The 71,696-nt window shown below is 39.6% G+C and overlaps 2 protein-coding genes across 6 annotated transcripts; one reads left to right on the top strand and one right to left on the bottom strand.

Annotated features, from left to right (window-relative positions):
- Positions 1 to 8,874: 8,874 nt before the first annotated feature.
- SNX20 (sorting nexin 20) lies at positions 8,875 to 20,394 on the bottom strand. Of its 2 annotated transcripts, XM_082319536.1 has the most exons (5): positions 20,273 to 20,394; positions 19,282 to 19,386; positions 18,011 to 18,188; positions 16,190 to 16,341; positions 8,875 to 13,627 (listed from the first exon to the last, which is right to left on the bottom strand). In XM_082319536.1, exons 3-5 carry the CDS (start codon positions 18,174 to 18,176, stop codon positions 12,959 to 12,961), a joined length of 987 nt encoding a protein of 328 aa, XP_082175662.1. In that variant the 5' UTR covers positions 18,177 to 18,188; positions 19,282 to 19,386; positions 20,273 to 20,394; the 3' UTR covers positions 8,875 to 12,958. The 2 variants fall into 2 exon arrangements, with proteins under 2 accessions (XP_082175662.1, XP_082175663.1); XM_082319537.1 differs by lacking the exon at positions 19,282 to 19,386.
- A 5,986-nt stretch (positions 20,395 to 26,380) lies between these two features.
- CYLD (CYLD lysine 63 deubiquitinase) lies at positions 26,381 to 56,308 on the top strand. 4 transcript variants are annotated; one of them, XM_082319719.1, is made up of 17 exons: positions 26,381 to 26,470; positions 30,932 to 31,591; positions 32,656 to 32,823; positions 33,857 to 33,962; positions 35,036 to 35,134; positions 36,263 to 36,379; positions 38,012 to 38,391; positions 39,893 to 40,058; positions 40,880 to 41,021; positions 41,571 to 41,693; positions 43,039 to 43,130; positions 44,246 to 44,312; positions 47,239 to 47,371; positions 47,980 to 48,088; positions 49,231 to 49,349; positions 50,012 to 50,228; positions 51,718 to 56,307. In XM_082319719.1, exons 2-17 carry the CDS (start codon positions 31,085 to 31,087, stop codon positions 51,900 to 51,902), a joined length of 2,730 nt encoding a protein of 909 aa, XP_082175845.1. In that variant the 5' UTR covers positions 26,381 to 26,470; positions 30,932 to 31,084; the 3' UTR covers positions 51,903 to 56,307. The 4 variants fall into 4 exon arrangements, with proteins under 4 accessions (XP_082175845.1, XP_082175843.1, XP_082175846.1 ...); XM_082319717.1 differs by having other exon boundaries at positions 32,656 to 32,958; XM_082319718.1 differs by having other exon boundaries at positions 26,431 to 26,529; positions 32,656 to 32,958.
- Positions 56,309 to 71,696: the final 15,388 nt, after the last annotated feature.

Here is a 71,696-nt window from a genome sequence, read left to right as displayed (position 1 = left end):
GTCCAGCTTCTCAGGGTTTAATATGCAATTGACCAAGGATGTGATAGCACAGGTTATTCACAGGAAAAATCACAGCGCTACTGCCTTTTGGCATGTCTGTGTCAGTCTTGAAAAACAAGAGCACTTCCTCTAGACATCTGCCACGAAGGAAGCGTTGAAGGAGGGGTGGGTGTGTGTGTGTGTGTGTGCGTGCGTGCTGCTGTTAGGAGGAGGCTATATAAGAAATGAGCCTGCTGTTTGATTTGCATGCATCTTTGTTTTCTGTTTAATTCAAAGAACAGAGACTGCCTGTCCTACCTTAGCAAGGTACCTATCTATTTGCATTTGACCATTATCTGGGTTAGAGAAAACATACAAGCAGCCCCTGCAGATGAGATATTGGTCAGCAAATCTGCAGAAACAAATTAGAAATAGTAATTGGAGGAGGAATTTGATCAGAAGGCTGAGCAGCTCTTCACAGCCCAAATTAAGATCTTGCTACTTGTTTGGGACTGGTCTGAATGCACACACACTTCATTTGATCCATGGGGTTTATTCCAGTTATTTTCAGTGTGAGTAAATGGAAACATATCCATGGTTTTAGGGCCTGAGGATGTGCTAACTGCCTTCAGCCCTCACTGGAACGAGAACCTTTGCACTAGTGGGAAAAATTAACTTTGAAACTGAAAAGAGTTTTGTTCTGGCAGATCCTGAAAAGAGTAATGTAAACTGTCATGCAGCACTGAAAGATAAAGGCCTAATCTGGATTTGGATTCTGATTTTTAACACTGCTGTATCATGGGGGAGTGGGAGAAGCTATATGTTACCCTTTCAGCACATGCAACGTGTCTGTGGGGGAAAGCAAATACTATTGCACAAAGACATGAAGCTCCACACTTGTATATGCAGTTGTTTCAGGGTTTACCCCAATACGGATTATTGATGGGAGTAATATTTCTACTTGCTCATCAATATCCTGTTTTGTTTCTTTTGTAAAAGCTTCCCCCCCCTTTCCTCCCCCACTCCCATCCCCCTGTTGTCTTTGTGCTTAGTATTTTTCCCCACTTTATTTCCTAAAAGACTAGCAGGTTTGACGATGCATTGTGATTTCATTTCTACAGGGCTTTATGAAGGAAGCTGGAGGCAGTTCTCATTAGTCTCACTGACATCTTTTATCACTTATCAGAGGAACAAGCAAACGGAGAGCAATTCCTTTGATCATGGCAAAAGTAGAAAGAGTATTAAAAACCCTATGAAGATTCACTAAGTAGAAAGTGCAAAAGACAGTCTGTGGCATGTTTCAAAGAAGTAACATGATTTAAAGTTGCCAGATTTGCTTGTATATATTAAAGAATTGTTAATGATGCTACATTTTACATGCATCCTTAGGTTTTTGGTTTTTTAAAAAAAAACAGGCAAAGGAGTTCTTAGGTAGAATAGATGGATTAGATCAATTGGCAAATATCTCTAAAAGGTGAGCTGTGTCAGAGAGGAATTCTGTGATTCAATGAAAATTCTTGAAAATAAAAATAATGTTGTAACGGTGGCACAATGGATTGAAAAAGAAACCTGCTCTCATGGGAGAATATTAAGAAATCTTAAGAATTTCTTTTCTTTTGGAGGCATTCTGTGGTGAATCAATGTGTGTTTGTGAAGACCGCATATAGGAACTGCAATGCTTGCAATTACCCATGTATACCTGGCTGCCTAACTCTGACCTCAGAGTGCCACTGCTTCTTCATTCTATGGAAAAATAAGATTTTTCTCGGTGGTTCCGAGTATTGATTCACCTAGCATGATGCCCTTGTCGTGTGCCTTGCATTATTACCAACAGGACAGGGAGAAAAGAGAAGCAAATATACCCTCTCACCCACAGCTATTGAGCATTATGTAGTCTGGATCCACTAGTGTTTTTCTGTACAGCTGCAGCTTGTTTATTCACTGCTTATAAATCCTGTCTTGATTTCTGCATGTGCTCAGCTCATATCTCAAAGCATCAGATTCAAATTGCCCTTGAAGGCCCTTGTCTTAACCTGTGAAAATAGAGAGACCACAATTATTTAGGCATTTTCTTGCAGCATAAACTCTGTGCCAGCCTTATCCCTGCAGCGTTTTTTACTACCATAGCTAATTTTTAACTATGTTGAATTTGATTTGGATATGATGCAATGTAGTACATTTCTATAGCACCTTTTATGCAAGCATCCCCAGAGCACTTTATGATCAAGCTAAAATTAGCTCTGAACTATATACAAATTCCTGAAAGATTCCTTTAAAAAAAAAACAAACAACCCAACAAAAAAAACAAACCAACTTGTAAAGAGAAGGTAGAAATGTATGCACTCAGTTCAAAGTTAAAACAGGCAGAGGGGCAGGTTCTTCTCTGTTACACCAGAGTAACAGAGGAGGAACTAATTCAATATATTGCTTTATAACAGGCTTGGAGTATGATTCTCCAAGTTAGTGCAATGCACTGCTTTAACAATACTGACTAGAATGAATTGCATGAATGCTGTAAAGGACCTGGAGGTGGCACGTGAAGCAATACATAGGTGGGTTATCAGATCTCCCTTTACGTACACGTTGTTCTAACATTTGCTGCTTATGATAAGAAAAGGAAAGCCACACAACTCTTTGTGATACATGGCCTCAGTCATCCAAGAGGAAGACAGTGGGAGGAATAAACAAATAGCTTTGAGGGACGTGAGTCACGGATCCAAAATGATACAAATCTTTTTGCCAGAGCAAGGGGCTTGGAGATAAAGCAAACTACAGCTGGTTTCTCAGGATTAAAAAAAAGAAGATTGTTGCCAGAAGCTGTCAGGAGGGACAGGCTGACAGAGGGTGACATGCTGAGGAAGGAGACTAAGAGTTAGATCTTTTCCTAGACTTAGAGATCTTAATGAAAATCAGACTAACACATGATCTATTTGATTGTTGTAAGACTTTCTTTTGATCCTTTTCTTTTAAATAAATAAAATATTTAAGTCAGTCATTTGATCACCACCATTGTTCCTTCATGGAAGAGAGCTGTAGGGCCTGAAGATGCATCAAGCCTGCTGAGAAAATTGGAAGAGATTGCTGCCTGAGACAGTTGATGATGGTATGAACTAGTAAGAAGAGAACTGATCGTAGTTCAGTGCTCTTATTAACGGTCATGCATGTTTGTTAACAGCTCTGTCTGCACCAAAGACAGTAGTCAGGCTGGTGGAAGTCCACCTCCATGGCTTGTCCCTGCTGTTTCCAGAGCAGTGAGACAAAGGGCATCAGTATATTTTGATGTGGCAACCTCAAATCATGGCAACTGTGTGACCAGCGCAGATGCTTGAGGCCCATCTGCAACAGGCAGGAAAGCCTTAAATGGCAGTGAACAAAAGGAAGAGAAATTTTATAGCCACATGGTTAGGAAAGACAGTATTTGAAGTCTGGCATTTGTTACAAAGAACAATGAAAAAAGAACTTTAGAGAAAAGTCAGATTTTTAAATACGCCTGTACAAGGAGACATAAGATCTTGTAACCATAGCTAATAAATTAAGCAAGTAACTTGCATTTTCTGTGGAGATGTGCCTTCTAACACTTCATGGCTCCAGACTGTAGCTGAAAGCTCACTATGGACGTAGCTGAGCTGTACTGCAGTATGGCAGGAAAGACGGGAAGCATGCACATCTGAAAACTTTGTCTTAGGCTGAGCTTTTTAGATCTCTAAGGCTATATGTGCTTTTGTGAAATTAGGAACTTTACCAAAATGTGCAGAATGTGTACATTCAGGCTACAGTGTTCAGTGAATAAGTCCCACCTGGGCCTGAGGAAAGACCAACAGTATAGGTCAATTAAGAAGTTAAGGGCACCCCTGGAGCTTGTCCTGCCGCAGCCAATCCTTTACACTGTGGTGAATCAATTGTCAAATGTGGCAACAGTGAGGTGAGAGATGGTGTCTCAAGTACACTGTTTCTGATTTAGAGACCTTTCCATAGCTAGCAAATCGATCTATTTTGCTCCAAATGTAATTGCAGCGTCTGAGGCAGAGAGGATGGGACAGGAGGAAGGAGCAGAGAGGTCTGTGGAGCCACATGGTGATGTTGTGAAACAGATGCAAAATAGTAGCTATAAATACATCCAGTGGAAAGACTGAACCTCTGGACTGACACACAAATAATCTGCCCAGCTCTGCCATGTGCTTCCTCTGACTGCGATTAGCTGTGTAATTGTTCTTTGTCTCTGCATTCCACTTGTTTGGTTATTGTGTTTACTGCTCCCTCATCCTCTCTATTGTGAACATCAGTGGCAAGCTACAGTGTGGCAGAAACAGGGAAAACATACTGAGATCAGATAAAGTGTCTCCCTCACACTGCCTTCATGCTCTGCCTCTTAACTCAGGTATTGAAGGGTTTTGGGGTTGGCAGCAGCAGACAAAGGCTGTTTCAGAGTGCTCTGCCTTCCCAAAGGGAAGTGAATTCCTTTCCTATACAAGAGATTTATATGGCAAATTAAGTCAGTTATCATTAAGCTACTGCACAGCAGGACAAATCATAATTTTAAATACATTTAAAATGTAAGTACCTTTAAAATACATTCTGATGCAGTACAAATCAAGCCTCTTACAGTTGCTATGTGGACCAGTTAGATGAACATGGAGCATAATAATCAAGAAACAAGTTAGTTGGATTTACTGCTGGTTGTGAAGACTATGTAATTTATACCATTGTTTGTGTTTACTTGCAACCAATTATCCTTACTGCTGTCTCCTCAGGATAAGAAAAATATAAGTGCATAAATAAAAACCAGTTCTTCCTGTCAGTCTCTCCAAGTTGCTGTTTTTACCTTAAAAAAATCTGCATGACTCTTTGTTCTCCAGAGGAGATGAAATGAATGGAAACTTATGCCCTTCCTTTCCCAAAGTTTCCCAACATCAGCCCTAAAACTGCAGCCATCTGTTATGCAACTGACCAGCCATTTGTTTGCTTCTTCCCACATTTCTTTTTTCTCTTCATGATTCCCAAATAACAAACTTTTCTTTCTGGCTGTGCTTCTTTTGAGTCTCCTTTTTTTGATTGTCACAATTTAGCTTCATGGCAGACTTCATAATCTCACGGGCACCAGATTTTTATGCAGATTTAAAGGCTGGATTAATCTGGCACGGTATTTATAAAATGTTCTGAACATGTGAAGCACTATAAAAGCACTGTATATTATTACTGAGTCCATGGAAGTGCCCCCCTGCTAACTCAGCACACATTTAAGCTGCTGTTCCTGGAGGTGAGGTGCAGTGACAGAAACAACCAAATCCATGTCTTGTCTTCTGAGATCGTCTCTCTCTCTTTCCTTTCTTTTTATATCTCTTTTTTTTCTTTTCCTTCCAGAATTTCTGGAAGAAACTGAATAGGAAGGAGGGAGACCCCCTTCAAAGATTTCACCTCCTGAGAGTATTCTTTCAAAGACTTCGGCATAGTCTTCCTGCTTTTTGCTGCTGCTGGACTGCCCAGTTCCCTCATGCTGTTTCCCAAGCACTTTTAAAAGCTGGCAGCCTCTGCAGAAACCTTTTTGGAAAAAAAAATTTCTTGATGCAGGGGGAGGCTGCTTTCAAACTCTGGTCTGCAGCTGGCACTCAGTGGGGGGAGAAGCCAGTCTCCAAATCCAGGCCATCCCAGCAATTTGGTAAAAATCACTAGCACAACTCAGGGAACTGTAGGCCTATGCTAGCCAAACCTGCTGTGTTTTTCAGGGGCTGCTTCCAAAAACATTTCTGTGTTTTGTTACTTGAAGCACAGATGAAGGAGATGACTGGCAACTGCAGTCCAGGTTTAGTCATCATGTCTTCCCCTTCTGTGTTATCAACAAGGGGACAAAGCTCAAAATGAAATGTGTATATGTATAGTGTTTGGGGTATATTTAGGCCTTTATATAATTAAATTAATTGAGCTTTAAAGTATTTTATAGTAGTTGGACTCAAAACAGGATCAGCTCTCATTTTCACTCTTGGGAGTGCGGCTATCTAAAATGGAGTCAATAAACTTTCCCCGTCACTGTTCAGAAGGCATTATGGGTCCATTTATTTTTACTTCCCTCCCCCCATTATTTGATAGTTCTTTTAAGAGTTGTGAGTTTTACTTGGTTCCTTTTGATCAGAAGGAAAAGGAACTGTAGGAACTGAGACACTGCAGTGACTCTGGCTTTGAACTCACCAGGTCTAAAAGCCTGCAAGAACATTTTCTCTTTCAGCTTTCTAGCCAGCTCATAGAGCTGGCTGATAAAGGGGTATGTTAAATTGTCCTGAAGGCCAGCTAGAAAGCTAGGCATTACAGTCTGAACTCGCCATGGAATTGATATATATATATTTAGTGTAATCATATTGAAATTTGAATGTTAGATTTTAGAGTAGATTTTTTTTAAAAAAAATTCAAGTCATTAAATCCTTTTTGTTAAAAAAGTTTATTTCTATTCACTTCAGCTTACAGGGGTCCTGAGCTCCTGCAAATGCTGCAGCTCCATCTAGTGGCACTGCAGCCAGTTGTCAGGGTGGCGGTAAATGTTTTAGAAATGCTAATAACGAAGAAAAATATTATCATTTAAATTCTATATTTTCAGTAAAATTCTTTAAGATTTCCTTTCGGTTATCACAGCTAGAGTCTACTCTAGCGCTGTCTGGAATGAAACAATATTTAAATTACACTAGTTTAGAGAGATTAGTATATGGAACTCCATCCAGTCTATTTCTCTTCAGTATTTTTCTTGCCTGAATAATTGCAGACTTACAAATGTACTCCTATTTCTAACAAAAGAAGGTAGTATGTTTAAAACTATGTATGTATATATAACCATGTGGTACTTGTAAAAGTAGCTTTGATCCGACGGTCTTAAAACCCTTGGCAAACATTTATTAAGCATCAAAACATTCAAATTTGTTTGCTCTATCCACTCATCAATCCATCTGTCCATCCACCCATCCATCGTGTATAGAGATTGTGCACGTGTCTATATAGACAGTAGACCTTATTCTGCTCTCAATTACATTATAACTTAAATTATTTCACTGTAGTTGCTCTCAACTCTCACTGGTCTGACATGAAAATTAGTGTCTTGTGTATCTGTATATGGAGCAAATATATATTGACACAGTGTGATGAACATATGTTGTAATGTGATCTTACTGTAAATAGGTTGGTTCTTTGGGGTTCTTACCTCATCCAGATGGGAACTGACATTCAGTATTTTACACCATTACAACTGCGTTTAGTTTTTCAACACATCTTGCTCCTGCCTTTGATCTAATCAGAAAATAAACATTCTTGATTTGATTTGCTCAGCTGCTGTCTGAGCCACAAAACCTAGATTTCATCTTGTGTCCTGAACTCGACTCCCATGCTGCTTGTACAAATCTGTTGAATTCAATAAATGTATTTAGCCTTATTAAGATTGAGGAAAGCAAATATTATCCTCCAGTGATGCAGCAGATAACAGGAGTTAATAACAAGTATGTGATAAAGATCACAGGATTCCCTGTAAACAAGATGCTACATTGCACAGAGAGCATCTTGTCTGCATATGTTTCATAAGTAACTAGGCATCCTCATGGGCTTCTTTAGTTATTTTAGAAAGTTGTGTAAACAGTATTATCTACTTAATGCCCCAAATGATATAATAATTGATATGGAAATGGGGCAAAGCTCAATAGATCGTAATACAACTCTCCATAGACTCTTGGAGATGATCTGCCCAGACTTTATTTAAATTTTCTTCTAGCTTGTATGTATGCAGCCTGTGGTTTGTTAGACACACTAGGCAGATGTTGGTTGGACAATATTTTCTTTTTTTGACCTTTTTTTCTGGAAAAAAAATTAAATGTTAATTTATACTTGGATTGTTGTCTGTTGTAGGTATACTTTGGGGGTGTCAATGACAATGTGAAGAGTAAGATCATACTGAAAAGCTGTGATGCATTGTGTGCTGTTGTTGAGAAAAGTGGATAATAACAGATTGCTAGCATATATGGTACTCTGCAGTGGTTGTGTGATTCTTCTTGTTTAGACTACAAGAGCAGCGGAAAGAAATACAGGAGTTCTAAGAAATGCTTAAAACTAGAAAAATGTATTTGAAAATATTTTTCTGTTCCTTCTTGTGGAAAATGATATTGAAGCCTGGAGGTTTTTTTATATATTCTAAAAATCTCTTGTGCAAGACTTTCTGCTTTGTTATTTTTATGAAGTAGTGATTAAAATATTTTCCCTATTCAACCACTTATTAGTTCTTCAAATATATTAATTAGTCAGACTTACTCAACTGTTTTCTCTTCCATAGACATCACATGCAATTGTCTCAGGTGTATGATATCAGGCAAGAATTAAGCTGTGTTGCAGTTGTCCGTGCAAGATGAACTTAAGAACATGCAACTCTGACATGTCTCTGTTTTGCAAAGCTGTGATGCCAGTTGTGCTTAACTATTTCTCCAGACAGTTAGTGTGGTCTCCAGACCACTGTATTAGACTTTGGGAATAATCACTTCTCTTATTTGTACCACAATTCCCTCAGCTGTAAAATGAGGAAAATGATACAGTGGAATGTACTGATAAAATATAAGTAAAACATAGCTTTATAGAAGAGGGGAAAGCGATATTGGTATTCAAAAGAAATCTGAGATTTGATTAGACTTGATCAAGGTCACTCAGTGGGCTTGTAACATTGCCAAGAGCAGAGCTTGGGTCTCCAGACATTCTGTCTGTTGACTCCAGCTGCCTTCCAGGTACAGAGAATGGCTGATGAATGTTAATAATACAAACAGGACAAAAGCCAGCAACTGCTCATTTCCATTTATTTTATTAAACCAAAGAAATTTTTTGTAAAAAGCGCACATTGTTTTGGGAGACAGGAAATGGATGAAATGGATTTATTTATAAAACAGGCTTTTATCACTCAAATATTGTACAGCAATGAAGAGTGGAAGTGAAATGGCTGTCTGGAAGCAGGAACCACCTGCTAACTTAATTTATGTTCCGTTCTTGCATATGTGGTAGTGCCAGAGTTTCCTTCTTCCACAATAGCTTCACTGATGCAGTACTATTCACTTTTGCTGGCCTGGCACCTGGACAGGTGGGATGTGTACTCTGGGGACAGCAAGCAAACGCCATGGAGAGTACACAAGGATTTTAGTTGTTGTTTCTTCTTAACGAGTTAAGGAAGGGCAGTAGAGAAGCAAGACAGGTAGATGTGGATGAAAATTTTAGCTATTTCCTTTTTGAGCCATCCTCAAAACATTATTCAGAGGAAAAACAAGATGTGGTGGCAGGTGGAGAGCACCCATTTAGATTCTACACATCTTATGAAAAAGTCAGGACACATTCAGTTCACGAATGGGGGCTCTGCAGCCACTACTGTATCCCTGCACCAGGCAATGTTAATGGGAGAGCCTCATCTTCTCTGACTCCCTGCAGGAAATCTGCCCTACCTGGCTACACATTTTTAACTGTGGAAGATGAAGTCACATGTACAGGCAGAGGGAACCCGGTCCTTGAAGGCTGTCATTCCAAGTGGAAGGTAATAGGGTCAGTATGGGAGCAGGAATGCCATTACCTTTTAGTTTAGTAACATGTAACTGCTGAATACTCACTTTTCTGTAAAAATCAAATGAAAAGGAATATGCAGAAGTTGACTTTTGCAATGTGAGTAAATGAAAGCAGAATTCTTTTGGTAGGTCCAACCAGTCTCTGAGACTACACAGCTAAGAAATCAGAACTGGCCGATTGCCTATGGAGCTGATGAGCCAGAATGGTCTGCTGCCCAGTGCAATAAATAGATAATTTTGTAACTAGTATGTAAGGAAAGTAAGGCCTGATTCTAAAATAAGACTGCATTAGTAAAAAACTACACAATCAACAATAAGCGCACAGGTTTGGCAACTTACTGCCTCAAGTTCTCTTCCATTTCAAGATATCCTCAAGAAATAGGCTTGTATAAATCAAAATTGCCTCCATCCCAATGCACATTTCTAAGTTAAATGTTGGAGTTAACTTATTTGGTCAAGTTTCACAGCTTTTCTGGTCAGTGAGTACTGAAAACCTGAATGAGGAAACTTTACTGGGGAAGTACTGGGTGAGGAAATAGGGGCACAGAGGTTATATTACTTCTTCAGACCAAGTCTGTGGCAGAGCTCCAGGTGAAATCCAGGCCCCCTGGGTCCCCATTCATTGCCATCACTGTACTAGCTTTCTCTTTCCAAAGATTTTCAATGTCATCTCTGAAAAGATTAATAAATCTGAAGGTCACAGGCTCTGCATTTGTAGGAAGGGAATACATACATGATTTGCTTGGGGGAGGCTGAATTGTTGGGGAGATTTTAATTTTGTTGTATTGTAATAGTAATGAAATCACAAACTGATTTTATGAACACTACGCTTGACCCTCTGATGACACATGCTGTAGGCTCTGCAGACTCATACACGAAGCAGCTTGACTGAAAGTCTCAATGTAGCAGAAATTGAAATCAGCCCTTTGAGCGAGGCACATGACATGTTCTTCCTGGGTAGCTCTGAAGATGATGTGGCTGACTGGTTGCCACAGATGCCCCACTGAAAAGGCTCTCCAGTGTTGGGGAATTATCCAACAGACACAATGTTCTTTCTTCACACCATTCCTGTATTTATTTAGTTCATTTTCCTCTGCCTTCTGGTGGGTAGGGACAAAGTGACCTATTCTAGAACCATTATGCTGACAAAACTCTGTTAGTACATTATATGGAAAAGCATTCTCAGATGAAATTCGGCTTATACCAACAAAACGGGGTGGGGGGCACTGTTTATTTTAGTGCCTTCTGATTTATGTAAATTTTTCTCTTAGCCAAATAAGCACCTCCTCATATTCCTAATGTGCACTGCCATGCCAACAAAAATTGGTTAGCTTTGGATCAGTTAATCCTTCAGAGATGGAAAGTTATAGCATTTCCACAAGGAAAGGTTAAGTAGGACCTCTTTGATGTGCCACTTTCCTGGTACTTGTCCGTGCTAGACAGCATGTACTTAGGGACCCTCTAATCTTGCAGTCAGCTGCAGGGTGAGGGTCTGTGGACACAATTAGCTACTCACACACAGTCCCATAGGAACCTGAAGAGAATCCAAGGCAGTTGTGCCTGGGACGCTGCACGCAATGAGTGGAGGGAGCAAAAGGGGGGAAATTATTTTTCCCTATTCTTTCGGTCTTTCTCCACAAACTGCTGTGGAGATAGAGCGGCGTGACGGCCATGCTTCCTTTCTGCCTTAACTCCAAGTCGCCTGGGTGTGATGCAGACCCTAGACATGCTTTCTTCTTCGCCACTTTGTTACTGATTCAGACACGGTCCTCTAAGAAGGTGTTACCTTTGATCCATTTTAACTCTCCTGCAATGTGGTATGCTGTGGCAAGATTAGTCCTTAAGTCTCTTATTTAATCACTCTTAATTCTCTTACTTCTGGTATAACTAGAAAAAATAATAATTGCCAAACAACAAATAATCCACATATTTTGAGTTTAATGCCTAGCTGTTAATAGCTACTTAAAATATTAACTTTCCACCCTAGACACTCCTATTATTCTGTATTTTTTGCAAGCCATCCTTCTTATAAGAATGCACAGCAATGTTTTTCAGGTTCAGTGCACTTTCCATTAGCTGATTCTTTTATGTGTCTGGGAGGTAAGTTAATACAGTTATTCCTGATTTATAGACAGTGTCATTGTGGTGCACGTAGTATCTGTACCTGGGGTACAGGCCTGAAAATACTAGTGGACTACGTTCAGCAGAGAATACTGACCCATGCTAGTATGACATGTTAATTACAGTATTTATAAGAATTAATTTACCAGATTATTAAAATAAGTGTATGGGAGAAATAATAGAGTTGAGGGAAATTATAGAAGCAGGTAAATAGAGACTTTTTGGGCTCTTATGAAGCTTTCACAGGAGCGTTAAGTCCAAGACAAGCTCAGTATTTGTATATATGGGTTGGATCCCTGAAATAACAAATTGTAATATTGCAGTTCCACCAAGATGGTATTTGCATGGTGTACAAGGCTGTAAAACTAAGGCAATGCCCAATTTACATAAACTTCTAAAAGGCAACAGGGAAGCACATGCTTAACACAGACTGTCTGTTAACCATGTGTCTCACAGCTTGATAATCAGAATTAAATGCTAGCATTATATTAGCCAGATGTTCTCCTCAACAGCACCCTTCTGTGGTTCCTTTCCATTATGTATATAGTGCATGTGTTAAGAATTTTCCACCCCGGTCAGAGCTGTACTTAAAGGTCACCCCAAACAAGAATGTGCCTTCAATGCAAGTCATAAAACTGTATCAGCTACAAAAGGGAAATGAAGCATATTCCCTCATCTCTGATGGAATGATCATCGCTTGTATTTTTTGCTCCTACTGAAGTTGATTGTAAATCTTCCCCCCAGGTCCTCCCACCCAAGCAGTTGACTGCAGTGGGAACAGGACCAGTCTCATCATTCTCAGAAATGGCAGGTGTTGTTTGACCAGGCTTCAGCTGGAGGAGTAAAAAACTACATTCAGTGTCTGAAGATGGATCTTTTAGATTGCATCAACTGAGAAGATATTTCTCTTCTTGAAAGGAAGTAGCTTCCACATGAGCAAGCAATGCCTCTGATTCTGCAGATCCTTAAGAGCTTTATTAATTGTATTTTCCTATTCTGGCTTCTCACACGAAATAGGTTGTGTTCAAAATAAGCAAATCATAAATGATTTTTTGTTGCAAATTTCTTTCCAAAAATCTTAATAAGTTTAGGTGCTCTCATATCTGTAGAGTAAATATAATATTTTCCAACATAAATGTTAATGTCCCTTTTGAACATGAAAGATATTTGATTTAATTTTTTTCTATTAATATAAAATTATGTTAGCCAAACAGGTAATTTCCAGTTCTTACTCTTTCAAGAGTTTGTATTTGGGAAAAGGACCTGAGAGTTTTGTTCTTTAATGAACTTTTTTCTTGTGTTCATTGTAGGTACTCCCGAACTGCAAGTTCTTTCAGGGTAAAAACCCGTATGGGATCTTTTTTTGCCTTCCATTCTTCCAGTTTTTCTTGCAAAGACAGAAAATCCTTGCCAAGTTCATATGCCAAAGTGATCATCGTTTCCAGCAATGGAATGTAATATCTGTGGCTGGTATGCACACGAAGGCGTGATAGAGCTTTTTCTGCATATTCAAAGGCACTTGCTAGGTTGTCCAGGTCCTTGTGGCACACCACGATAGCACAGAGAGTAGGGACAATTGAGACAGGGTTGCCTCTCGTCAGCCTTTCCTGCAGACCAATGACTTCTAAAAGGATTTCCAAAGCTTTGGTGTACTGGCCACCCCGCAGGCAACCATATGCTTCCTGAAGCTCTGGCCTTGTTAAAAAGTCGATAAATTTTTTCGATCTTCGGATATATTTCATAGAATATAGAAGTCTCAGGTAGTCCTTGAAGGCTAATTTTCTCTCATTGATTATTTCTTCTGTGAAGTTCCCTGTTAGAGTTTTTTTGGGAAAGGTCACATCTTCCATTTCTTCACTAAACTCCTCCAGCAGATTTCTGTGCAGTTTCTCAAAATCGGAATAACGCCGTTCAATTACAGACTTGTTGCTGTCAAAACTTCCTGTTTGCAAAATGATGATTTTATACATCTAAACACAATAAAACAGAAAAATAAACATGAGAAGGACCATTCCAGCCCCAGTGCAGTCAGATTTTGTCTGTTATTGTGCTTCTATATTCCACCAGCCGAAACCTTCCCGCACCAATTTTATGTGTGTAATCTTTCTACTCCTATGGCTTATAGCAGTGCTGCTAAATTAGTTGCTGCCTGAGATTATGGTGCATGCTCAGTGTAGGCCTGATCTTTGAAATATGCAGCCATCAAATTAATAATTCCCACCTCCTGCTGTTTTGGATTTTTGTCACCAGACTTAGCCTTAGCGTGTAAATAAGTTCTAGATAAACAATACACTAACAGATCCCATCCTGCAGGGTGCTGGGAATGGTGAACTAGCAGCAGACTGAAGCATGTAAAATCACTTACAAAGCATTTCTGTAGCTGTACTTTGTTTATAACAGCCATGGCTGCTGCAATCAATCATCTTCAGTGAACTGAATGGATTTCCCAGACTTAATGTTTAATGTAATCTATTTTACATTGGTCGTAATACTCAGAAATGTTGTTTGTATCAGACATTTCTAGGGATTTGGGGGTGTTATTAATGCTGTGAAAGAAGAAGGAGTATTTGGCAGTAATATTTGGTGTGTGCAAAAATAAGATGGAGCAACTCCAAAGCCTTTTTTCCCCTCTAAATCATTGTCCTGTTATTCAAACTTACTTGGCATATAAATAATGCAAAAAAATGTGACATTTCTATAAAAATCTGTTTGCTATCCAAAATCCTTCACTAACAGCTAACAGCAATGCTGTCCCACATTAACAGTACTCAAGAGTATGTCTTCCTCAGCTCTTCACCAGCCTCAAAATGACTATAATAAGTGTGATATTAGAAAAATAACTGCAAAATAAAATTGTGTGGTTTGTGTTGTACAAATAGATTTTCTTCTGGTCCTGATCCAAGCATATGATGTTGAGGAAGGGCCAAATCCCTAATGTGCGTAAACCAGTGGAGCTCCACTGAAGCCAGCTTTACTGTGTCATTGTACACCAGCTAAGGACACGGACTGTTGCCCTTGCTGGCTTTTAGATGATGATCATGTTCACATTCAACTTCACCCTGTTCCCACTGAATTATATGGGAACTGGAGCAGTTCTACTCATGCCAGTTGTTTTCTTTGCTGCTGTTGAAGGGAGCAAACCAGTACTAGCACTAGTGTCTGTCTGATTATCTTCCTTGTTTTTCCTTAAAGAGAAATTCTCTCTTTTAATCTTCGTAAATGATCTTTACAGGCATTCCTTGAAAGTCTTCTAAATTTGAGCTGACTTCTCTGATCTCTTTTCATTTGTAAGCTCTGTGACATTTTTGCTATACTTTGTCCTGCTCCCTGCTGAAAAGTGTATATATGCCTGACGCATATCCAAAACAATCATAAGAGCAATTTTTTAAGCTATCATTTTATCAAGGGCAGCTAAGTGAATAATTTACAAGTACTTGTTTTTTTTTTATTTGTGGAGTGTTCATGAAAAAGGGAAGAAATACCATTTAATTAGACTATCATTCAAATTGGCTAAATTTTGTTGTAATGTAAATCTTTTTGGCTAGGTGTGTAACATGGCTAAGTTTAACTGCTTGCACGAATGGTGAATGATACTCTTGTTCTCATACAGTTATATTAAAATAATTTTTAACTGTTCAACAAACTGGATACTATTGAGTGTATGCAAGAATGGCAGCATCTAAGTAGGTGTGTATAGCATGCAACAAGGTCTTAGGACAGTCTCCAGAACATTTACCTGCTTCAAATTCTACCGAGCTGCATCACCCAGTACCAGCAACACTGGTATGATGCTTAGCATTTTTTATCTGCAGATCTCAGAGGTTGTTGCAAACGAGGAAAACATCCCTATCTGAATTTCACAGGAGTACTGAAAGAGACTGGCTCTAGATCAGTCTTCCTGAAGGCCAGGAGCAGAATCAGAAATAAAAACCAAGTCTCAGTACTGTGAGTAAGGATACCAAAATCCAACCTGTTCTGTTGTTCCTGTCCCTCATACTCATGTTTCACCTTAAAAATATGACAGAAATATGCCATCTAATGGAGCTCTAGGTAGGAAAGGGGAATGATCCCAAGTGATCTAGCTGGAGGATGTCTTAGACTGTCAACATCAAAGAATTTTGCATTTGTGCTAACAAAAATCTCTGATGTGGAAGTTATACAAATGCAATGCAGCTGCTACAGCAGGCTAGCTCAGTGGAAGTGTAGCTATATTGATATTTTTATATTTATTTGTGTGAATTTCCTTAATGTTGACAAGCCTCTGGGTGTTAAGGATACTCAAGCTACTAATTTACTTGATACCACTTTTCCACTGCTGCAGATTTTGTGAACTGACTGTCAGAGGGTTTTTTTAGGGGCAGATTCCACCAGCTATGCCCATGTGAGAACAGGTTCTACTCGATATGATCACGGCTTGCAAAACTTGGCCCTCAGTAAGGCTTTCATGTAGTGAGGCATGCTGTGTGCTGTGCAGACCCCTGTAGAGTGAATAAAAATTAATGATTTTCTTACTTATTAATGTCTTAGCTTACCACATATTTAGATAAGTGGTGCTCTACAATTCTGGTTGATGGGATTTCAAAAACGAGTTTGACTTGTCTGCACTGGCTTTTTTCATTCCTCCAGTATTCCTGAAGCTCCTTAGTGGTCATCGAAGAGTTGGGACTTAGGGATGCACTGGAATCTAAAACCAATGTATTTAGTATTTCAGATTAGAACTTTTGCATTTGGAAAGAAAACTCTTATGCATTTATTGTGAAAGGAGAGCCTAGAATTTCTGTTGTTGTAACAGCAAGACCTAAAGACTGTTAAAATAAGCGATTTCACTGCTAATAAAGACAGGTCCAGATTCTTTGAGGAAACCTGTTGTGGCCTGAAATTTTGAAAGGCACCAAATTGGCTGCAGAATACAAAGTTACAGAAAAAATACTGACAAGAAGTATTGTATGTCTAGGTTGTAACCTTGGGCACAGTCTGAGCAGGGTGTATGCTTCACCATACCAGAAGTAGCCCTAAGAAACGCCGACTCAAGTCTTCCAAATCAGATGTTTCTCGAGGCTTCTTTGTTGCTAAAAGGAGGAGATAGTACAATGCAGCTGCAAATTCAGACATAGATTCAAATACCGACCCTATTCAAATATTGGGTTTGTGCAGCAACAGGTGAAAGCTGAGAAAACATGAATATCCTAACCTTAAAGGAGAAACTTGGATAACCAGCTCAGCTGAAGGAGGAATTCTCACATCCTCTTCTTTTGTCGTTGAACTGATGCCACCGTTCAGCTATAAATATTTTTATATACCTCCCTCCCTTCCTCTCTCTCTCCCCCCACAGTCACATACACACACAAACATATATATATGCATATATAAAAATGTAGGACAGCTCGTTGAAGAGTTTGCTTACAGGGGAATTCAATGTAGCTTTTCAAAAGGGTGATTTCTCTGTCTTTGAAATCTACTGACAACAGTTTTCATCAGGTGGCATATAGGCTAGCAAAGTGGATAAAAGAAATGGCATGTTTGTATTTCAGTGGGCACACCAGTCCCAATTTCTTATCAATAATGTCTCTGTCGATGCAGTCAGCTGAAGTCAGTCTGCAATGTATCTAACATTCTGACAATGGAGGTGAATGACCACAAATGAATGGGAAGATAGATAACAGCTTGATGCAGAAATAGAATTGTAAAGGCACCATAGTACTCTTTCAGTCACCCCACTTTTACATGTTCTTAATCATTTGGCCATACAGTTTCAATTATCAAGGCCTTTGGGGTTTGGCTCAATCCCTACTAAGCATATATCTCCTGAGACATGGTGTTTATGACATCTTTGCAGGCTGAAAATCCTGATGAAATTATATATATTTTGGATTATATATAAGAATTTATTTAGTAACAGATGACAGCAATCTTAGGCATAGTAAAAGTTCAATGCTGCCTCTTCATAAGGCGTGTGAGAGACTACTGCTTGAGATTAGCTTCAATCCAGTTCTTGGTGTCCTTGCTGATACTGCCAAGAAGTTCAGATTTTGTGATGTACAGAAAGTGCACTCCTGAGACAGGCCATCTGATGATCACTGCTTTGGTCCCTGGTGTGTAAATTAAATCTGGAATACATTTTAGGCACAAGGGATTTAAAGGGAAAACTCTGTGTGTGTATATACACACCAGGATGTGCATCTGTTTCATTATTGCTACGTTATTACTCTGAGTTTAATCAAGGATTATCTTCAGTGCAGTATAGCAGTGTAAATCTGGACTACTGCTGCAAAAAAATAAACTGAAGTTTTTTATATAAAAGATTAATGGCATCAATAGCTACATGAAAAATAAAATAAAAGGATAGCATCAACCTTGCAGGTCATCTTTTTCTGGGTTTTCTTTTCTCACTTGACATGAAATTTCAGCTTTGGGTTGATTTTGTTCTTCATCAGTTGGACTTGGGGTAGAAAATGTAGTAATCCTGCTTACAGCTTCCAACACCTCCCTTTCTGTTGTGCAGTGTGAGTCTTGGTCCATTGCAAGCTATCACTGAAAGATTACAAAAAATATGACATTCCTTAGTAGCATGCCTTTAGAGGATCCAGCCTGGTAATCTTTTTTATTGACTTACTCATTGTTCTCTGTGAACTTGTATGAGGGCAACTGTAGTTTCATAAAAACTAAAGTAATGAATAGAAATATCTAGATAGCTACCAGTGGAGAATCATTCCTATTACCATTGCCACTGAAAGTGTTTGGATATCTTTTTGGCAGAGTAAAATCAAACATGAAAACCATAAGAAGTTTTGTTGAATAAGATTAGGTGGGGACCTCCATTCTTATCTATAAGAATTTTGTTATAAACTTCAGTGGAGGCAGATTTTTTCTCCTTGTATTTTGCCCTCAAGCTTGCAAGTATGAGTTCAGATGAACTAAAATCTTGGAGATAATCAGTATAACTAGCAGCTTGGCTCTCTTATAATGCTTGAATTTACTGTTCTCAAGACCCCAAAACTTGCCATCTGCTCTTAATCACAACCTGTAGGACAAAATAGGGTGATATCTAAAATAGTATACTTTCGTCATATTTCACAGTTTCACATTCTCTTCAGAGACTTGTCTCTGTACTTTAAGAACAAAACAACTGACTCTGACAATTGCTAGGTGGAAGGAGAACTGAGTTTTCTTATTATTATTCAGAAGCATTCTGCCTTTACTTGTCCTTTTAACCTACATGCTGTGCTTGTAGTAGATCTGTATGCCTGTTCTGCTAGGACTACTATTTTACCACATACTGATAAAATGCCTAACATAATATATTCCTATTCCATGGATCAGACTGGCCATTCTGCCGCATAAATGTCTCCCCAGGATTTTTTTTTTTTTTTTAAAAACTACCTGTTACATCATTGTGTTATACTACCAGTTGAAAAAGTTCTAAGAGCATCCTAACTTCTTTGCAGGGTGCTGTGTTCTGTTAGTTAGCATGAGAGAAGTGTTGCTCACAATTCAGCCAACAGGTGAAAATCAAATAACATAAAAACCTACTTCAAAAAAAAACAAGTCTCCCTGCTACAAATGTAAAAATAATGCCCAAGCAGCGGTTATTAAGTAATGAGAGGATTTAGGACAGGGATGTTACCACATATCATCTTGCCTCCACTTGTCTACCACAGTTATGCAATGCTGGATACAGAGGTGAGGAAACTCCTTCAGCAGACCTATTGATTTCTGGCAAACTGCGAGGCTATAAAAAGAAAAGCGATTACTTTCCCCACTGGAAATAAGGGAAGTGCAAACCACTTTCCTCTAACAGAAACCCTTCCTTTGCCTGTCTTGGACAAGCAAGTACATATGCGTTGTCATCCTTCTTAACAAAAACATCGTGGAAGCCTTTATTTTTGGACTTCAGACTAGGACGTGAAAGTTCTCTACTGTTCTTCTAGTCCTCCTTAAGATCTGCTTTTTGAATGTGAAGAGTAGCCACCTACTTATCGTCTAACTGCTCAGTCTTTTGAAAATCATGACAGTTTATCCCAAGAACATAAACTTGCAAATATTTGTTTTTAATGTAAAGATAATCTCAAATATACTAGATTAAATGAGGAATCTGAAAATGGCTGAACAAATTTAAATGACAACTTTTTTCTTGGTTGTGAGTTGGTATAACCTTATAAGCAAAATTGTGTTTATATTCAAGATATATATCTTTATACATATGCATAACTTTATATACATAAAATATGTTTATATATGTGTGTAGATATACAAAAAATACCACTTTAAAACATGATTTGCCAAAGAAACACAACACACTTGTAAACAGAAGAATGCAGAGGTGAACATTATGATATACAAGTCTTTGTCTTGAATATATCTGCCTTGAAAACTATCTGTACTTCATATAAACAGTTTCGTTTTTGCAGCTAAAAATCATTGTAAGCGCTTTTAACTACGCTACTATTTATTTTTACATTAAAAAAAATTCCAAAACAACACAAAAAACCTGTAATGAATTACACAATTTCACTTTGAGCAGACACTCATCCTGTTCCGTTTCAGGGTAAATGCCACTCCAACTGCTTCACTGAGTTATAAGTAACACTAGAAACTGAAGCACACAGAATACTTACCTGGAAACTGCGAAGAGCTTTTAATTGTGGTGCATGTGTAGTCTGTACGAAGTCATGAAAAGCCTGCTTTGCATTTTCAAAACGCAGAAATGTCTGTGTTTTCTTCTAACAGACACATTCTGTGTTTTATAAAAAGGAAGGAAGAAGTCTTGATTAAATCAGACTTCCTCGTCCAATTGGCTCACTGGTTCAGCGCTGACTGATTACGCATGAAATTTCCTATCTGCCTCGAACAGCCCTTGTGTTGCCTGCGGGCGAGGCATGGCCTGTTGTTCGCAGTGCAGCTCCAGCAGCCAAGGGCAGGTTTGCAAACCCGAGTGTCAGGATTACACGTGCAAAGACAAAGTCTGGCAGAGGAAAGAGTTCAACAGTAAATAGAATTACAAGATCAATGAAAACTTCTCTGCATGGATTTCTGAAACCAAAAAAAACACACAGCAAAAGAGATTAGGAAAAAAGAGCCAAATATGTAACCATACTTATGTGGAAAAATATGCCCCTTGGGACATCTTTAAAAGACAGACTTAACATCCAGTTCAGAAAAGAAAATGCAGATGGTACCACAATAAATAGCCTCACTCTATGTAAACTTGCACTTCTGACAGAAATCCCAATTCCGCACAGTGCTTAAACATATGATTAATTTCAAATATCTGCTTAATTAAAGTTCAAAAAGGAGCATTATCATATCTGACGTGACTGCTAAACTTGAAATGTGCTTATGTGTGTGCCTAAAATTAATCCTGTGCTTAAATTCTTCGTTGAACTGAGGACAAAGTGAAGAAGAATGACGCATTAATCCACAAGTCCGTTGGCCCAGATGCTTCCTTTTGCAGTTCACTTCACTTTGGAAATTTTGTTTGAAACATCAGGATAGCTATTTCTGGGGTAAATAATATGGATGCTATCTTTTTTTAGTAATGCAAGTTTCCCCATTGCCAAAGCTCACTCACTGAAAAACCAAGCGATTTTAATGCGGCACAAATGTGGGAGGCAAACATCCAAAGGACCACATGGATCCTGCCCCACACATTCCTTTAGAACAAACAATTTAAAATAATGTAAAACCAGGGCCATAAACTGGCAATGCTTCTCTTCTGCTTTATTTGCAACATAAAACAATGCCAACTTTAACTTGGACTCAGTCTAAATGTAGAAGTTTTGCCAAAATAGCTGTCAGAATGATGAAAAATCACTCCCATGCAGCTCCAGCCATACTGGCAAAAGCCCTAGTGTAGATGCCGTTATATTGGCAGAGTCCTTTAGCCAGTTTAGCACGTTCCATGTGGAAAGTGATTTAAGTTACACCAGAAAAGAAATCTGTGCTTGCCAATACAGCTCTAAGGTGTAGCTATACCAGCCAACCCTTTTAAGTGTAGACAAGACATGGGTTTCTGGCTCAGTCTCATTCCTTTAAAGTTAGATTTATGGGTTTGGTTACAATTGTGAGCAAAAACCAAGGGGGATTTCAGTGCATTTCACTCACACTGACAGTTCACAGATGTATCTAAGCTTTGAATTCTGAATCTGTTAATTTATGTGTTGCCAAAAAGCAATGTATTATTTTGTGATGCTTAGTGCTATTGTCTTGCTCTTGATAAAGCTAAAAGAAAAGAGGAAAGTACATTTTTCAGTATATTACGTGTGACCTCTACTTTCAATTATTTCAGATAAGTAAGTTCTAGTCAAATTAACCTGGATGATTAAAAAAACCTGAAATCTGTTATTATGAGCATGGCTGACTGATATGAAATAATTTACAAATCAAGGGTGTTCTGCAAGAATTCTGTGTGTCTCAGTAGAGCCAGCTGTTATGGTCGCTGCTGGTTCCTGAACGGGTTCCTCGTGCCCAGGAGCCGTCACATCCACAGTGGGTGTAGCAGGCTGCTCCTCCTCATCCTGCTCCCATGAGGTCAGGTTTGGTCCAGACAGCGCCTGGCCCTTCACTGGGACCCAGTGTTGTTAATCTGGCAGCGTTTTACTTTCCTAAATGTCTACTTGATAAGCACATTAAAAAAAAGTGGTGTTTGCTACCAGAATGCATAACTAGTATCTTTCTTTTTATATTCTCAGTTCCACTTCCAACAGTCAAATACTGTGTAAAGGCTTAAGCAGTGGAAAAGGGGAATTTTCACAATGGCAGCATACCATTCTGAGAGATGGGCAAGTGCGCTTACACCATCAATTTATCTGACTGTTCATAAAACTGGCAAATTTTCATGGAAAAGCATGTTCCGTCATAGTCAGTGATGGAAAAGGGATCCTCATGCACTGGCTCACTCAGAGTTTGTATTCTGTGAAAGCACTGACTTTGTCTGGCATGCATAAAGAGCAGAGTGTTAAAATGCATCTACCAAGGGATATGGAAAAAGAGGGCTCTGCAATAACATAGGAGCAAAGCAAGGTTAAAATCGTAATGCTGCAGTACATAAAAGTGGTTGTCATAAGAGTGACGTCCTCCATACTGATTTAAGACGAAAGGACTCATTTTAAGAAGACTAACCTGAAAGCTTATGTCTAAAACCTGGTAACCAGCCACCAGATGATCTAGCCTTGCGATACCATGCTAAAGGTGCCTGTATTGAAAGACTGTATTTGTGCTTTTGATGATAGTTAAAGAACCAGAAGGGACTGCTGCAATAGTGTAAAATATCCTGCCTTGATTTATACCCTGATTTGGGCAGTTAGCATTTTCCCAATCAGATAGATTACACAAACCCAGACAGACACAATATTTAACCATGGAATACAAAGCTGGTATCAGCTTGAAAAACTGTGAGATAAACCAATGTTATATACAAACTGCAGTTTACAGCCAGATTTTACTGGCATTTTATTATAGGCACAGCAAGCTCTTATTCTTGTTAAAGAACGTGGTTGTAATATCCCTATTACAAAATACTTTTCAGCTTCTATCCGAAGAAATCCAGCTTCAGGCAACCTCATGGAGTCTGTGCTGCTTTTCCCTCTCAGGCCCCAAACTATGTAACTAAACCTTATTTATTTTACCAAATCATTCATCAAAACTGTAGATAATGTGAAAAAACCAAGAGGAGGCAGAAATACCTAACATATTTATCCAAGTTCCCTTTTATCACATAACTAATATTTAGAAAGTGTTGTAATGTTGCCTTTGATGCTTCTGCAAGAACCTTTCCTCTCTTTTTTTTTAATGCAGCTGGATAAATACCTACCATTTCCATGTTTAAAGTAGCAGAAAAATTCAGCTGTTCTGCATGAATGTTCTGCACTTTTGGGGTGATGCTGTGATAAATGAATACCGTACTCCTATCCTGGCACAGCACTAAATTCTGTTCCATGCTATTTATATAATGTTTAATTGTATAGCGTTGTGTCATTTGAAAGTGGAATTTGTTTACTATACTTCATTATTACAAAACATGTCCCTTCTAAGTTATAACTTGCCGTTTGATGGCAAGTATCTTGTGCTGGTGTTACTGACAGGGTTTTCAACATGAAAGAAAAGTAACAGGCCCATTTTACACTGCCAAAGCCCTGTTATCACTTTACAACTCCTTTATACTTCTAAAGGAGTATGAAGGAGCTTTAGAGTAAACAACAGTCTTGGCCTGCCTTTCATCTGGGGTCTGTCAGTGACACAGAGCTGTAACGCAAGCCCAGTGGGTCAATAGGATATTAACGGGGGTTCAATTGCACAAGCACTATTCTGCCTGTAGAATGACAGACGTTCTGAACGGTTTGTGTTGGTCATTTTTCCTGCTGAAATCATAAGAGGCGTAAGCACATAATTACATGGACTAGAGAAATATTTTTAAATATTTGGTTTTGAGTTACTAGGTATACCACATATAGTCATTCCCATCCAGTATTTTGATATTTTATTCTTATGATGTGTCTGTCTTCTTTTCTTCTCAGATGTAACTATGGTGTACTTAGGCTAATACTTACAATCACATTGCATGTGTAATTTATTTATACCCAAAATGTAAACATAATGAAATTCAGGATAACAGGATTTATAGCAGACACGCTAATGCATTTTGTAGTAGCATAAAAGGCAGCTCTACAAATGGAGGAAAATGCAGCTGCTGTGTATAGATAGCCACCTTGAGGATTAGCAGAGCATAACTTGGGTTTACTGTGTGCTCTTCTGCAAACTGAAGAAATGTAATGCATAAATCTTAGTATCTTTTCACTACTGTTTATTCTTTAAAAATGCAATTTTGCTCTTAAGTGACTAAACAAAGTGATTAGTGTGAGCATTCATTCCACAGTAGATGGAATCTCATTGTTTCCTCGGGAGTTTCCAATAAACTCCTGGTTTCTGACCCTCAGGCTGTGTCCTTTCCCCCTGTGGCTGTGGGCAGGCACCCACACTACCAAGGGCCCGCGTCCACCTTCCCGCCAACAGCCCTGGGAGTGACCCACCTCCCTTCAGAGCTCAGAAGCAGGGGCCCCAGCCCCGACGCGGGGCTGCATTGGATCTGCTTACTGACCGTCTCTCTAGATTCTGGAGATCTATAGGGAACAGGATGAACTGGAACAGCCTTTACTTTAGCTAATGTTGAACTGCACATGCTACTAAATTACATAAAAACCTGTATTAAAGGAGCGTTAAAGATGCTAAGAAACTCGGAAAGTGTTTATTTGTATGTCAACATTATTGTAACCACCTTAGGTACATGATCATATGCTATTTTTTTTCCAAAGATGCTTCTCTGTAGGAAGTCCATTTCTAGCAGTACAAAATTTCAGAAGTGTCTTTAAAATGAAACTTAAAGCACCAGTTTAGAATACTACATGATCAAAAAAAAGTCTTCTCTAAAAATAAATGTTGTCTTCTGGAAATGCTGAACATGTGAACGGAGCTTTTAAACATAACTGTCCTGTTGAGCAACTCTTTTCTATTCCGGAGGTCATTCTCTCATTCATTATTTAAGAAGAGCTCACTATATATAAAAAACACTGATGCTAAGTGGATAAAATAGACCAGCACTCAGATGACAGTCACATTCAGAAGTAGGTCGGTTAAAGAGGAGCTGGTTTTTATTAAACCAAATATTCAGTGGCATTACTTACATTTCCTGAGAGTAAAAGTATTTCAAAACTGGATACTGAAGCCAGACCCCGTTTGACACCGTGACCAGTCTCTAGGTAACTCTACAGCCGCGGGCTTCGTGAGGGATACTTGAAATTGCCCCCGCCTGCACGAAGCGGCCGAGACCGCTGTACCGGGGGAGACAGCGCGCTGCGGGGCCGCCCTGCAGGGACCCCGCTCCCGCCGCCTCTCCAGCGGGCGCGAGCGGCCGGCGAAACTCAGCCGGCGGCTTCCACCGCGGGGAGGCCTTTGACTGCAGGCAGCCCGCGCGAGCCCCCGGCGAGCCGCCTCCTTCCCGCCTCCGCCTGCTGCCTTTGCAGGGCTGCCGGCCCGGCGGGCTCGGGCAGCGCCGCGCGGCACCCCAGGGCGCCGGCCCCGCCCGCCCCGCGGGACGCCTGCCGGCTGCGGGCCCCGAGCCGCGCTGCGGACCCGGAGCGAGACACGGTCTCGGTTCACCCGGCGGGAGCGCGGAACCGCCGCTGAACGCCCCTCCCCGGCCGCCCGCCCGGCGCACACACCAGCAGGCGGGACTGCCCCCGCCGGGGCGAGCGACGCCGCCGAGCCCCCGGCACGCGCGGGCCCTGAGGGACGGAACCGCGGCGCCCGCCGCCGGGGCGCAGCACCTGCGGCCGCGCGGCGCCCCCAGCCCTGCCGCCGCCAATGGGGACACACGCCCGCGCCATCAAATCAGCGCCGCCGTAGCTCCCGACGTCCCGCCTTCGCGCTCTGGACGGCCAATCAGCGCTCTCAAGGGGGAGCGTTCCGCCAACCGCTTCTTTCTGACCTCCCCGCCCCCTCCTCTGCGGCTCATACAATCCTGATGGAGTGGAAACCCCCGAATCACCTCGTCAGCTGGCGGCGCTCTTCGCCAATAGCGCTACGAAGCGCTGGCGCCGGCGCGTCGTGATTGGCTGTGAGAGAGGCCGGGGGACGAGGGGGCGGGCCCGCCGGGGCAGCAGGGAGCGTTTCGGCGGCCGGAGCGTTGGGCTGCTGTGACGACGATGGGGGAGCGGGGAGCGGGCCGGGCTGCCGCGCCGGGCGCCGCGGGGCTGTGAGCCGGCGCCGGGAAAGCCCCGCGGGCGGGCGGGGCGCCGAGGCCCGGGGCTGGGCATGAAGAGGTGAGCGAGAGGGCCGCGGGGGCCGGGCCCTGCCGCGGGACTCTGCTCGGCGCCGTCAGGTAGGGGTGAGGCGGCTGCGCGGCGCGGCCCGGCCCCACCGCCCCGAGCCGCTCTCCCCGGCCGTTTCCATGGGCGGCGGCCCCGCGCTGGAGGCGCGGCGATCGCTGCGGGCCAGGCCGTCTCTGCGGCGGCGGGGCGGAGGGGCCGGGCCGCGGTGGCCGCCCGGCGGCGGGGCGAGGCCCAGCGGCGGGGCCGGGCCGGGCTGGCTCGGGGGTGGCGGCAGCTCCCGTCAGGGCTGTGCCGGGGCGCCGAGCGTGGGCCCCGCTGCGCGGTTCCGATCGTTCAGCGTTAAGCCCTGGGCAGCCCGTTAGCTCCGACTTAGAAAGTGTTTCGGGGCTTTCCTTCCCTGTCCTGCTCATAACCGCCCAGAGAGGCAGAGAAAATTCTCAAAATTGGAGGGGGGGAATAATTATTCTCAAAAACTTAGGCTTGCATCGAGCCTTGTGACTTGCAGGTACATTATATATCACGTCTTACCTTGCTAGGCGATAAACAGATACCGCACTCTTGCCATTAAACGCGCCGTTACTGAACAAAGTTAAATACGATTTGGTTTTCATTTCAAAACCTGAACGTATGCATTTCATTTTATTGAGAGGACTTGCATATCGTGTCGACCGAAGGGTTGTCTGCAGAACAGTGATGACTGTGTATTGGCGTATACTTGCTAAATCTAGTAATGCCAGAGTATTCTGATAGTTGATAATGATTTTTGTTCTTCCTCTAAAGTAGAGTATTTGTATCAAATTTACAACACGTAACAAAAGTTAGTGGAGTTTTTCAGCTGCATTTTCATTTAGAAATCATGTTACCAGCATGAACTTATTTGTATCAGACAATATTTCAACCACTGTTTTGAAGAAACGGCATCTATTTTTTCCACTCATGGCTTGCATTGCAGTCATATAATTCTGTGTACATTGAGCTGGAACTAAATTTACTTACTCCTAGTTTTAACCTTCCCTTGAAAATGAGTTTTGGACTGTTGAAGAACATAACTTTGCATCTCAGCTGTTTAAAACTTGGTATCTAAAGTGAAAGTTCTGTAAGAAACTGTACAATTTATTTTAGCCCCCCTGATTCAGAGCTACAGACGTGTGTGTTCATGCTGAAACCTGATAGCTGATTCAAACATTTCTCTATAGTTCATCTAAGGCTGCTGCAGGGTAGAAACAAAGATCTCCTATTTCAGAGCAAACTGTTTTTGTGATGAGATGTCTCTGTAGTGACAACAGTGACTCAAGACGGAAGAAAAAAGGAAGCTAGGGAAGCTTGCAGGTTAGGTAGCTTATTATGGCCTACCTCTGGCCTTTATTTAAATATTTTTTTTTTTCTGAAGTATGCAGTGTTGCAGTCATAACTGTGTTTTGCCTGTTGTTTCCCAAAATCCTTTGAGCATGAAAATAATTCAGGTAGTAGGTGGAGTAGAAGAACACGGTTGAACAGGCTCTAACACTTAAATGTCGGTGGTGATGGTCAAGTACTCGCTGGTATGCACAAAGTTTTATAGTTGCTGGTATGTTGTGCAGTGTAATGATGACTCATTGCTAAGCATAATTTCTTTGGTTCCCAAGTTAATTCATACTGAGGTATAATAGTTTATTCTGGTCTTAGTCCGATACGTGTGTGCTCTTTGTTCAGCAAGTATACCTTACTTGCAGAATAATCAATTCCATGGAAAATGGCTGTAAAAAAAAAAAAAAATCTTAAAATCAGTGGTTTATGTACATATATTTCTGTTACATTGCTAGAACTTAACATCCTTCTTAGCAAGCTTTTCTGTGCTGTTAAAATACTAATTTATAATTTTTTATTATTCTAAAAGAAGGGGATTTCGTTTTTAGAGCTGTATATTTTCTTTCGCAGGAGACAGTGGTGGTAGATAAGTTTTTTTAAGGAAAGCATTTTATGTAGTGATAATGAACTTTTTCATAACGCAAAACCTTTTAGTACTGTATTCAGTGGCTTAATAACATCTCTGTGGATGACTAGAACTTTAAGAGACTGACCATGCACCATATGAAGTTATCATTATATAATCTAAATGCAACTGTTAACATGTTTTCACACTGAATTCTTTACTACTAAACATGTGAAGATTATGTAATGTTGCAGCAATGGACCTGTGAGCAGGGTATACTTATTAAAAAATAGATATGATAAATTAGATTCTTAATAAAAAATTAAAATTACCTTTTTTTAAGCTCTTGAACAGAATTCTCTGTTAATATATTGTTTCCATATATACTTACTAAAATTAATCCTTTCTAAAAGTGAAATAGGAGAGGTCACGATCCCTGTAGCGTCAGAGAGACTTGTTTCCAGTGTATTGGGGGTTGATTAACTTTGTGGAATGGCTCGCAAAAAGGAAAGTTAAGTAAGCGCTTCAGCCTTTGAAAGCTGAGAACATAAAATGGAACTATGAAGAGCAAGACAGTATCTATTTTTTCCCAGTGTCTGAAAAAAGTAAGGGGAGGGAACTAGGCAGAACTTGGATGGAACTCTATTTTGATATCTGAGTAGACTTATGAAAACTAATGGTCATTTAATCATGTTTCCTTTGGGGGGGGCGGGGAAGGTCCTCTTGTGTTCTTCATCACTTCTCATATAAAACATTACTATTTCAATCCGATACTGATATCGGACCTTTTTGTTAATTATCAACAAACATTAAAGCCCATTTATGTGTATCAAATGAATATGAAGAAAAATATTTTTTAACTTGAAAACAGATTAACAGTCTACCAGACTTTATCTCAGTGAGGTCTGAAACTGTCCAGATTCTTCCCCTCAGATGTTCATTACTTTGCAGATGGAAACACTTTAAACCACATAATTCCTGTGAGCTGCTGCAGCAGCGGTGTCAAAGTGCGACGATGACATTGACACCCACGTGTAACATCTGCGAAGACGAGAAGCATGCTGTATTCAGCTCGGGTGGCTGTACAAGAGTACAGCCAAGAGCTGTACAAGAGTACAGTACAAGAGCCTCACTAGGAGGCTCCGCAACTCAGCACAGAAATGTGGGAATTTCTAGTGACTGAAAGATGCCACTCTGCATAAATTTCAGGTCCTCTGTGGTTGTTATTACTTTTCTTTGGGGGAAAGAGTTTTGTTAAATATTCTTTTTGTTTAAAAACATATGATGAAAATAATTACAGTACTACTGGATTCCATTGCTTTCTGATAGCTTCTGAAGCTGGAATCAAATCGAGTATGAGAAATAGCAATAGATTTTTTGGTATTTGAACATCAGAGAAAAGATCTGGAGGAATTGGGTAGCAAGAGGAGGCGCAAGGACAAAGAGTATTTACTTTTTGTTTACTGAAGTTAAATCCATAAATAGTCATTGGGCTTCTCCTTTAACTGAATGCAAACTGTGTCAGCACAGATCACTAACAGGAACATTTACATGACAATATGTTCTTAACTTGTATGCTACTCTCTTCTGTCACCTTTAGAAGAAGAACAAATGCTGTTAAGGTACTGCAGGTCTTTCTTCATGTATCCAGTATGATCTAAACTGTAGACATATATATGTGTGTATGTGTTTTAATTTTGTATCTGCTACCGTGTGCAATGAAGTATTTTCAAATTGTTCTCGTTTAGTTTATTGATTGTGAACTATAATTCTTGGGATGATGTTTAACTAAGGTGTTTTCTTCCAGGGTATTTTAATAACTGAAAGTGATATATTTCCTACTTCGTTGAAGTGAATTATCCTTCTAAAATGATAAAAAGAAAAGCCTCCAGGTTTTTCTTCATAATTGCATGTTACAATGCTGGTGCAATTTGTTTTTCATACATTGTTTATTGCTTACTGGAACTGTCCATTTCTATTATTTAAAGAAATGGCTGTTATGAATTACTAAAGTTTCCATTTTCTGTTTTTGTATTACAGTGACACAATTCTCTACTACACTAAATCAAAATGTTATGTGGAATGACAGATGCAGAGCACTTTGTCAGAAATAAGTAGGCACTAAGCATGGGAAAAGATCTTCATAGTGGAAAGCTTCCATAAAATATTGTTTGTAAACTTGAGCGGGATATTTATTCCTGTTCATCTGAAATTAAGATTTCTTTTTCCTTTCAGTTATGTGTGTTTTCTGCATGTCATTACACTTTTTCCATAGGCCCTTGCTTCAAGGAGCTAGAGAAGGAAAGGAAATACACAGCAATAACAAGTAGAAATGGGTATGTCTGTGATCAACAGTGCTATGGCTGTTCTGAGACTATCTTCACTGGCTCAGATTTTGCTGAACTATTTTTACTCTGTAGGAGGAGTGGAACTGGTCACAGATTTTCATGATTTTTTGTTGTTTTACTTAAGACTAGCTGTAGTTCCCCAATTTCATTTTGCCTTTTTTTTTTTTTTTTTTTTTTTTTTTTTTATTCTAGGCTTTCTGCTCTGGATTTGGTTCTTGGCAAAATGAATATTGCATTCTTTTACAAAGGTTGGACCCTCCAGTAGAATTGTCAAGATCAGTGCACATAAATCAACAACTTACTTTTCTTGAAGACTTCTGTGCAGCTTTTAAAGTTTTAAGCACAATGAATTCGGGCTTATGGAGTCAAGAAAAAGCAAGTTCATCCTATTGGGAAGAGCGGATCTTTTACTTGCTTCTCCAAGAATGCAGTGTCATAGACAAGCAGACTCAAAAGCTCTTGAAAGTGCCCAAAGGTAGCATTGGGCAGTTTTTTCAAGACCGTTCTTCCGTGGGACACTCCAGAAATATTCCTTGTAAGGGCAAGAAACTGCAGATTGGATTAAAGATCCTGGAACAACCTCATGCAGTCCTGTTTGTGGACGAGAAGGATGTTATAGAAATAAATGAAAAACTAGCTGAGTTGCTTTTGGCCATTACTAACTGTGAGGAAAGATACAGTCTGTTTAAAAGCAAAAGCAGGTTAACTAAAGGCATCCAAATAGATATTGGCTCACCTGTTAGAGTACAGCTGAGATCAGGAGATGACAAATTTCCTGGAGTTGTTCGCTTCAGAGGACCCTTATTGCAAGAGAGGTCCCTAACAGGGATATACTTTGGAGTAGAGTTGCTGGTAAGTTTCTTGCTAAGGGGGAGTACCGTATATGTTTTATAAGATGAGCTAAAAATCTTCTATTTAAAGAGGCAGTCATCATATTTTTTTTTTTCCTAGAAGCATTGTTACCCCTAAAAATTCTGTAACTTTCAGTCTTTTCATAAGTATTGTTATTAAATACCTGTGAACATACCATATCACATCAGCCTTGTGTTCTCCATGTTAGCTGAAGCTTGATGAGGTGCATGGGCTGGCAAAAAGACTTGGAACATACTCTGACTCTTCCAGCCTAGAAGAATTTAATTACTTACATCCCCATCATGGCAAATATCTGACTCTGATTTCTGTTGAGTACTTTGTTTCTCCCTGCACGTGGCAGGATACAATCCATAAATGCAGGCTTGGATTTTAGGGCTGCTGGTTTTGTAGAGCCCTAAAAGCCAAATGGCAACTAGTTAAGACAGAGAATGTTGCCGTTGTGTGCTCCTAGTGAGGTATTTCTGCAAAATTAATGCCAACGGTAAGCTTTTGAAGGATTAGAGTCAGGAGAGTGCCACTCTTGCATTAGAATTATGTTTTTCAAAGTCCTCTTTAAACTTTTCCCAAATTCTTTGCAATTCCCCTAAGAACCTCAGGGAATATCAGGCCCAAATGCTTCTGAAAATCACCTCTCTTTATTTGGCATGTAAGTGGCATTTTTGAATGCTTAGCATTATGTCTAGTATGAAGTAGGCTTGTCTTGATATGGCAAAAATTTGATGATGGAAGCAAGATTTGCACCTGAAGAAAACAGGCTTCTCTGAGTAAAAAGGCTTCTGCCTGCAGCTACTCTCTAATCTAATGACATCTTACTGCTTATTCCCCTAAGCTAGACAGTGTGTATATTTGCCACAAATTCCGGCAATAGAATGCTCCCAATATAACGACAGTTCATCAGGCAAATTCTTACTGCAATTTCTCCAAAACGCTGGATTATGTTACTGCTTTTGTAGTAGTCTGTTTTTGCACAAAATACACTGCGCCTTTTTTTTTTCCTTTTCTTTTCTTTTTTCCCCTCCTCCTCTTCCTCCTCCGACACTTAGGAAGAAGGTCGCGGTCAGGGCTTTACTGATGGACAGTACCAAGGCAAGCAGCTTTTCAGATGTGATGAGGATTGTGGGGTTTTTGTTGCTTTGGACAAACTGGAGCTGGTGGAAGATGATGACAATGAACTGGAAAGTGACTATGCAGCTCCAGTTGACGCAATGCAGGTAGAACTTCCTCCTCTGGAGATCAACTCCAGGGTTTCTCTGAAGATAGGAGAGAGTATAGAGTATGGGACAGTTATATTCTGTGATGTCTTACCAGGAAACGAAAGTTTAGGATACGTTGTTGGAGTGGACATGGTAAGAAAATAATCTGACTTTAATAATTTTTGCATGTGTGTTAGCTAGTAAATTACATGCAATATAGAAGAAGAAACATTATCCACAAGCTACTTCAGCGGAGGCTGACCTAAAATGGGAAATAAACACTTGTGTTCAAAGATGCCCCTTGGTGGTAATTGCTTTTTGGCATCAGGTAAATGGTATCCTATTTGATGCTAAACAGTTCAGGAGAAATACTCTGGTTACTCTGAGGAGCCTCCACTGAGCTACTTGCAATGTTAGATGTCAGTCTTGAAGTAATAGAGTTGAGTGTTTGTCTTGTGAGCAACTGGCTTTGTTCTGCTTTTTAAAAAAGTAGCCTGAATGCCTTTTTCTTTGTTAGCTATTTTTAAAAGCTTTTCTTTCATGTAACTTTGGTTTGTTTGACTTTGTTCTACCTTAAAAATACTGACTTCTAAGTACAAAAGTTGATCTTTCAGGAAAATGTGAAGCTTGTCATTAAAAATTATTTCTAGCAACTTGAATTTTTTAAAATGAACAGCTTGCAAATTTTTGGTAGTTCAAGGCTGTTTTGGTTATGTTTTTGTGGATCAGGTGCTTCCGTTTTCTTGATTGCAGTAGCTGTTGCCTAACAATGCACTGGAATTATTCTAACTTGCTTATAAATAATGGATTTTAGTAGAGGAATGCTTGTTAAAATAGGAAATATTTCTCAAAAGAACAGTTTTCAAGTTTGCATTTGTCTTTAAAGACTTTAATGTTTGACTGTTCTAAATACAAAGTTTGTTACAAGAAAAAGCAGATGTTGTCAAACCTCTCATTTTCCTACTTTTTACGTTCCTAAAGACATACATGTGTGTTCTGTACGATGTAAATCTTCTCTTGGGATATATGTAACATGTTTTTCTATTTTTAGGATAATCCTATTGGAAACTGGGATGGAAGATACAACGGAATACAGCTGTGCAGTTTTGCAAGTGTTGAAAGTACACTCCTTTTGCATATCAATGATGTTATTCCAGGTATGCTCTGCTTTCTTAACCAGAAGGCAGACTTTGATAACATCTCAACCTAGGCACAGTTACATGATTAAAACAATACTGCGGAGTTAATATCCTAAATTCACTTGAATTAGTTTAACCTTCTGTGTTATAGTTCTCTTCAGTTTCCTCCTCTTTTGGTTACAGTCTCACTAGTAGAAAAGGTTTAATATTGATAAAAATTCATGTCACATTGTATAGTATTTACAATACCATACAGTTGTATAGTATTCATGAATATGTGCGTGTCTGTAGCAGGAGTCTTTTTAGTGAATGTTGTTCAATTTACTCCAGGAGTTTAAATATCTTGGATCAGAAAGCTTTCTTTCTGTGCTTGAAATGTATTGATAGTATTAGTTATGCATTCTGTGAGTAAATACTTGAAAATTCATAGCAAGACTGTGGAAAAATTCACTATCCACAGTAATTCGCTGCATAGTGTTAACTCGTAACCACTACAGTCCCCTGATTCCTTTTCTGAAGAAGGAAAAAAGTTTTGTGTAAAACTTTTTGTGCTCTATCTGAAGACGGGTACTAATGAGTGTGCATTCTTGTACAGCCTGCAGTCTGTAACTGTTGCCCTCTGTCTTCCAATTTGGCTAACTTTTCTTACGTTCACCTCCTACGTGTTGGTTTAGTTGAGATGCGTGTTTTTGCATGAATTCTGTCTTCTCTGGAGAATTCACGGGGATTTCTCCATTTTTGGGAAAAGAGCATTTGTTGTAGATGTGTTGGTAGAAAACAAAGGTTAGAATTTCATGCATCTGTTTCCTTTAATGGAAGCATGCACATACATTGAAGAACATGAAGTCAGTCTATTTGATGTGCTCAGAAAATAATGGTAGACTTCAGGGTAAAGTAATTGCTGATGTGATAGAAGCAAATTCTGTATACATAAAACGTTGGTTATGTGCCAAACAAGGTTTTGCTCCACTCAGTTTTAAAACTTACAATGCTAGAGCTTCGTTCAGTTATGTTTCGAGTCGAATTTCTCTGTGGCATAGTAAAAGCATCGAAAAGGGAAGCTAATATTCTCTTCATGTACCACATCTTAGAGACCGTGTCACAGGACAGGAGACCTCCCAAGCTTGCCTATACCTCAAGAGGTGGTGGTGACAAAAGCTTGTTCAATCATAGTAAGCCAAAGGCTACAGGTACGTATGCGAAGTGATTTTCTTTACCTATGTAAGATTACAAATTTCTGTTACTTGAGGAAAAAGTGTTGCCTTGCATTTTCTGTCACTTCATTTATTATTTCAGTTACATATCACGTTAAATTTCTCTCAAGTAGACTATTAGTATGAATTCATTTAATCATAATAAAGATGGTAGACAGTTTAAGACTGCTCAAAATACCTTCACTTCCATGAAAAACAGTTTGAGTTTTAGCAAAAATTCGAGGGCATATTACCTAGCTGTAAAATACAACCAGTTCAGGGCTGCGTTCTGTTTTTCTGAAAGTGTGGTGTGTGTTTTTTTTTTATTTTTTTATTTTTTTATTTTTGAATAAATAAAGTTTGCAATTGCCTTCCTTCTGCAGGGCTAGAAACTTCCAAATTTTTAGCCCAGGATCACATCTACTTAATCGTGAATATGTTAATTTTGCTGTGATTCAAAACCAAAATTGAATTTCCTGAAATATAAACTTCTTTTGACTCTGGTTTTGGCCAGCTCTGAAAATCCTCCCAGGGAAAAAACCTGGACGGGAAATAATTTTTTTTTTTTTTTTGTTTTGTTTTGAAGGCAGAAATAAAAATTCAATGTCTTTTGAGTTTACTAGTGGCTATTTTGGCTTGTGGAATACTAATGACAGTATATTCTGTGAGCTTTCATTCTACCTGGCATTGGATACTGGCAGAGATCGTCTTCACTGAAGTAACTGTGGTGGTATGTTGGCACAAGTTATAGCTGTGTGGAATTGGATCAGTAATTTATTTGCCTACTCTGAAGAAAAAATACCTGCTGTACGCTGTGTCTCAAATGCTTTCTTATAGCCATAATTTATAGTAATGAAAAATTTGGACTTGAGGAGTATTTTCTGTGTTCTTTTCAGGTTGGTGACTTGAAATTTCAGCTTGGAGGATTAAGTTGGTTTGGGATAAACTGCTACCTTGTTGCAAGCTTAGAACTGTGTTAGCTTTGATGGGAGAGGTTGCTGCTTTGTGGAAAGGCAGTTATGTGTTCTTCAAAGTATAGTAACAAATTTATACTATGAAATTAGAGCATAGCTAACCTTTTGTTAATAGAGATTAATCTCTTCAGTAAAACGTGTTGTTTTCCAGGATCTACCTCTGAACCTGGAAATAGAAACAGATCTGAAGTCTTCTACACATTAAATGGCTCATCAGTTGACTCTCAGCCTCAAACGAAAACAAAACCCCCATGGTATATTGATGAAGGTAAAGAGAGATTTCATGTAGGCATATGCTTTATTTAAAAAACAAAACTAGAGTGTATTGATATTCTTCAAATAAAACAAGTATGAGTTTAAATTTAAAACAGTTGGAATGTGTTGTCTTAGTGGAAGACATACTATATCATAAAAAGCATCTTGGAACCCCCATGAAAATATACTCTGTCTTAATTGACAGACCTGTTGTTTTATCCTGCATGTAGGAGACTACATTCTTGGCACTGCATGTGCAGCTCTGTGGGAATGCGTATGTCTTGCAGGCAAAACAAAAGCTGAGGCTTGGAAGGAAGATGCGAAGATAGTCCTTGTAGCCAAGTATATAGAGTAATTTTATTTTTCCTGTCGTTTTGTAGCTAATGTTACAGGTCTAAGGGAACTGTAATATTCTGCCATGCCAGCTAATCAGTGTGGAAGTGTGGGGGGGAAATAATCTGACTAAGCATACATGTTTTTTCAGTATTTTTTAAAGTTATTTCTGCAAAATCTCTCTCTGAATTCTTACAAGTATGGGTGCACATATATCTTTATTTCCCTCCAGATCTAATTTTTTTTTTTTTTTTTTTCTTCCCTTCTGGTCAACCTTTCTAAATTGTGTCTGGCTGGCTTGGTGACTAAAGGGGTAGATACTAAACTAATAATGTTAATTTACAATGGAAACCTATAGCACTAGTAGCCCCTGAATTCCGTGAACTGTAAAAGAAAATGGGTTAAAATTGTTCTTGGTTGCCTAACAGATGTTGTTCCAACAGCTTGGATCTCTGTTTAAAAATTAGTTTGTTATAATATTTAAAACACACAAGGTAAATATCCTATCTAGAAAGGACTATGGAAGTAAAGGATTAAATAATTTTTTTAAAAATTTTTGGACATTAACATCAGTTAATAAAACAGCGTGGGGAGAAGAGGTGATGAAGAACAGACTTTTGCTCTGTGAATACCAATTGTGTATTAGAGACCATGTAGAGAAATGAGAGAAGATAGAGAACACTTGTGCTATTACATCTAGTTGTGATCTCATTTATCAATCACTGGATTAGTCATGACTTATTTAAATCCTTTATTCTTTATAGACACTGATAGATTCCTTGTGTTAGAACCAAAGTATATTGTGATAGAGCCAGGGGAATAAACACTTCTCCATTTGCAAATCATGTCTGCAAGCAATTAATCATTTCTGTATAAGCTGTGAACCAAATCCTTTCCTCAATCACACTGACCAGTGAGTTCTTCCTAGTTTTGCCCATTACAGTCATAATCCTTGGGGCTGTTACCTTGTATTCAAAGAAAAATTCCAAGGCAGGGGTAAAAAAAAAAATTTTTTTCAATCTAAACCTTCCTGTAGTTTCTGGCTAACATCTCCTTTTGCTGTGCCGTTTGTTTCTGTTGGTTGTGGTAAAAGTGGTAGGGCTACAGCAGCGTCTCCTCAGCCTCTACAGTGTTGCCAAGTGACAAACATCTTCCTACATGTCGCCAGCTGCGTGCTTCCTATACAGGACAGCCATTAAATCAGATGTGGTTGCAGATACACTTCATTGGTTTGATAGCTAAGTCTTTCCTTTTGTAAGATGGGGAAAAAAAACCCCAACATTTATTAACATCTTGGTTTTGATTTTAACAGTTGCTGAAGACCCTGCAAAATCACTTACTGATTCATCTCCTGGATTTGGGCATTCTTCACCACCACTGCAGCCACCTTTAACAAACTCTGTGTCTACAGAAAACAGATTTCACTCCCTCCCTTTTAGCTTGACAAAAACGTCAAGTACTAATGGTACTATTGGACATAGTCCTCTCTCTTTATCCGTTCAGTCAGTCATTGGTGATGTAAATACTACGGCTAACCAGGAGAGTCCGTCAACAGCAGGCCCAGTCGGGAACTCACATGGTCTTGAAGCAGGTTCCTTGGCTGAAGTTAAAGAAAATCCTCCTTTCTATGGAGTAATCCGCTGGATTGGCCAGCCCCCTGGAGTAAATGAAGTATTAGCTGGACTGGAACTGGTAAATATAAATTGTAGTTCGTATTAATATTAATTACGTGTTACTAGTTTTGTTTCTGAGAGTTGGTGCCTGTATACTTTGCAAAAGCAGTTAGTCTGGAGGAATTTGTCCAAACAGGTTGCCATGTGATCTCCTTTTAAGGCAGCTAAATTCTTAGATGAGCTCTGACTTTTGTGGCTGCCCTAGACCTGACTCTGTTAATAGGCACTGAGATGTCTTTGTGTCACAATGGGTAATTGAATTTGTAGGACTGGTCGGTCGCTTACTTCAAAGGAGTGCTCTTTGCTTAGGTCATGGAGATTTTAATTGAAAAAAGCCGACTGTATTTAAAGGTTCTTTGAAATGCAGATTTACATAAAATGCCCTGCCTGTAAGAGTCTTTATTGAATATCAGGTTTTTGTTTGTTTTTTTGCATACCAGCAAACAGGCAGTGTCAGAGTCATAACACTGCTTTTGATAATCGATGGTGGCGATATTGTTGATTTGACAGCCATGTGCTTTATGTGTTCCTGTGGGCCCTTTGTAAATTTACAGTTGCTGCAAACATGAAGTGCTGTAATGTACTGACATTTACTCTGTGGCAGCTGCTGCCAAGGCTGCGATTGGCTGTCGGTTAAATTAATGGGTACGCAATTAGGGAGATGGGGTTCTTTATTTTGGGATCATGTTCAATAACATTTCACATAAAGCAGTGTATGATTATATAAAACAACAAACATCTTTAGCAAAGTAGGTGAGAATGTGACTGGAATTTCAGCTGTTACAAAAAATCCTGATGCTTGTGGGTTTTTTGGGTGAAGCTCAAGCTATAGTTTGCCACAGGTGTTCTGAGACTGCATTTTGGGATGCCTTGTGTTAAACTGGGGTCTTGGACTTGCCTGTCATGCATTTCTGCATTAAAACCTAGCAATTGTTAGTAAGCAGACAATGTATCTTAAATCATGTTATCAAAGATAAATAACGATAACTTGTTGTTTTTCATACTTAGTTTGTGTTGTCTTTCCTTGATGTACATTTTGTGTGTTCTGAAGCAGGTGTTTTTCTTGTGCACGCCAGAGTCACACTGGAAGTGTTCACACTATCCAATGCTTAGTGATCTTAACTGAGTTCTGTAAGGTGCTCTGTCGTGCATCTGCGCTCTTTCTAACTACAGAAGGAGTCTGGAGTCACAGCTAGCTTAGTTAAGTTCCTAATGTTGACTAGGTTTAATTCTCACTCTCTTCTCCCACCTCCCTCAAGCTGCTTCTGATGGAGTTTATGTTTTATTTTGGATGGAGTGAAAGTTTAAGCATGAAGAAAAAAAAGCTGTGACTCTTAATTTCCTCAATAAATCCAGCTAAAGAACACCTCAGCTGAAACTTTGTATGCTAAAATGCAGGAACATTGTATATCAAGCTTCAGAGTACCTGAAGGGTGACTCATGGGTAGATACTTTATCAACTGTCTTTCTGCAGAATTCTAGAAATAAGAAAAATAGCGAATTCTCACTTGAATTTTCAGGAAGATGAATGTGCAGGTTGTACAGACGGAACATTTAAAGGAACTCGGTACTTCACTTGTGCTCCGAAGAAAGCTCTTTTTGTTAAACTCAAAAGCTGCAGGCCAGATTCCAGGTTTGCCTCACTACAGCCCGTTTCCAACCAGATTGAACGCTGCAACTCTCTAGGTACTGAGCTTCTGCTTATTACTTATTTATCAGCCGGGGACTGACCTGGGTTTTGGTTTCATTTATTCCTGTAGTATGTTCTTTGTATTGAACACTTGAAAATCTCTATAGGTATTACTTAAATGAGATTAATGAAGAGAAGATCAGTCTGTACAGAACATAACGCTTTATGGATTACTTTTTCTTGCTTTAAAGCATAAAAATGTTCATATATGTAAAGAAATTTCATAAAATTAAGGGATATTTTTGTTATGCTGTACGTTTTTTTTACTTCAGAAGTTGTAGAGCAATCTTGCTGAAAATAGTATTTGCAACTCCAGCAACATGTGATTGAATTATCAGAAGTAAAGTCAGTTGTTTTTCTAGAATGTCAAATTATTTTTTTTCTAAATATTAACATAGTAAAGCATGTATTTTTATGGTGGAAGTTAGTGGTGGAATTTTTTTCTAACTTCAAATATTTTAGATTTCTTGGGTCATGTTGTATTGCCTGGGACAACAGCAAAGAAAAAAGTGTCTGATACTTGTAAGGTAGTGTGAACAGGGCATTTATAATAAGAAGAGAACTTCATTCCTACTGGATAAAATTAATTCAGTGCTGCAGGCTTTCTGAAGCACTCTAATGTGCGTTGTCAGTGGAATGTAAGGCCTTGTTCACTCTCTGGGAGACAGTGAGTCTCAGCTGTAATAAAATGCTATTCTAGTCCAGAGAAGGAATGCTTACACTAAGGCAGCAACTTAGATGTAAAACATTAATAGCAAAATCTCAAGGGGGATAAAATTTGAGGCTTTAAAGTGTCTTTTGAAAAAAAAAATTTCAGCCTTTGGAGGTTACTTAAGTGAAGTGGTAGAAGAAAACACTCCTCCAAAAATGGAAAAAGAAGGTTTAGAGACAATGATTGGAAAGAAGAAAGGTATCCAGGGTCATTACAACTCCTGTTACTTAGACTCCACCTTATTCTGGTAAGTTCATAATTTGTATAGTGGCATCCCGTGCTAGAAATGCAGAACACGTGATCTTTGTTGTAATGACTGTCTGTCTGTGTTCCTGTGCAGCTTACAAAGTCATGCACTGCAGTCTTTGACATGTTACTATGCTCCTTCAATTTGAACGAGTTCTGTGCCATTCGCTGCATAACATGAAGTGCTAATCATGTCCAAATTGTACTGGCCCTTACCTATCTATACTCTTTTTGACTGTAAACGGTTGAAGGGTGAACAAGTACGCAGGCCGGGGGGTGGAGGGAGGGAAGTATCTCTTGTAACTTATTTGCAGAATCCTACCTTGGCAACTGGTTTTGTACTCTGCTGCAGAAAGGATACTGGGTTAGAGTGGACTTTTTACTATGTAGTACAGCTGTGTTGTTATCTGTCCATAATTATCTCTTTTTGAGTTTGTTTAGTTCTTTAATTCTTCCTGTGGCTTTGCTTGGTTTGTCTTATGTTGCTCAGGCATCTGAATAGTTGTCTTCCAGAATCAAAACCACCTTCCTTCTCTTTTTTTCTTTGTAGCCTGTTTTCTTTTAGCTCTGTTTTGGACACTGTGTTACTCAGACCTAAAGAAAAGAATGACGTAGAGTATTATAGTGAGACTCAAGAGCTGTTGCGGACAGAGATTGTAAATCCTCTGAGAATGTAAGTAAAGACATGAACTGGTTTCTGGTCTAATATAAATTTTATACTAGATCCTGCTGTGTATGCATTCTTATTGCAAACCTGAAAAGTTTGGCTAGCTGCTGCTGCTGGCAGTCTGTTCATTTGGGGGGAGGGGGGGGGAAGAGGTGTATATTTACTTGTTCTTCATGGTAAATTTAATCTGTGCTAACTGGAAATAGTTATTCATTGTTTGGTCGTAAAATATTTTCACTAGTCTCTATTTGGAAATGCGATCAGCATAAAGCTATTGTAAAATTTGTATAGGTATGAATACAAAAGCATTGATAAATACAAGTTATGTTTGTTCACAGCATTTGTATTTACATGTTTTTAATGCTGCTGTTCTTGACAAGAAAAATATTTGGTTTATCTTATGTGGTGTTTCACAATTTGATAGATTGGTGGGGCTTTAAAAGTTTCATTAATTTTTACATGTGGTCTGCAAGTAGTCAAAAGGCTTTTATTAAAAGAACTTAACATGAGCTTTGTAATTTCTTAGGCACAACGAACAAAGGAAATATGGCAAGAATCTGCATGAAAAGTTTTTTATCTTTAGCCTTTTTTTTTTTTTTTTTTTTTTTTTACATGCAAATAATACAGTTGTAGTTCTGAAGTTCTGTGGGCTGTCACTGAACAATGTATCACAAAGTTTTACTTTTGATTCCTGGAATAAAATGATGGCTTCTTGTTCGTGTAAGGGTGTGTGCACTTTGCCTGGTGTGTTCCAGGGTTCTGTGGTATAGGTAGCTGGATACACACCAAGTCGCAGAAATCTCAGATGGCTGAGAAGACTGGAAGTCTTGCTTCTCCTACCTTTCCACCATGCTTAAAACTTCCTTTGCACTTTTTATAAAGTTTTAGAGGAAGATGGAATGCTCAAGCCTTCAGCTTCTTAGGTCAGCAATGCAGTTCTGTATCTTTTTCTCAAATACTGAAATATATTTTTATTAACAACTCCCACAGTGCTGCTGTTATGTGACATTCTGAAAATGATGTATTAAGCGGTGCAAATTAGAGTGAAAACAAATCAAAAGTAATTAACTAACAAATCAGAAAACAGTTATCCTGGTAAGTTAATGTTTAAAAAGAGCTCTTAAAGATTATGCAAGAACATTGAGCACTGCACTAAATTTATACTGCATTAAAAATACTGGAAGTCAGATTGAATGTGAGGAGTCAATACACGGTTTTGAAGAAACACTGTACGTGGTTAAAGAAGGATCTGAGAGCCTGTATTTCAGCATTTAAGAGTTGTTTTTTTTTTTTTTTCCTACTTTTCTGACTTTATCACAAACTAATAGCTTATTAAACACATTTATCTTAGATATGGATATGTATGTGCTACAAAAATAATGAAACTGAGGAAAATACTTGAAAAAGTTGAGGCTGCATCGGGATTCACTTCAGAGGAAAAAGGTAACTGAGGAGGTTTTCCTATCTTTGAGATTTGTAAGAATCATAATATGAAGGAACTGGAATACCTTGCTATATAATTATGCCAGAACAAAACACACAAATATTCTCTGTAGCAGCAATATGTCTACCAGAGATCTGAGTGACCATTGGGTGGTAAGAAGGTCTTTTCTGCTTCCTCGGCTCTGTAAGGAACCCTAGCTGAACGGTTTCTGCCGTAGCAGTCTCTCACTGACTGGATTTCTTTTCTTGCCTTCCTGTCCCCATGTAACCCCCTTCTCGCAGTTAGGGGAGATCTAAGGCACTTACTCAGAAACGAAGACACTGATAAGACTGAGGTCTTTGTCCTCTTTCAAAATGTCCCTTTGGTCACTGAGTCTTTCCACTACAACATTTCATTGTCACAATGATTAAGTAGTATTTTAGGAAATAAAACGTGTAAATCATGTTAGAAAAATAATTTCCCAACCTTTTGATCTTCTACTGCATATAATGATTAATTAGCATTGTATTATGTAGCTGTTTCATTTTTGTTTGGGAGAACACTACTTTCTTTGTAAACGCTGAATGCTGAAAACCAATATTTATTGCAGTTAGTGGCAGGAACAGAAATATACCGGGAAACTCTCAGTGTTGGGGGAAAATAGGCCTCTGGGAAAGTAGTGTTGGCTGCATTCTTGATTAGAGAACTCGATCTCTAGTTTAGATGAACTTTGTACTATTGTGTGGTTTTTATGTAAGTGTTACTGTCACTACTCCTCACTGCTTCTCTGCAGTTTCACTGTTTTCTTTTGAAAGCTTTTATTTCCCTTGAAAAAGTTGTGAGGCGCCAAATGATTCTTCTGAAATACAGAGCATCTTTTTGATTTTTACTGGAAAGCTTTGTTACCCTGTTGAGCCTGTGTCTTTTATTAGGGCCAAAAGAGTAAATAGAGGTTTGTGTCATGAAAATGCTTATGGTTTGTCAAAATCCTATTGTGTTAATAAAGCTGTAAAAATGAACCTTTACTTTTTTTCCTATTAAAATTTTGAAAATCTTTAATTTAAAATCAGTCTTGAGTAATGTATCTGGTTTTGCATACTAACAAGACTTTTTTTTTTCCTCCCTCCCCCCCCAGATCCAGAAGAATTTTTGAATATTTTATTTCACCATATTCTAAGAGTTGAGCCACTGTTGAAAATAAGGTGAATCTTTTTAATTTGTTGAACTTGTCTATTTATGGAGGCTGATGAGGAGAGAATACCTGCTGCCTTTCAAATTGAGATAGCTCTTAGAACACCTTTGACTTGCAATTCATATTTCTAATAAGATTCAATATAATAGTTACGTTGACAAATTTGACACTATTTCCTACCCTTTTTGGTGGGTGGGGTTTGCCCCACTGGTCTCCTGTTGCAAAAGCTCATGAACGTGTTTTCATGAGAACTAGGCAAAGATCCCCTGTCCTAGTGCTGTCTACTTGAGAGCCTTCCTGTCTGCCTGTCAGTTATGCTGGAGAAGGGCTGCTGCAAGAGGACCTTACAGCACTTCTTAACGTGGCCTGCAGCTTATAGCTACTTATTTCTGGGACACGCTGCAGAGATTGCTGAATCGGTGTTTAAGCCATGGAAACTGATTTGCATTTCTTCTTTAAGGGTAGGGAAAATATTTCAATGGTTTGCCTTGATCAAGTTTGGCTTTTCTTACTTTATCAAAATAACAGATACTGGCATTTATGTATGCCTTCATGCTTGGCTGTAGCACTACAAGGATTCAGCTGTCATAACTGAGTTTAAGAGAGGTAGGGATTGTTGCCCACTACTGTCATTCTGCTAGCTGGCACCTGATATTCTCAGGTTCCTTGCTGCCTTCTCTGGCAGCAGTGGTGTTGCAAGGCATTTCCCATAGCTTTTCAGTTCTTTTCTCATCGCGGGAATTGTATTAGTTTCTATGGTGCTTTAGTTCAGTGCTGTGTGAGGTGTGTAAGCGCCCACTGTCTGTTGCGCTGTGCAGAGATGCGGGAACTAGGACGGCATAACTAGAGCACAGAAGCAGTGCTGTAGTTCACTGTTAGATGCCATTTGAGTGTATCTTCTGTGGTAGTTCTGTAGGGAAATTTTGAAAAAGTTTGAAGGGATGAGACATCAAGGCATATTAGGAATTTGGAACTGTGTTCCTGCTTCTGCCTAGACAAAGGTTTATGTCTGTAATCTACTGTCAGGTTAAAAAAAAACCCAAACCACGAAACACGACAACTGGTAACTTCAAGCATGTATTGGGTCCGTACAGAAAAGTGTTGAGAGAATAGCTTGCCATCTTAAGACCCTCACACTTGTTGTTACTGCCTCTCTTCAATTCTATGAAATACAATGTGCTGAGAAACCCCTGTGGCTAATGGATTATTCTGGTGAAACAGCTGGGGTACAATAATTATAATAATAGTATTTATTATTATAATTAGGATAATAGATCTTCATGTGAGAACGTATTTCTAGTTTTTGGCAGTTAACAGGTGTGCTGCTGTGGCAGAAGTCACAGCTGAAAGGAGTAAAGTAAAAGCAAGGGAAGATGCCTCTTATTCCACTTGGACGTTTCTGCAGTGTCTTACACGTTTCTTTATTCCCTCTTTTGTAAAGCTTGGCCTTCAACGTTTTTGTCATGTCTGTGCCATACAGAGGAGAAACAGAACTTATGTTCCGCCATTCAGCTTTTAGCACTGAAGTTGGTGTGTTTTGTGCACATACCTTAACTCTTTAAGAGTAATTCAGAAGCCTCCTTTCTTCTTAGAAAGAAGGCTTAAAATTAATAATAGTAACTTTGAGCATCATACTCTTAGAATCTTCTCGACACCTGAGTACTCTAAAAAGCAACGTTGTCTTAAATGCTTGCTGGGATGGGAGGGGTTGTCGTGTATAGCAAATTTGATGAAAGTTCCCAGGAGTTTCATCCCAGGAACTTTGACACTGGGAGGAAACAGGTCCTACCTAACTTTTATCTTTTGCTGTTGGAGGCCAGTTACTTCTATATGCTTTTTCTCCATGATCGCAAAATCCATATCTTCAATGTGAGCAGTCTTCTATATCCTTTCTGATGTCCTTCCAGAGTAGGTTGAACTACTCATCTGAAGCTCTTCCCAGATATCTCAGATTTATGTTTATGTAACAGAAATACTACCTGAAAACATCAGTACTTAATTTTTACTTTGTTTTGAAACATCTGACCTTAAATTGATAGCTTAATCCTTTGTCCCTCTCCCTATCCATGTAAAACTCTGTTGTGGTTTTGCGGTTCTTGGTTTTTTGGTTTCTTGGGGGGGCTGGTTTGTGGTGTGTGTTTGGTGGTTTTTGGTGGGTTTTGGTTTGTGTGTGTTTTGGGTTTTTTTGTTTTTTTTTTTTTTTTTTTTTTGGTGAGGATGAAGAAGTTTATCCAGACCACGCACTATGGCTAGCATTGGCAGTTAATGTGGTAGCCTGCCTTCTTCATGTTTGCTTATGTGTGGAAGGCTGCTTAAGCATTAGAGCTGGACAGCCCTTAAATTGGGATTATCCTTTTGGAGAGCTCTCTGTTATCTATATTGCAAGTCTAGCCACACTAGGCATCTATGTGAGACTTCTACCACAGGAAGCAGTGTAAGTATCTCCCTGATTAAAAGGAAATGTTCCATTAAACCCATCTCTTTTTTTAACTCCTTATTGGGAATATCATACTGAAGAGAATTATTGTTGTTCCTTTTGATGTTTTATTACTGAAACTCTTTCTTGTCTTTCCAGTGAAGGCTGCTTTAGTGTGTTGGGAGTTTTTGATGCATACGCTTAGAAGTATTTCTCAGTTGGTAGTTCAGTAATGCATAGGCATATGTTTTTAAAACATACTCTGAAACTTATACTGCCTTTATTTCTTAAATAAGTTTTTCTAAAATCAGTCCACACTTAATACTCGATTGCCTATCATCTAAGGCATTTTGTCGTTGTTGCTGGCTTTTTTTTTTTTTTTTTTTTTTTTAAGCACAATATATTTCAATGCAGAGAGGATGTTGTATAGACTATTTTGTGGTAGATGTTATTTTCCTAGTAAAATACAGTCATTGTTACAGTAGAGCTTCAGAGTCTGTTTTTTAAAATCTGTTTTTAGGTCAGCAGGTCAGAAAGTACAAGACTGTTACTTCTATCAAATTTTTATGGACAAAAATGAGAAAGTTGGAGTCCCAACAATTCAGCAGTTACTAGAGTGGTCATTCATCAACAGCAACTTGAAGTTTGCAGAGGTTGGTGACAGCTGTTGCTTTGTTAGAAGCAACTTGGTATCTGCCCATTCAGCAATGGGACAAAAGTAGGATTTGGTGTGAAAACAAAATGCGGACATGTTGGAAATGGGAGTACTAAGTCAGTGGTACAGGTTGCTTATGTTCCAAAAATATTTTAAGGTTGATTTAATGACATGTATCCTTTGGCTGAACAGACCAAAGTAATTTAGCTAAAGAATTACTAAAAGAAAACTTCTTAGTTGCTGCCAGTAAGTTGTCTTAAGGACTAATATTTTGAGACACGTTTGTTTGTAAAAAGCTTTTTACAAAGGGAAGATTCCTCCCCCCTGCATGGTGGAATGTAGTCCAGTATATTTAATATCATACTTAAGCATGATTGGGACTTAATGACATTTGACAATGACTTGGATGCCACTTTCCTGTTTTTTTTTAGCTGTAGTTTCTCTCAAAGACTTAATTTTGGTTTGCTTACCATCTTGTTAATTTTGAAGTCAGTGGGCTGCAAGTTTAAATAATATGAATATGTTTATAGCATTAGAAGTATGTCTCTAAATTTAGATAATCATCTGTCTCAAGCTCATTACATTATATTCTGGCATTTCACCTAGGCACCCTCTTGCCTGATTATCCAGATGCCTCGGTTTGGAAAAGACTTCAAAATGTTCAACAAAATTTTTCCATCCTTGGAATTAAATATAACAGACTTACTTGAAGATAGTAAGTATACAACATTGTGTTGCGTAATAAAAGAGAGTTGTAGAGAGTGACTAACAGTGAAAGTAAGTACTCCTGGTAGTTCTGTTCTTTTTGGTTTTTTGGTGTGGTTTTTTTGTTGTTGGTTTTTTTTTTTTTTCTTATTAAATATTTAACAAGGAAGTGTGAGATGCTTAAGCTGAGGAAAAAGGAAAGTTTACTGGCTAGAATGCTTTTTTTTTTCCTCATGTCAAAAGCTATAATTCAGAAGAATATATAGAATATAACTTGCTTGATTTTGTTTATTTAATTCTTGAGTATCTGTGCAACTAAACTTATTTCAAGACAGTGTTGTTAAAAATTGAGTTATTAGCAGCAAAACAATTCATTAATATGGCAGGTAGGAAATCTTAAAAGCTAAGTGTAGCACTGAGATTGGTTAACAGGTATTCACAATGTTGACCGCGTTTCATTAGTCTTCATCAATTTGTGCTGTTTGTTTCTAAGTTTTTTGTCATTAGTTTATCAAACTAGAAGAAGAGAACCTGAGATTAGAATGTAAATCTGCAGCATGTGGTGATGGTGCATTTTTCAACTATAAATCTATCACTTTTTTTGTGAACTAAATTTCTGCCATTTGTCATCCACTGAATTTTTCATTGTATTACCTAAGGAAAGACACCCGATTTTAAATTTGAGATAAGAATTAATAAAACTGCTAAAATTTATTAGAATAATAATCTCTGAAACTGTCATGGCCTTTTCTTTCACTGTCATGGCCATCAGCTTATGCTTCCCCCGCCCCGCCCCAGTGTTGACAGACATAGGGGCTAAGCTACCTGTACCAATATGATGAGAGAGAGCTACCTTGATTTAAAAGCCTGTTTTGACTTGTTCATGAGGTTTATAAAACTTGATTTTTATTACCTTCCTTTTTGCAACTTACCAATCTAAGCCTTTTTCTCTTATTCCACATTATGACAAAGGGAAGAAGTTAAATACAGTGCTATATTTCTGCTTTGATTGGCAATGTGGTTTTAGCTTTTTTAATGTAGTGTTTTTCTCCATTTAAAGTAGTAATTGTCCCTCCTTTCCGTACCCCTCATCGTAAAAAACCAAAAAAAGCCCCCCCAAATTGGACACTAATGTCTTCTTTGAAAATGCAGCTCCCAGGCAGTGCCGTATATGTGGAGGGCTTGCTATGTATGAGTGCAGAGAATGTTATGAAGATACTGATATTTCTGCTGGGAAGATCAAGCAGTTCTGCAAAACCTGCAATACGCAAGTAAGTTGTTGTCTTTGTTATTCTGTATGGGTTTAACCCAAATGGTACGTGCCGTAATAATCGACAGAAAGGCATAAGCGTGTAGTGAGACTTTTTCACCAGCACTCGTGTAACTGCACCCACCAAGTGAAGCGTAGCCTTTGGTGACAAATCAGGAACTCCACTTGACTCTGCAGTGCACTCATCTTACCAAAAACATGGCAACTGCCAAATCCAGGACTGAATACAGTGGAGAGGGAGTAATTGCAGGCAGCTTGGAATCTGTTTCCTAGCACCTGCTTTAAATCCTAATTTTACATAAATGCTCTGTTGTTTGAATTGATAAATTCATGACATAGAACTGTTTAATTTTGAGAGCTGTTTGGTGACTTGCATGAAGCTGTCATAGTCACAGCTTGTTTTCAAGTCTGAGCATAGTAGAAAATTGTTGTGTTAAATCTGACCTCCCTTCTAACCTTAGATTTGTATTTTCCGGGAAATATTGAACTACACTGGTGGGGAAAAATAGAAGAAATGTTTAGTCTGCTACTGTTACTGCAGTTCCTTCTCTAATGCCGTTAATGTTCAGTTCAGCAGAAATGTTCTCTTTAGCTTTGTCTGCCACTGGAACAAATAATCTTATGGGGTGTTTTTTCTCTTCGGAAATATCACTTCAATTGTAGGTTCATCTTCATCCCAAGAGACAGAGTCATAAATTCAATCCGTTGTCACTACCTAAAGATCTGCCAGACTGGGACTGGCGACATGGCTGCATCCCGTACCAGAAGATGGAGTTGTTTGCTGTTCTCTGCATAGAAACAAGCCACTACGTAGCTTTTGTTAAATATGGGAGGGATGACTCCGCCTGGCTTTTCTTTGACAGCATGGCAGATCGGGATGGTAGATCTTTTATTTATTCTTATTAATTTTCTCTTAATTTTTTTACATGTGTTACTATTTTAAAGTTCAGTGCCTAGTTCTTAACCTTTTGGGGATATTAATGTCATTTAACTTGAAGTACTTGATGCTGGGACACTAGTCCTGACCGAGCCTTACCTCAGCGCATTGATTTCATAGCAGCCACTGACTTGCATAATCTGAATTTCAGCTAGATTGGATGCCTTAGTAAGGAGATGGTACAGAAGTAACCGCAGATGTTTTCTAGCGGGACTCCTCATTTTTTATACTTTGCAAGTTTGGCAGAGAGAATTCATTTTAAATAATCAGTTGCAGAAATGTGTTCTTTTAGTCTTTATTTAAATGGATGTACACAATTATCAGATAGTATGCAAATATTTGTATTGCTTTTCCTTAAATGACTTAGTGTAGGTGTCTTTAGAATAAAAGAAATAGTCACACATTACAACATCCATGCTGTTCCTTTGAATCTCTGTAGAGTCATCAGTGGACAACTGTTACCCTGTGATAATACAAATGTCAGTAAAACAAGTGTTCTCTTAGATACTGACGCATTAAATAGTGTTTAAATAGGGACTTTCTGTTCAGTTCTGGTGCCTGAGAAAAACAGTGATAGAGGCAAGTGTCAGACTCACAGTAACAGTTCTTTGCACGAAGAATTCTGGAACCCCTCTGTTACAGTGTGATTTGGGGGGCGGGGGCAGAAGAATCTTGCCTCCTGTTGCAAGTGAAACTGCTACAGAATTAAACTGTCTTTGTTGTAACAACCAGAATGCAATCAACGTTTGTTTCAGAGTGCCTGAAATGTCTATGACTGAAGTTAGTAAAGAACCACTTTATTTCAGGAACGTAGATCACATGAGATCCTCACTGGATGTGTCTCCTGCTGATCTTAGGGTTTTTTGTATCACAAGTATTTTTCTTCAGCTGGTGCTATAAGCTAAAAATGTCTGCTGGGGAACAGTGTTGTGGATGTCCATACTTGTGTTGTTTGAATTTGCTTATTTTTACAGGGAAAATGGTCAGGAGCAAACTCTGCCTTAGTCTTGCAAGGCAGGTACAGACACTCATGGTATAGAAATTCATCAGCTGTTACCAGTTGTCATGTTATTAACAAATGCAGTAGCATTTGAGGTCGAGAATGTATTCAGGTCACTGTCCCAAAGTTGTACAGAATCTCTAGTGTTAACAAAACCTCAAAGTTCTTGTTCTGGTAGGGTTTGTGTGTGGTGTTTGTGCGGGTATTTGTTAGTAACACTACAAGACATTCTGACACAAACTGTGATTTTTCCTTTACAATACACTTTTCATGTAAGTTTACCCTGCAGTAGTCCAGAATGGTGTATTTAGGTTTTTTTAGAAGGCATTTTCAAGAACTGGTGATGCTGTCGTAATTAAAGTACATTAAAAAGAGTAAATATATGTAGATGCTAGCCTAATCTGTTTCTCTTTCTTTCCTTATGGTTAAAAGGAGGTCAGAATGGCTTTAACATTCCACAAGTTACCCCATGTCCAGAAGTTGGTGAATACTTAAAGATGTCTCTAGAAGAATTACACTCACTGGATTCCAGAAAAATTCAAGGTTGTGCACGAAGACTACTTTGTGATGCTTACATGTGCATGTATCAAAGTCCAACGATGAGTTTGTACAAATGAACAATGTCCTCTGGAACACTGAAGAAACAGTATAGAGTTATCTACTCTTGCATTTGCTGCATTTCTTGGTTAGTTTTAATGCAACCGTTGCTGGCAATGGATGCGATGACAAGGAAGAAATTGACTCTTAGAGCAAAAGGATTACTGTTCCAAAAACTACATGTGGAGTTCTGTAATTGAAGTATTTAAGCATTTTGCACTCTGGGAAGTGTGCTTGTGTGTGTTTGTTTTATAAACAAAGTCTAAGTGAAGTTACTAAAACTTAAAGCTTTAAGTGCATTGACCATACACAGGCTTTTTTGAAATGCTAAAGGTGGAATTAAATCAGGGGAAACCTCCTTAGTCCATTGAAGATACAGTGTTCTTGCTCAGTGCATTTCTGTGGACCAAGGATGGTGATTCTCCTGTGTTTCTCTACCCTCCACACCCACCACTTCTCCCTCGTTTTAGCACCATAGATTCTCTCTCTTGAAGAGAGTAACTTCAGTTTCAGTAAGATAAATTTTAGACTGTTCATTGCATATTAATTCTGTTCTGTTATCTGTCTACTACATTCTTTTCAGTTGACACATTTGCATCTTCAAAAATTAACGTTCATTTGAAGATCTGAATTCCTATCGTGTGAAAATCAAGCACACAGATTTGCTATCTGGTAACTTGTGATTTTTGGAGGGGAAAAAGAGGAGGAGAAGAGGGTATTAAGGGGAAGCATAATTGCTGAAATACCAAAATTTAGCAATGAAAGTTAACAGATGTCTTTTACTAAGTGTCTATTTTTAAAGAAACAAAGCAGTCTGGAACAGAACAGTGGCTATATACAGATGATTTGAGGACAAAACAATAAAACAGTGGATTGCCTCAGGGAACGTTACTGAAGTGGATTCTACTCCTTGGTAAAACAAAACTGACTTTTCTACAGTACGTTAAGCTACTACCTGGGAATATGTTATACATCTGACTCTTCATTTCAGGATTACTAATGAATATTAAAAATCTCTGCCTGGAAAGATCAAACTATAAATAAAAGTAGGTCAGAGTTGTACTGTATACCAAGTACCTAATGAAAACTAACTTGCAAAGCTGCAAAACCTGTGTTGATGTAAAGTATCATACTTTGAAGTCTGTTGGTTCCTGTTTGCCATGAAATACTGTTGTTTTAGTTGCTTTTTAGCTACTTCTGTCTACACTGACTAGCAAACATGCAACTATATATATATATATATATGTATACACAGTAAAATCTGGTTGTACAAATTGCGTATATATGAGCTGTACATTTTCAACTCTAAGCTGTTTTATATGGAAAACTTCCTTTTTGGGATGAAGTCTATAGAAGGAGAGGTCACAAAATATAACAGAGGAAAAGCCACTTTGAAAAAGCCTCTCTTTCAAAGACAATGGAGACTGATCCTATATTGTAGAAAATGTGGTTACTTTGTTCTTGGAAAACCTAAAATCTGTCTTTGGGACACACTCTACCACAGAACAGTACTAGAGAGAGATTTGAAAATCATGCTTGAAGGACTGATCTGTCTAAAGCAAGGGGTGCTGAGAGAGTTGATCTGTACCATTAGCTGCTGTGTGAAGTGTGCTCTAATTTTTCACTCAAGAGCAAGAACATTATTAAAAGCATCACTGTTGCTTTTGCCTCTACTAGTCTGCTGGCTTCTATGTTCCCTTGCCTTGTCTGTGCTCCTTGGCAAAACTCTGTTTCTTTAGTTTCAGTACTACTACGAGCTCTTCAACTCTTTCTCTCCTGAAATGTTTCAGTGAGGCTTTAGGTGATGGATTCTATACCGATCTGAGAGTGGACGGGTTATTGTCCATTGGCTCTTCCTTGGCTACACACCATCCTGCCCTGGGACAGCAGCTGCCGATGCTCAGGTGTGTCAACAAAGATGCCATAGAAGCATCTCATAGGCAATATAAGGTAGAAAGACTAGTTGTAGGTCTTGGCTAGGCAGCTTGTATTTATTAAAATGGGCTTGAGAACACTTCCATAATCTGAGCAGCAGGTATGATAACCCACCCTTTGCTGCATACTGAAGAGGAAGTCCGGCCACAGCCTCCAGGTACCCCAAGTGATGTTTTTAAATAGAGCTGTTGGCAAAGCAAAGGCAAGAGGTGGTTGCAAAAAAAACCAAACAAAACAAAAACAAAAAAAAGAGGCAATAATAATACAACAGACTCTCAGCTTGCTCTTGACAAAGTTTGATACCTGTTCCATACCTTCATTCCCGTAGCCCCATCGTGACTCAACCTGAAAGTAGTTGCAAGCGGTGCCCCCTTCTGAACAAGGAGCAAATATAACAGCTTTGCAAAATGAACAAGCACAAACCTATGTACCAATGAGACCAATTTGAATGTCTGGATTCTTTCTCTTCCCTATCCCTAGATTTATCTTCTAGTTTTTCCAATGCATTAGCTTTTGTATGTCTTCCACTCATGTCCTCTTTCTCCCCCTGCCCATCCCATGTATTACATACTATCTGAAGTTACAGTTACCTGACCTCTTCCTGCTTGAACTCGGAGAGCAGCTGTGCAACTGCTATGGCCGGAGGGGAGACTTGGATTTGGCAACCATATTAAAGTTTTCTAGAGTAATAATCTTGCAGCAAAATATCTGCCCTCTTTTCACAACAGCAAATATGCAAGAATCCCATTTTCTCAGGCTGCATGTTCTATTAGCAGAAGTGAATAAAAATAGATGGGTGTAAATGAGCTGCTGGCTTCTCGCCTCCAATCTGGCCTTTGACTGGAAATGGAAAAGACGCTGTGTGAACTCTTACTGCGGTACATGTGGAGAACATACAGAAAAAACTGAGGGAGTTTAAATGCGTTATTGTGCACGCTTCTTGGTGACAAATACTGTGTTTCGAAATGCAGGCAGTACTTTACAGCCTGCATTTTATACTACTTTGTATTATTGCAAAACAGTAAATAGTTTTGCAAACAGTATGTGATTACATGGTTAGTTTATTGCTTATCAGTTAAGAGGACAGAGATGTCTTCTATAGCATAAAAAAAAGAAGTGTTGGTTTTGACAATTGAATCTTTTCTTCTTTTAATCCAAAAAGTATTGCTTTATCGTGTACTGTATTGGATTGGAGATAATCTGGCAATGTAAATGAAATGTTATGGAAACTAACCTCAATTTTTATTTCCTTTCTCAGAAAGGAGTATACAGACAGAAAAGTGGTTTCACTGTGAAAGGAAAATTGTAAAATAACTTACATACAAGGTTAAGAAACTCTTTTTTAGCCTTCAGCATGTATTGTAGGGGAACTGAATAAGCTATTTTGTAGAAACGGCCTGCATTTTCAAGCATCTACTGCTGTTAAAGGCAATGTCCAAAGATCCCACTGACTAAGCACCCAGCTTTTACATGTTTAATGCATTTGGGAACCTCCCCATCAGCTCTCACTTTTTTTATATAGTGAACATGCCCATAAATTACTAGCACTTAGATGATTGCTTCATGGTTTGGCTCTTAAGTATTGCCAACAATGGCCTTAACCTGTGAATAGGAACACACATAGAAAATACGGTTCCCGACAGCTTGTAAAAAAACGTAAAGTTTCTTAATACATAAACTTTCATAACTGGGGAGAAAAACTGCACCCCTGTACAACTCTCAGCCCCTACTCTGCTAATCATTTTTAGAAATAGAGCTCAAATCAGTAGAAAATTGAGCAACTCGCTGTGCCACTAAACGCTTCCTTATTTTGAACATAGAGCATAGAAAGAAAAGGTATCAGTTAAAGGTGATACCTTACACATTACTAAAACAAACCCAGACAAAGAAACCCCAAACCCACAGTAAGCGACATCAGAATGCTTGTCTTTTGGTGTGGGAGATAAGTGGAGAAAAAAAATACAAATGTGTGTTCAGTAAAGGTCTTTCTAATATCTGTGATACTGATTCTGTGCTCTTGAAAAATGTAGTACTGTGGTTTACTAAACAGCCTGTGAGATTTCCATTTTAAGCAAGTACTATGTGTAACAGGAATTACTCATAATCTTAAATGGTTCATTTCAATGCACTTATTTTTCTTGTGCACTTTATACTCCACTGAATTGATGAACTTGGTCAGCACGATCCTAATGATAGCCTGGTTAATACAATACTGAGGCACAACATGCTGCAAACTGGAATTTTATGGTTTCAGAACTGAGTTGGTGTAAACAGCTTGAAAGCTTTGTGTATTTTTACCACTGTAACAAAGCATGTTTTTCTCTGTTCTTGATGTTTTGCTAAATAAACATCCCATGTTTTGTGCAGAAATAGTCTCTTAAATTTACAAAGGCTGTCTCAAAGAATGAGTTACGGAAACAAACCATTGTATCAGGTTGCCCTCAACTAGCCTTAACTCCCCCCCCCCAATGGTAGAGTGGAATTAGCTGCTGCTGGAAAGGAATGTACCATGTGCTCTTTCTGTATTAATATTAATTAAAAATATTCTTCTTATGGCTCTATTAATTTATTTGGGGGCTTGGAGTTTTGGGAGTGTCACAAACAATACAGTAACAACAACAAACTAGCTTATTTTGTGTAGATATAGAAGGATTTCTTTTTACATATTTTTGATAGTCTCTCTTAATTTCAACATTTCTAGGAAACTTAGGAATCGCTCTACTGTATCAAATCATGTTAAGTGTACTACTTGTGTCTTACCAATTAGTACCTGATACTATAATGGAAAACCAACACAAGCTGCTATAGCTAACTGCAGTTTGCCTGTGGGGAAAAATTAATTTATTTTTAAATGCTTGGTACACTACCTTACTGACCCGAGATGATCAGCTCCTTCTGGGATCATGTTGTCGCTTCAGTGCTGCTTCCATCGATGCCATTTAGAAGACCTGCACACCAAGTTTGCATGTATTTGCTATCTAGAAAAACACTGTGATCCAGTACTAGATTTTTTTTTTTAATTTCTTGAGTATTGTAATAATAATATTAATAACAATGAAAAAGTCCTATCTGGGACTTCCTACCTGTAAAAGGAATGTTGTTAATTGAAGTATTTTTAAAATCTTTATCTTATTGCAAATACATAAACACACATAAAAATACTTGCAAAAGTTTTCTGGAAATGTGTCACCTACTTCTGCAGCATAAAGGGTTGGGGTTTTTGTTTTTTTAAACAACTTTTTCATTTGCAGTAGGATTATTATTTGACTTTTTAAATGCTAAAGCTGAGCCCTCCTGTGAATCGCTATGGGAAATGTGCTCAGAACATCTCGCTCAACATTTTTACAGCAATAATATCAATGTTTATCTTCAGTAGAGCTGAGCTTTGCTGAGCCGCGGCAGCTGGAGGTTTGCCTGTAATTCGAGTATTCAGTCACAAGAGGGCACTGCCTGTACCAGCTGGAAACGTCTGGCCTGTTCCTAACCCACGGCTTTTAAAAATGAAGATTTATATTCATATGTGTCTATACAGCTATTGTAATCCCATTTTTACAGTGCTGCTCTTAAAACTACTTTTGGGATAACGTAATCAGGTACATATATAAAACTTTCACAGGTTTATAAATTTCAAACATACATACACCAAATCTAACGCAGCAGGTCTTTAGCTCAGAATTGGCAGTATGTGTAATTCCCCCAATGGTCAAGCCCGCAGACAGTTCATAAACAAAGCGCTGCAGGTTGAGCTCGCGTCCCTGCCAAGTGCGGGAGCTGCCCTGGGCTGGCATCTCGCACAGCAGCGCGCGGCTGGGCAGGGCGGCTGCAGGGCCTTGCTGCTCCAAAACTGCTCGTGGATCTCGGGCCCAGCTGCGCCGTGCAGAGCTCCGATAATGGAAAATTGGACCCAAATGAAACCACTGTTTGAGTGGCTACAGCAGGTACTACTGGGAGATGTAAAATACCTAGGAGATCTTGGGGCATTTGTAGAGCTCAGTGGAAGCTAATGAAAACTGTGAACAACTTGAATGCAGTAGTAATTTTTCAACCCAAAAACATTTGTGCAAAACAAAACGTTAAAGAAAAAAACACAGTGTGAGTCACAATCTCCAGTCACTTCATGAGGAGCAGGTCCAGCCGCGGCTGCTGAACCCAGTGGTGTGGCTGCAGCCTCCGTTAGCCCTACTTTTTTTCTTTACGCTCTTCCTCAGAGATCTGCTCCTGGCCAGCTCAGGAAATGGGATCGGGCTGAGGCCCACCTCCCCTGTGAGCTGGTGCCGGAATTAAAGTGGTTTCGGGGAGAGAAGGAAGCCAGGGTAGGTAGGGTATGTGTTTTCAGCTGTAGCACTGCTGATGCTTGGGTTAGAGAGCACCTTATGGTCACTGGCATCAGTTTGCTCTTCAGGCTGATCTTCAGCGGGACAGCGCTGCAGTGTGGCCCCACAGAGCTGCAGGGGGGAGTGCAGCCCCCAGTACCCCGCTCCCCTCATTGCTGCCTGCTGGTGTCTGTAATGCTGGGGAGCGCAGGAGGCCCCGTGGCCACTGTCACCGACTGCCCCACAGCTCAGAGTGATGCTGCAGGATTCCTGTGCGAGCAAGGCAGCAGCGCGGGGGCCACCAGGCGTGGGTTGGTCCTTTTAGCCACAGCAGGGAGGGGCTGCTTGGGGTATGACGGTGTCACATAAAGCAAGCAACTATGGAAAGGGACAGCAGGGAAAAACAAAAGAAAAAAGGGCTGATTACTGAGTCACAGCACAACCTGGCTGCGTGCATGAATGCCCGGAGGTGCTGGAGTGGCCACGTGCAGGCCCTGGTGGGAGCAACACGGGAAGATCGATGGCTGCTGAACTACGTAAGTCCATGGGTGGAAAGGGTGCAGGCTGCCACGCCCACCTCAGCCCACAGCCAGCACTACAGGTACTCATGAATACATTTGATGCATTTTATAACAGAGCAAGTAATGCAATAAAAACATTTACAAAAAGAAAAAAAAAAAACACCAAAACCCCAAACCCACCACCCTGCATTTTATGGCCCTAATGGTCAAGTTTCACAGCTGACTGACCTGTGTATACAGAAATCTGGTAGTGGATATTGTTATTTATTGATCAATTTTATCAATTAATTAATTTTAATTAATTGAAGAAAAATGTGGAGGTTTTGGGGTCTAACTATTCTCTATATGCATTAATAACTGAAAACTGCAATGATTCTGTGTGCGTATTTTCTGTCTCTGTATATGCATGACTCTGTGGCCTCATTTATTTGTTATTGTTGATGCTGTCTTATCTGACAACTGTTAAGCCACAGATTTTTTTTCCACCCTGTCCCCTGGTTTGATGCTGCAACAGTGGGTGAGCTACAGCCTTCCTAACGCTGTGATGGGATGGGGCGCTGGTGGGGCTGGGCCTCCTGCCCGCACCACACCTCTGGGCTCTGCTCATGGGGGTGGAGACACTCCAGGTCTCACCGAGAGCCCAGAACACACACGTGTGTTTCATTACACACCCCCCCCCCCAAAGCAGGGCACTACCTGCCTGCCTCTCTTGAGGCAACCCTCAGCTCAAATGGAGTAATCTTATGATGTCACATGCTAGTTACACATGAGGGGGTTTTGGCTAGCAAATAAGGTGTGGGTTCCCCCCCCCCCGGCCCCTGCAATGTCTACTTAAGCCCTGGTTTAGGCAACTAAGTACTTTGGGGGTGGGGGCGGGTGGAATATGGCCATAAGTCCTCTTGAATTTTGCTGCTCTGTGTTCAGCCCAGCTCTGCGAAACGGCACTGTCTCCATTGCCGCGCAGTGAGCAGCCAGGCAGCACCCCTGGCCTGGGCTCTGCCTGCAAGGCAGTGACAGCCTGTCCCTCCTGAAGGCAGGAGCTCCATAAATACAGCTTTTGTATGTGTGACACCCACACTAACAGAAAGGCAGCCCTAGCTTAACCAAATGCTTTGCAAACTTTTCACCTTTAGGTTTCTAATTTTTGAGGAGTCTTCTCTTCCCATCCTATTTATTCTTCATTTTCAGCTGTTTCCCTGTTCCGTGAAGAAAAGAGATATCTGGGAGTGTAAGGATAATTGCATGTAAGTTACATAGTAGTTTCTTCTTAAACAGTCTATAAATTGGCTGGATTCACCTTCACTTTCTAACGAGACCAGTTTGTATATGCTAGCTCTCACACATTAAGATGCTATGCACTAGGTAGCATCTCACATTCCACACTGCGTGTTGGCTTTTTTTTTTAACCATGCAAATTTCCCACCTATCAAAGTAATTTGCAAAGGTAATTTTGTTTCTACTCATCTATTACAACAAATCAATGAATAAATAAATTATAATGCAGCAATTAAATGCATAATGAGATGGGCAGCAACTATTAATAAATGCAGAGCAACTAGCCCAAAGGTGAACAGACTTCCCCTCTCTTCTTACAAGTCGGGTAATGATCTTTCTACGATTGAGAAACAAGCAGCTGCTAAACATGTAAATGAAACCAAGGGATATATGAGTTCACACTATAATGCTGTTCTTCAGCCTCATTATTGTTGTCACATTATCGGGTCTTCTGTGACTCTTCCTCTGAATATTTAAAAAAAGGGAGGGGATAGGCAATTATTTTTAAACATCCTTCTGCCAAATGACTCTCTGAACAAGCCCAACCATGTTGCTGAGGTGTTGGCTCCCTTCAGTAACCTAACTGGTGCAGCATGACTGAGTTTTATCCCAGCAGAGCTATTACAAAACCAGTGTTGATCTGCAGGAAAAGCCAAAAGAAAATGCTGAAATACCATGAGGAATGGAAGTCCCTTTAAAAAAAAAAAATCGGCATTATTAAATATCAAATCTGAACAAAACAATAAGCGCAAACTAGTGTATCTTCTGATTTTAAATATGGCTATAGATTGTAATATCAGTACTGTTCTCAGTAGTTTGATATTGCCATAAGAGCAGAATGATCTTAATACCTTTTTGCCCTTGAGTTCTTCCTGCTGTAGTAGGCATGCTCCAGGATGCTTCACGTTTCTTCAATTCCTGTCTATCTATCTTCAATATTTTTTTCTTATTCAAAGTTAAATACCAGAGAGTTACCATTTCATGGGAACATGCTTATTTCTTTCTTCAATAGCCACAACAGTGGATCTCTTGACATTTTACTCCTACTTTCTTCCTGAAAGTGCTCTCTTTTTCTCTCTCTGTGTCTCACCTCTCCATGTTTACATTTACCCACATGTATGCTCCAGCTCCACCGTCTGAGATCACATTATTCAGATAATTTGTTTTTAAAGAAATGATTGATGCATTTTCTGGTTTTGCCCCAGTCTGAGCTGACTGTGGCAAGAATGATCCATTAATTTGGGGCTGAGAAGATACAGCATTGCCCAAAACATCAAGTTGTTTATCTAAAACTTTCTTATATTTAGAAGAATACGGGTTTTCTCCCCTCCCCCCTTGCATACAGTTTGAGAATTTCAAGGGCAGCTCATTAGATAGCAGAGACTTCAGTGAAGCTACAGTGGTTGATTTATTGTAATAGATGGCAGGAAAAAGAATTATCTTAGCAAATTAGTTTGGCTGATAGGAAAGCTGGCCAGCAGATAAGCCGCAGTGCTGACGTCTGACCTGACCTGCACATGCTACTGCTGGAGTTACACTGATTCACTGTTGAGGATGAGTCGCTACGCTTAACAGAAAGTGCTCAGGAAGAACAAACAAGCCAGCCATGAATGTGGCCAGGAACTGCATACAGTATGCTACCTGGAAGCACTGTCCTTGAGACTGTCTGGCTGCCCTGCAGTTTCTAGTTAAGGTGGGAAATATTAGCTGATCCATTCATAGTTTTTATACAATTCAAACACTCAGCAGGAGGCTGTTTCACAGAGGAAGCTGGACAAGTTTTTTCAACTCACATACTGCAGTCACAGGAGTTCAACTGTATTTATCAACCCTAATGAAGCAATTTCTTTGGCTTTCCATTGCTGCACCTGTCTGGGTCTTTAAAACCCAGCAGCAGCTGGCATGAAGGGGACCTATGGCAGTCAGTTGACCTATGGAACTTTTACTAAAGATACACGACCTTATGGGGATCTTTCATGCACATAAAACCAAAAGCATCTAACTCTCCCCAACACTTGACTAACTGACTACTCCCACTTCTGTTTAGACAGGAAAAAAAAAGAAATCCCAAAGCCTTTAATAAGTTCACAGTATATGCTATTTAGCACTGAATGCAGCTGTCTCCATAGTAGCGCACAGAAGCTGTTTAAAACCAGGAAGAAGAAAGATACATGTAGATATAAAAAGCTCATATTTGAGAGGAATTTAGTTTGGGAATTGTCATTAACTGCACGCATGTGCATGTGTGTGTGTGCGCGCACGTGCGCAGGCCCATGTGGGTGTGGAGAGGCACAGCGGTCATTAAAATGAAGCAAGATCTTGCCTGCCATACTTCATCTTGCCATTGCTCCCTGGAGCACGATGGCCAGGGTGGGGACTGTAGGACAAAAGCCTTCAGGTGACATTGTTGGTTCATTGCTGTACAAGGTGCAGCATGAAGACAATAAATGAGTATAACATTTTCTAAGCAGGCATTAAATGTGCCCCCAACTTTATGTTGGATTGCTGAGGATGGCATGAAGAATTTTTCAGCCCTAACTCTAACTTCGCCAGCAGGCCCCAAAGGATTACCCTCCGGACAACAGACAGTTTTAATATATTTCATTCTTTAGAAGCAATTACTCCTATGCCCTGGGACACCCACAGTTTGGTCAGGGATGCTGGCTCTGACCTCACAGACAAAAATTTTGGAGCTTAGTGGAGCAACTGATTTTATGCACTAATAGTCCCCCATAAGCTCAAAACTGCAGAGTTGGGAAAGACCTCACCATAAGAGCAGGCTGAGAAATGTACACAAAGCCCTGATCCCCACAGATATTGGTCTCAGTGGGCAGTCAAAGCCTTGCAAACCTGGATTAACATATTTGTCAACAGTGTGTAGAAATGCGTGAATAACAGGAGTTAGCGTTCATCCTGTCTTTGCAGAGGCCGGGAAACCTGCTACACCTTCTACAGCCGGAATCAACAGCCACCTCTCTTAGTTCTTATGACAAGTGTGGGGAAATTAAATGATAATCATGAAGAGAAATACAATGATAAACATGGGGGGGGGGGGGGAACGAACCCTTTCTGCAAGGTAAGAACTCAGTGATAAATAGATGTGTGCATATTTCCCAGCCTCATTCCTCACTTGCCAAGTCTGATGCTATTTTCATTAGGTCATGTTACCATACATGTCATTTTATACAAAGGTGCAGTATATCACAACTGGAGGTTGAGGTGCTTGTAGTGAACACAAATGAGCTTGTAATGGTCCATCTGCTTTGATTTTATTTAGTGATCCCTCAAGGGCTGGGAGCTAGAGTGAGAATAACAATGCTTCAACCCATCTGCTATTGTAGTACCAGCTCCAGTTGAATTATCACATGTTCTGAGTGGCTGGCATATGCTGTGACATAAAGCTACAAGAAAGTGTTGCTCTCCAGCTGTTGTGTTGACAAATACTTTTCAGCCAGTCATTAAGTTCGGCTCAATAACCAGGGGGAAACTGCAGCTAAAAGTTGATTATTATTTTATTTTATTTTAAGCATTAGAAATCACTAGTACAATATATTTTATTTAAAAATGTGTCACTAAGGGCACACATTGTATATGAGCTCTAACAATAAAAATTTCTCTGTGATGTCCATAAATTTTTGTGTTATAGGATTGGATGGGCATCTCTGTAACTGACAGTGTAAATCTTAGTAATGAAACTATGGCTAACCTCGCTTAAGAAGCAGCATATCTGAAGCTGTGTATGTATGAACTTGCTGGCTTAGTGGTGCTGTGGGCCATGAGCATGCCTGACCACAGAAGGGACGACTCAGAAAGAGATTGTGATCTGAGGCCACATGCAATGATGGATAACTAGATTGTCTTTAAATTGAGGAGGAAAGCAAGTAGAGACCCAGGTAGAGACATTTACCTGGTGGATGCCACAGGTTAGGATGGCTCATCTGGCATTGCACCTCATCTGGGCTGCAAGGTGTGATTGCTAAAAGTGGCCACTAATTTTGCCTTTACTCCCTCTTCCCCTGTTGGTGGCCTGCTAAAGAGCCCAGGACACTCTGGAGACACCCTAATTTGTGCCCACATGGGACACTTGCTTCAGAGCAAGTCTTGGAAGAGTATTTGTGGATCTCTGCTGACAATGGTCAAATTCTCCCCTTCTCCTTCCTCTCTCCACCCTGTCCTCTCAGGGCTGCTGTGGGTATGGAATCCACCACTGTGTCTGGGAACAAAAGAAAAGGAATTTCCCACAGGTTCAAAGGCTGATATACAGCCAGATGTATGTAGGAAATGTGAGGTCCCCTGCACAGTTGAATGTTCCTCTCTGTGGATAACGTACCCAGAGAGGGCACATGCCTTTTGGGCACTGTCCACCATTCAGCAGATGCACGTTCAATAAGAACAGAGCAAATAAAATCTGTTCTTGATATTCAAAAACACTCTCCAGAATTCTTGTCCCTAATCTGAGACAGCCCCACTGCAGGTGGAGAAGGGATTGGTGAAGGGTTACAACCAAAAGACACTAAATGATGGTACCAAACCCTCAGTGCTGCCGCTACCCCAGGAAGGCAGGGTGGGCTCTCTGGAGCATGGCTCTTGTGCATTTCTGTTAACCATTGCATTAGGGATTCAGTTCTTAAATATGACTTACGCTTGTATTTTGTCTCAGAAAAACAATAGGCACTGTTCATACTGAAGCATTTCAGTTCTAGAGGTTTATATTTCCTATTGTATCCAAAGACCTGTGGGTGCCAGCTGTCACTGGTGCTGCCGTTGTATTATGATCCCCTGGCTAGTGCAGGAATTGTTCATTACGTTGCCTTTTGAATCAGTTGATTACCAAGAATAATAGGCCAAAAAGGCTGTCAGCATTTTGACTTTAACTGTTACAATTAATTATGGGTTTAATTAGCATATATGCCTAGCAGTAGAGAATATAATACTTCGTGGGTAACAGATGATCCTGCAGCTGTAACATAAAGTGTGTGATACAGGTTGGGATACAGATAGTTATTAATAAATGGCTTCTATTGTTTGAGGTCCTTATTTATACAAATTAGCAGGCATGACATAATCAACCCAAACTGTATAATTTATAATAATTGATTTCATTTTGACTGACCACCAGTCGGCCTACTACATGCCCTCAGAAGAAAAATAGCCCTATTAGGATAAGTTTAATCCTAAACATAGCTAATGAATCCTATTACTTTAAGGTCATATTTGAAGCTTTTGTTAATTGTCAGAACCATTTTAAATTGATTAGAGTTAAATTAAATCAATGTAATGTTTAGAAAAACAATATTTCTAATGGATGAGGCCAAGCTGACCTCGAATAAACATATTTATCAACCGATTTCAGTGAATGAGAAGGCTAGCAGCTGGGCTCATAATTCACGATTGTCTATAATATGGGAAATGTCACTATCTAGGCAATTAATTATGTCAGGTAATAAATCTGTTGCTCACAGTTGAGCATTTGCCAGTTGGGGTGACAATCCCCTCAGCAAGGTTATGATGTTTAGAGACTCTCTCCTCCCCCAAACCCACACTTTACAGTAGCAGAACAACTACATACAACTTTAGGGGGGAATGAATGCAGTGTTTTCATAACTGCCAATTACCTGACAACATGCCAGACTGTGATAACTTGGTATGGAATCATTTCTCTACCAGGTCATTTCAAATAACAAGGATGTTCTATGAAGAAAAAGTTTTGCCGAACTATATAACAACATTTTGCAGGCTGGAGAGGTCAGAAGCTATTAATGGTTCCTTACAGACCACTATTAGGTCATTGGTTTGCAGTAAATATATTGAGTGAGTGACAAAATGTATAATGATCAGAGAAATAATTGTTTTGCACAAGCTTGAGTGTGAGAAATTCAGAACGGGTTAACATGAACTAGGCTACATGATATTTCACAGGTAATGATGGGTACAGTTTAATACAACAGGACACAGGAAAAATGATACAGAGAAGTAGGATCAGTTTAAGGTTAATCATGCATTCAGCAGCTCAGGAAAATGTCTGGCATTACTGCAGACAAATGACACAAAACATCTGTTCTCTGTTCAACATTTTGTAAAAAAAAAGAGCAAAGGTAAACTAAATTTTCAAAAAGAAAGAGTGAGAAAATAGTATAAAAATGGCACAGCAGTAACCAGAGACAGATAAATTCTCATTTGTATAGTATTATATGTGCAGCATGAGCGGTCTTACGTTGAACAGATCACAGAAGAAAAGACTGAGTATAAGTAGAGTAATACAATATTTCTATTGAAAAAGAGTAGGACAAGTGATGAAAAATTCACTAAATTAAAAAGAATCTGGAGCAGTTCAAAAAGATTCCTACCATTTTTTAGGGTGCTTTACTTATTCTCTAGAACTAGACTTTCCACTTTCCATGTAGATACAAACTGATGTGTTCTGGTCAGCATGCTGAAGCAGCACTGTGTTTGCAATGGGTGAATGATCCTCTTACTGGAGGCTATCCTGCTTTTGGAGCATCAGCTGTTTTTTATATTTCAAGTTCAGTCATAAGCTTCAACACTGAATTTGACCATTAGCCATGAACTGTACTAATAAATGGTCATATCCTGACAATCATAATCAAAAGTTAATACTGCCTATGCAATCTTAGGTTTTGCACATGGAAGGTACGATGCACTAGCAGGTACACACTGCACTTGCATGTACATGATCGACATTTTGGAACCAAAGTGTTGGCTTTGTAAATTAGATATGTGTCTTCAGTGAACCACATCAAATGGCTCTCAACAGCCACAAGTATGTTGTGAATTGGCCTTTTTTTGCCTGAAGTGTATCAACAGCTTCGTAAAAAGTAGTTGTGAAAATAAGAAGTACTCAAATGCAAGTTGTAAGCAAGCTTACATACATTATGACTAACAGATACAGAAAAAGGCCTTTCAGTCATAATATAAAAATAGCCTCCCATGAGAAGAAGAAAGTACAGATGCTTTCTAGGTGCCCAAACAAGGCAGAGCATGTTCACTAAAAGGTCCTGCCAGCAGGTTTTTTTCTCGTTGTTCCATGGACAGACGCTTATGTCTTAGGCAATAAGAAATAAGAAACATAACTAGAGGTCATCTGGCAGGATTAGACTCTTCATATGAAGCACCCAGAACTCCATCCCATGGACACGGTGCCTTGATCTCTGCTGCTTCTCTTACAGAGGCTACATGCGAGCCCCAGTCCCACATTCACTCTCCCATGATGGGAAATGTTTTGGTTCACACAGTTCAGGTTCCCTCATGCTTTTCCATGAGTCTGCTTTGAGGGCTGGCCTGCCTGTGGCTATGCTGTGAAAAGCAGCTGCTCAGCCACCACTTCTGATATGGTTGAGCACGACTCATCACAGTGGGTAAAATCCAGCTTTGCTTTTGATTTGGGCTAGACTCTTACATTAAGCTATTTATAGAATCATAGAATCATAGAATCAAAGAATTGTTAAGGTTGGAAAAGACCTTTAAGATCTTCAAGTCCAACCGTTAACCTAGCACTGCCAAGTCCATCACTATACCATGTCCTCGAGCACCACGTCTATCTGTCCTTTAAATACCTCCAGGGATGGAGACTCAACCACTTCCCTGGGCAGCCTGTTCCAATGCTTGACCACCCTTTCGGTGAAGAAGTTTTTCCTAATATCTAACCTAAACGTCCCCTGGCGCAGCTTGAGGCCGTTTCCTCTCGTTCTATCGCTTGTTACTAAGGAGAAGAGACTGACACCCACCTTGCTACAACCTCCTTTCAGGTAGTTGTAGGAAGCGATAAGGTCTCCCTTCAGCCTCCTCTTCTCCAGGCTAAACAACCCCAGTTCCCTCAGCCGCTCCTCATAAGACTTGTGCTCTAGACCCTTCACCAACTTCGCTGCCCTTCTTTGGACACACTCTAGCACCTCCATGTCCTTCCTGTAGGGAGAGGCCCAAAACTGAACACAGTATTTGAGGTGCAGCCTCACCAATGCCGAGTACAGGGGCACTTCACCTCCCTGGTCCTGCTGGCCACACTATTCCTGATACAAGCCAGGATGCCATTGGCCCTCTTGGCCACCTGAGCACACTGCTGGCTCATGTTCAGGCGGCTGTCGACCAACACCCCCAGGTCCTTTTCTGCCAGGCAGCTCTCCAGCCACTCTTCCCCAAGCCTGTAGCGTTGCATGGGGTTGTTGTGACCCAAGTGCAGGACCCGGCACTGAGCCTTGTTGAACCTCATACAGTTGGCCCCAGCCCAACAATCCACCCTGGCCAGGTCCCTCTGCAGGGCCTTCCTATCCTCCAGCAGATCAACACTTCCACCCAGCTTGGCGTCATCTGCAAACTTACTGAGGGTGCACTCAATCCCCTCATCCAGATCATCAATGAAGTTGTTGAACAGGACCGGCCCCAACACTGAGCCCTGGGGAACACCACTTGTGACCGGCCGCCAACTGGATTTGACTCCATTCACCACCACTCTCTGGGCTCGGCCGTCCAGCCAGTTTTTAACCCAGCACAGAGTGCACCTATCCAAGCCATGAGCAGTCAGCTTCTCCAGGAGAATGCTGTGGGAGACAGCATTTGTGTTACTGAGAATAAGACAAGCCATAATGAAAGAAAAATTTACCCTAATACACACAGACTTCCTTTACAGTGGGCTGAAGCTGCCACTTGACTTCAAATCTCTGGCAGATGCTTTGCAGATACTACTTGCAATTAAGCAGTTAAATAGGAATTGGTTACATTTGTATATAACTTATCAGCAGGTTTGGAAGAATATGAGAAAATCAAACCATCAGCTGTGAAACCCTATACTGGAGAGCTGCTTTAGGATATTAAGACAATTTGTGTCTGTGTCTGTGTATGTGTGAGAGATGATGAGAGACTGTGTTTGTATGTGTGTATATAATTACTATTTCATTTCTTGGGTAAAAGTCGTCCCCCCACCCCCCTTTTCCTTTATGGCAAGGAAAATTGCTCTTCTAACCTGTCTTCAAAATGTAATAACTTTACTTGCAACCAACCACTGTAGAGCTTGACTGGACTCTGAATTATTACTGTGAGATGAAACATTTCTTTAACAAAACTGAGTCCTTTAATATCCCCCATCTCTGTTATTAGATGGACAAATGAATTTTACTTTGAACATAACATGTGGCATTGTCTGAAAATTGCCGGTATGAACTGAAGTTGGCAGGTATTTTCTTGCTCTCCTCGTCAGTGATTGCCATTTATTATATGTTGCACCTTTATCTGTCAAATACTGCAGAGCGCTATATTGATTTGTGTCTGCCGCAAAGCAAAGGTCACTTTGATCAACATACTACAAAACCAGAAAAAGTAGGGTTCTGACATTTCATTACCTGGGAAAAAAAGGACTAAAATAAATAAGAATATGTTTGAGAACAGAGCACTTCAATATCACAGTGTGCAGTAACTGTAATTAACAAAAGAACTGCTCTATTGAGGTTAAAGAGAAAAAAGAGACGGCGGGTTTTCTTGCAGGGCCTATTCTTTACATGACTGATTCTGTAACATTACAGCTGTGATCTTACTGAAGGGTTACATTCATTACAAATCAAATACATTGGCTTCTCAGATTCAGACTTTTAATGAGCAATAAAACTCAGGAACTCTTTAGGAATTGGGGAAGATTTTATAAAACTTTTAATTTTGTCTAAAAAAATCTAATGAGGTTGGGACTTTCTGTGCTATGCCCAGATGAAGAGACGGTCCCTACTTTAGGAATGTACAGTCTGAAGAGATAAAACAAAGCATGGGAGAAAGAACTGGACCCGCTGCTACATGTGGCTTGCCCAAGGTCCATAAGGAGTGGAAGGCAGAGCCAAAAATTAAGCCCACATCTCCATTTTATAATTCTAGTTCCCAACAGCTTGGTTGTCTTGCAGAACTAGCATGCAATTTAAAGATTTGTAAGTAAAGTGGTGTCCCAGGTGACCTAGTCTTGTTATTTTTCTTCATGCCCAGTGTCTTTCAGGCAACCCCTACATATTGCTCCGCTGGGATCAGCAGACACTTCTTTGCATTGTGTAAATAAAATAGGCCCAATATTTCTGTGGAAATTTTTCATTCTTGCAGAAACTTCTGGTTTACATTTTGGGAATTTGCTTTTAAAATCAGTGTAGTTGCCCATTCCTTTCCCAGTAGTTTCTTGCTTGTTTCTGCAAGAAAACTTGGCATTTTTTCATAAAGCATCTATTTTTGCTAGCAAACATAATAATTTTGTGGTGGTTTGTTTTTTTTTTTTTCCATGTGGCATCCAGATGCCCTCACTCAGGAGCTGAGTTGCTAGACTAGGCTTTTCCTGGAGCCAGATCTGGTAATTCACATCCCTGGTCTTTCTACACAGAAAAATGAATCTCTGATCTTACAAGTATTACTGCTCTACCTGAACACAGGCAACAAAGTGGCCAAACTGCTTTCCCATCATTACTGCTGTGAAGTTTTCTTTTTTTCTGATTTTATATATAGTGTTCAGTTCTTCACCTAAAGTCACATTTGCATTGAAATACAGCAAGCAGTTATACCTAAGATCTTTTGTTATACCTATGATCACTAGGGTGCATATCACAGCTTGCATGGCATATGGCAGTGCTTATCATGTCAATAACAAAGTCTGAATAATGCAATTCTTGGTTGTAATTATCTTTTATTATTATCAAGGGTCATTCCTGGGCTCTTCATTCTTTCATCTCATGTGGAATTTTGGTCTTCCTTATTAATTAAATAGCCAGTGTGATTGAATTAGTCAATTAGCTCTGCCTGAAGGGATGAGCATTGATCCAAAAAAAGGGCCTGATTCCACAAACTTGTTGCTGTGAGGGAGGGTCTTGCAGGGAGCTGGCTGGCAAGAGTCGGCCCATAGGATTTCACAAACTATTGTTTGCCTATCCCAGTTAATTTGCAATTATTAGACCAGGTAAAAAAAAATTATTTGGATACCTTCCTACTAGGAAAGTACTGCTTATCAAACATGAAACCTTCTATGGGGATGTTTGATTTTATTAAAAATAATGTGCTTGAAAAAAAATCAGATGTTGCTGTACAGTGTTCTGATGTTACAATTTTTTTTTCTCAGAGTGACTTTAAATAGTTGTATTGTAATTTAAAATTTGTAAAGTTTAAATTGAAAATGGGAACAAAACCTTTTAACACTGAGAGGAGTCCTAACTGTTGTTGGTATTGGAACAGTTTTGCTGTAAAATTCTGTATTACAGAAAAAGTCCCACTAATCAAAAAATTAGACTCTGTCTTCAACAGTTACTTCAACAAGACAATGTATGTTCCCTAATCCTAAAGCACGGATTAAAATCCCACATGGCACCAGGGCTATGCACCTCTTAAGTATCTGTGCCTAAAAGGTACATTGGATATGTATGCAAATGCAGCTCATCTCGCTTATGCTCCACCATTCTCACTCCCTTTTTTCCTCCCTTTATCTTGACATGTTTACTATTTCTTCTACACTGTGCTTCACTGAATAGCAGATCAAACTTCAAAGCAACTTTTAGTTTGAGATTTGTTTCCAAGCTCCTAAGCTATTCTTTTTCTGACAGCAGCGGATAAGAAATTGTCACTACCACTGGTGACATGTCATCGGGAGATACAGGAATAACAGATGGGCAGCAGCGAGATAGCAGGAAGTAACTTCTTTAAAAGACTGTGTCGACATCACCAACTATGAGAGCAGAGGTAGAATGACCCCCAGGAGGGAATCCAATCCGCTCACCTCTTTCTGACTCACAGGTGTTTTGTTTTA

Source organism: Platalea leucorodia, assembly GCF_965183815.1.
Source record: "Platalea leucorodia genome assembly, chromosome: 8".
NCBI lineage: Eukaryota > Metazoa > Chordata > Aves > Pelecaniformes > Threskiornithidae > Platalea > Platalea leucorodia.
Note: the sequence above shows the minus strand (reverse complement) of the source record. Positions and strands in the feature narration are given on the sequence as shown.

What these genes read in the sequence shown, in the direction of transcription:
- CYLD (XM_082319717.1), top strand. Translation starts at nt 31,085, where the DNA reads ATGAATTCGGGCTTATGGAGTCAAGAAAAAGCAAGTTCATCCTATTGG. An exon ending in ACGTTGTTGGAGTGGACATG is followed by an intron (nt 32,959 to 33,856) that starts GTAAGAAAATAA and finishes TTCTATTTTTAG; the next exon opens with GATAATCCTATTGGAAACTG. An exon ending in TATTAGCTGGACTGGAACTG is followed by an intron (nt 38,392 to 39,892) that starts GTAAATATAAAT and finishes TTGAATTTTCAG; the next exon opens with GAAGATGAATGTGCAGGTTG.
- SNX20 (XM_082319536.1), bottom strand. Translation starts at nt 18,176, where the DNA reads ATGGACCAAGACTCACACTGCACAACAGAAAGGGAGGTGTTGGAAGCT. An exon ending in AGAAAAAGATGACCTGCAAG is followed by an intron (nt 16,342 to 18,010) that starts GTTGATGCTATC and finishes CATTGGTTTTAG; the next exon opens with ATTCCAGTGCATCCCTAAGT. An exon ending in ACCACTTATCTAAATATGTG is followed by an intron (nt 13,628 to 16,189) that starts GTAAGCTAAGAC and finishes TATTGTGTTTAG; the next exon opens with ATGTATAAAATCATCATTTT.